General features: G+C 48.4%; 1 protein-coding gene and 1 pseudogene across 3 annotated transcripts; both read right to left on the reverse strand.

The window, feature by feature from the left end:
• Positions 1-1864: 1864 nt before the first annotated feature.
• Positions 1865-8984, reverse strand: RPL11 (ribosomal protein L11). Of its 3 annotated transcripts, XM_060309677.2 has the most exons (6): positions 8536-8815; positions 7987-8137; positions 6865-6971; positions 6440-6571; positions 5297-5407; positions 1865-4865 (listed from the first exon to the last, which is right to left on the reverse strand). In XM_060309677.2, the coding sequence occupies exons 1-6, from the start codon at positions 8743-8745 to the stop codon at positions 4836-4838; spliced, it is 741 nt and encodes a 246-aa protein (XP_060165660.1). In that variant the 5' UTR covers positions 8746-8815; the 3' UTR covers positions 1865-4835. The 3 variants fall into 3 exon arrangements, with proteins under 3 accessions (XP_060165660.1, XP_030730978.1, XP_060165651.1); XM_030875118.3 differs by lacking the exon at positions 8536-8815 and adding an exon at positions 8853-8984 and having other exon boundaries at positions 4784-5407; XM_060309668.2 differs by having other exon boundaries at positions 4784-5407; positions 8536-8821.
• Positions 8985-9787: 803 nt separating this feature from the next.
• LOC115867009 (elongation factor 1-alpha 1-like) lies at positions 9788-23555 on the reverse strand (annotated as a pseudogene).
• Positions 23556-71371: the final 47816 nt, after the last annotated feature.

Below are 71371 nucleotides of genomic sequence, written 5' to 3' on the forward strand. Positions count from 1 at the left end.
TAGTTACTTGGGTGTTTGTCCCTGTAGACCCAGTCTTTGAAAAGTAAAGACCAACTCCATTGCTATGACTGTCAGCCCTCTTGGGGACTTGGAGAATGTAGGCTAGCATTTTGTGGGCCTGTCAACCTAATTTCAAGGAAAATTTAATGGAAGTATATTTCAAGGGGCAGATGTGTGGTTTAACCTTATTACAACAGAAGCTATAAAAAGGTTTAACCTTATTACAACAAGAGCTATATAAAACTGTACAAAAAGACAGCCGGTCTCTATGTCCTCATCATCCGAACACCTCACAGTTATGAAAACTAAATGAGATAATATGCATGTCAGGAAAGAATCCCAACCAACATCTGGGAAGGCACACCCCGCTCCCCCAGGTGACTGCCTGGACCACCACCCTCAGGGTAACAGCTGTTGCACAGCCATTTCCTAAAATGAGAGTTGGAAAAGGGGTGAAGTGGCAGCGAGTGGGACCTTTCGTAGAAAGCAAGTCTACACTATCTGCCAGGGACCTGCAAGGGATCCGAGATGCTTACGTTCCAAATTCTGGGCTCCTACCCACTGTGATATACCGTGTATTGATTAAGCAGAAGCAGAAGCAGTTTTTTTTCTTTTAATAGGTGCTTTTTAATTAACTGATTGTTTTCAGTTATTTTGGAGTACAATAAGAAATTTGGAATTTTGAAAATAGAGAGATGTATAAACCATATTTCATTTCCTCATAGAATTACACCGTTTTTTACATATAGATCCATAAGAAATTGCACACATAGAAAACAATACAGGAAGCAGAACCAATCTTTAAAAGCAAAAAACAGAAATACACTACAGGAAAACATTTCCAGAGGCAGTCACCACAATATTAAAAGGGTTAGAAGTCATGTTATCAAAGCAATGTGTTTAGCAGGGTAACCGGGAGAGTCTAGAACATCACTTCTGCTTAGGTCGTCGAATGCCTTTGCCTTTTAAGCTACTTTCCGATTCCAGGTAACTGTTGATGTATTTATTACATAACAAGTTCAACCAATAGTGATAAATATAATCCTAAATCATGTTATACAAGGTCCTTAATTGGTACAATCACACATTATTTTTGTTCAGATATGTAAAAACACAAACCATCTGCATTTGTTTCCTAAGCTTTCCTGCACCTGCACCTTGAACAGTCAAGTTCAGTCTTCCTGGTGCCTCCAGGTACCTCAGGCTGGATTCCCCTCTGACAACCAGAACCTTGGTTTCCATGACAAGCTGCTCTTAACGTGGTACTGTACCCCCAGGCACCAGCGAGGTCCCCAGCGGCAGGCAGTTTACACTACTTGTGGGTGGTTTCTGGGCCCTGACCTCACCACTCACCTAGGCAGCCTGGGCCTTAAGCCTTTCAGACGCAGGCCCCTCTGGCAGCCTACTCATTGTAGTCTTTACTCACCAGTCGGCTAGAGCGCCTCTGTGTACACATGGAGTTTAACAGGTTGGGACTAGCGGGTGGTTAAGCTGGAGGAAAAGGCAAAAGCACAAAACCCAATAGGCTTTGCTATAGAGGGCAAGAGAGGCTGAAATGTGCTGTTACTTGCCTATGGTCACGACGCTGGCAGAAGCAGAGCAGAACTTATATAACACCATCCAACAGCTTTAAGATACAAGAACCTTACACACACTCACTGGACAGAGGGCCAAGAAAACAGGACGACAGTGCTTCTACCGGGGCAGTTCTGTGGAGCTGACATTCCTGACACTTGGTGCCGGCTGCATGGATTAAGGTAGTCTGGCCTATAGAGCTAAAGGATGGCATGTTATGAAGCCACTGTAATGACATGAGAACACCTTATGTTAAGAGGAGAAAAAAGCGCACAGATTATAGCTATAGTTTCCTCTCAATTTGTTTTTTTTTTTAAAAAAAAAGGCCGGAAGGTAACATGAGCCATGTTTGTGAATTAGCATTTCCAATGGAGAAACTGTCTTTAGTCTTGTGATTCTCATGCAATCACTTCTGACTGAAGTTATCTGGCACGTTTTCTACCTAACAGCTCAAAACAGTAACATATGCACATGTATGATTTCCTGTGACTACACTTCCCTGGCTGGATTTTGATCTCTCCCGTCCGTTTGGCTATCCGATGTGGATGACGTGCCAGCACCCTGGAACAACAGCCCACGTGGTCCCTCCCTTTCTGCCCTAGTTCCCCTTCCTAAAGTCTGTCTCGCCAAACAGCTGGAGCCTCCAATAGCAGGCTCTGCGATCTGGCTCCGCACAGGCCTGACCTGACTATTCCCTCGCTCCCTCTGGCTGTGGTCTCCCTGCTGCTCCTCAACCAGACTGGGACCTGCTAGCGTTTGCACAGCTGGCTAGCTAGCCCATCATGTAGCTAAAGTCACCAGTAACCACCCTGTAACTACCCCCATAGCACATCACACATTTGTGATCGTCCCGAATGGCGGACTATTTGATACCCTTGACCTCCAGTAGCCCATAGCAGCCCTGGTTACTGTGATAACCAAAAGCCCACCCCCACAAATATCCAAATACCCCAGGATGGGGAGGGGCAACACTGCCCCAGTTTGAGAACTCTACCCCAAAGGGTAGTTGCAGGACTACAACATTCATTCATCCAAGCAGCATCTAGTGTTCCCGAGCCTGAAACTGGGATAGACAGATGCCCGCCAGGGACACTACCTTATTCTGGACAACCACATGTAGCGTGGGTCCAGAGTCACCTAACATCTACCTAAGTTTTCATGGGCAGTAGCTGAGGAAATGAGAAAAACCACACAGAAGGAACTTCATAAAACTAAACTTATGAAAGAAGTCTCCCCGTTATGCCTTCCCTCTCCTCTCTGTTTTGACCTAGGATGCGGTCAGCGCTTCTACTCTTTAGTATGCATACATATCACCTACAGATCTTGTTAAAGGAATTCGGGTCTGAGGTGGGGCCTACAGGAGTTCTAACAACACCCAAGTGATCCAAGCCAGCTCGACCCAAACATCAATGCTTCAGACCCTGTGTGACATTTGTCTGGAAGCCAAGCTTCTAATCAGAGAGCGGGTAAGCTTTCCTGCCACTGCTGCTCTAAACTGGTTAAGGAAGCGTCCTCACCTGTTCCAGTTCCCAACATGTTTCATCACTCACCTAAAATACCACTGCTAGAACTATGAGTAAAATCCAGCTAGTCTCCAAACTCCCTAGGGCCTTTTTCCCTCTGGGCCAGAAGCCCAGGCGGTTTAATTTTTAAATGGGAAGTGAACTCAACTGAGTACACAATACAGCAGGAACAAATGGAGGGTGGGCAGGTGTACAGTTAAACTAAATAGTACCACAAGCTTAAAAACACAGCTACACGGCAAATGGCTAACAGTAAAGAGCACAAGGACGGCAATACTATCAGGACTTCCACTTTCTACATTTCATTTTCCTGCAGTGCTTTATTTAGATGAAGCTAGCATACACTCCCACCTCTGGAAAATATACTGACTTCCCACAGCAGCTAGCACCCAGTCCTTGTTAACTAATATATTCACCAAGAGTTACTTTGTTCTCTAAGATGTTTATTCCAGTTGTAGTTGTTAGTGTAATTACAGATGTTTAACAATGAGGTGCACCCACCTGTAAAAGTGAAGCTGAATCACAAGAATTGGGCTCGTTCACAAGTCTTTACTCCATTTACAAAGTGGTGGCCCACAGTAAAAGACTGAGAAGTGAATGCACATTGATGTTTTAAGTGAAACAAAAGGTTTATGCTAACACATTTCATGATTCTCTCCTTTAAGCATCTGGATCTGATGCCTAAGACTTTATCAGGAAGACTAAGTAGTATCTTCATAAACAGTTGCGCATACCAAATAACTTCAAGGTTTAAAAATACCTACGAAGGCAGCTATTAAATTAGAGAACCATTTAACAGCAACGAAAAGGTGGCCCAGGGACAACTGAACTCACTTGTCACAAGTGAGTAAATTATTGAGTTAACTTGTGCTCAAAATTTAAACTATGAACCACTGGCCAAGTATTGTGTCCAATAGAGAAATGGTGGCTTTTGAATGTCACTGCTTCAGTGACCTGGTAAAGTACAGGCAAGACACGTTCCACTTTCACACCAAAGGGGGAGCAAACTGGTTAAGAGTAACATTTCTCACAGATGATAACACAAAATTAATCCCTTTTGAGCACTTTGTGCCTGGTACATGTTTAAGCATCCTACAAGTATCAAACCGTTTAATCCTGAGGGATATAACCATTATTGCCTTCACGATACACACGGGGAAGCTGAGGCAGATTTAAACACAGCTAATAAAATGCAGGGCGAGGAATCACATCCATGCAATGTGTCTCAAAGACCACTCCCTTTCTCTACTTACAGTCTCATCAACTCTAGATTCTCATTTTAAAGGAAAACTGAGTCCAATATTTAATCCCAAGCACCACACCAAAGCCTCTGATCCTTTCATACATCGTTGCTGGTAAAACCTCTAATGAAGAGCAGAATTGCTGAACAGAGGGGAGCCCTGCACCCCACTTTAATCAAGGCTCTAAATTCAAACCCAGCCCCAACCACTCCCTCCCCTCTACAGTCAGTTTCCACGGGGTCACTGCACCACAGCCTGTCAACAAGGGTGTGGTGAGCACAGACAGTGCTGCGGAAGTTCTCAGGTTTGGATCTGCCAGGAAACACTGGCATCCAATCAGGGGTGACAGGGTTGTTACCAGCTACTCCCATCGAAGCTTTAAGTGGCTTGAGGTCCAAGGACTTGAATATGGCCAGGCTCCTTTCACAGAACACACAACAGTAATTGTACATTTCACTGAAAACTTTTTATTAGCCTTTTGGATAGGAACGGGAATTTACTTGCCAGGAAGGATGATCCCATCATACTGAAAGAGAACAGATTTTATTTTTTCAGAACAGGCGGTTAACAGTAAAGACTGCAGCAATGGCTAACGTTCAAGAATTCAAATCAGGTACATGAACTTCGGCTTTGAATCCCATATCCCCAAACAGGAAGCTGGCCATCTTTAACAATTGCTACACTATGCTCAACTGCACTATACCCCGAGAAAAGGGGCTCCTATTAAAGCCATATTCCTCCCCTTCCAGCTATCTGCATTCACGGGGCTGGGGAGAAAGCCTGGTTCTGGGTGTTCTTTTAAACCACAACCCTGGAAGCCCATTTTCCAAGTTGCCCAAATGTTCCACCTTTAAAAGAGCTACCCACCAAAGGGCGCTAGACTTTGCATCCCCGAGTCCCAACTCCATTCACCAACACCACATTCCACCACTTCACCTGAGACACATCAAGCTTTACCTTCTGCTGGAACCAGCGCATGGCCTCCTCTTTGCTGATTCTGTGTTTGGCCCCAATGCAGCCTGTCCTGCGCTTCTTGTCTGCGATGCTGAAACCTGGCCTACCCAGCACCTGTCCCAGGAATAACCAACAGTCACCTAGCCAGCTCAGAGTCAAGAGCAGATGGACAAGACTCACACATTGGAGTGACTGATCTTCAAGAGTTACCTGGTGGCCCAAGAGACCCACGATCTCAGTGTCTGATGGAACCTGCATCCTAGATGACACATCGCCTTCCTATACACTATAGGTCTGCTCTGGAGGCTGGACTTGCAGCTCCTCCCCGCTCCCCTACCTAACTTCCAATGGCAGCTAAGGATTCACCACTGCCCCCATGCCCCAAAGCACTTTTATTTAAAAAAAAAAAGCAAATAAATTTTACTCCAACATGTGCATTGTAGAAATCTTAAACTTCCAAGAAGCACAAAGAAATAACTATTTCTCTCCTCTGCTTCAGCTCAAAAGTGCTTCTTAAAGGTTTGTCATCCCCCGTGAGCACCCAACTCTCACCACCATTTCTCTGGATATTCAAATCTAGTATGAAGACTGCTGCCATCCTTCAGGTTCATACTAGTCAGGACTTCAGGGTTTTGCCATTTATTTACTTTGATGGTTGGACCAAAACATTACAGTGACACAAATGGTCACGTCTCCATTAAAATCCCCATCCTGAGCAAACAGCCCCATCGTCAAACCTGCTTCCACGTCCTCTGGATGGAAGCCACCCCATTCCCAGAGTCTAAGGGAAGAAGCAGGGAAAGGGCAGCCTCAGTGAAGCCAACCCAGACGCCAAATGCAACCCCAATACCGTCTCTCAAATTTTCAGTTCAGTGGCTGCATGGAACTGTTTCCTTCGCCCACCTTTGAGCAACATCAGTGCTTGCTAGATCCTAGACCGTAAACGTCACGGATCTTGTCCATCTAGTTCACAGTGCTATATCCCCACACCTGCCACAAACGAGGTGTATCTTCCCAAGGGAGAGAAGACAGACAACACTCAGAGCCCCAACCCAACATGTCACCATCAAGATAGCACATATGAAATAAAGGAGGAACAGACTGCACTCTCACAGACCAGGAGTAGAAAAGGTTAAGTATTCATACCACATAGAAGTCCAGGCCGTAGATACCAATGCTTGGGTCATATTTGATCCCCAGATCGATGTGTTCTTGGATTCCAAAGCCAAAGTTGCCAGTGTCCGAGAAGTTATTTTTTCTTAACTCATACTCTCGCACCTGAGGGAAAAACACGCAGCAATCACTCCCTGTCAACTCTACCCCGCAATAACTAGCTCAGCTTGCAACACTCAGGACCCCCAAGACACAATTCAATGTAATTTGGCCAGCAACAAAATCTGATATTCCCACTACACGAAATCACAGCTACGGACATCATATAACTACTAACTTTCAAAGGGAAGAGAAAAACCCTTTAGAAGTTCAAAAAAGTCAGAAGGCAGAACATTAAGTGTAACTACTATGTGCTAACTGGTGCTTTCAGTATTATCCCACGGAGGGATCAGCCTCACCTTCAGACCTTTCTCCAGGATTTCTTCTGCCTTGGCCCCACGGACTGTGCAATGGACGGCAATTTTTTCATTTCTTCTGATGCCAAAGGATCTGACGGTGTATCTAGCTGCAGGCAGGGGTAACAAGGAGTCAGCTGTTATCATACTCCCGCTGCACTCCCCTCTTCCCCAGAAAATCATCTCCATGACTCCAAAGTGACATTAAGTATCCATCCACATTCTAAAGTGATGTTCTAATCAGTGTCAACTTGTATCCGTTAATCAGATTCATTTGTAACACAGAAACAGATTTTCCAACTTCCAAGTCACTCAGCCATACTTGACCGATTAAGACCTCAGAGCCATAATGTCAAAGTCTCAGGGAGGGCAAGTTCATAACCAGTATAAGCTAAAGGAAAATGACCATGCATTCTACTAATAATGTTTATTAATAATAGCTAATATTTGCTAAAACCTTATTGTATCCCCATTTCACAGAAGCCGTGAAAGGTTAACTTGCACAAGATCAGTTGGTAGTAAGAGGCAGGCTGTGATTCCAAGGACTTGCCATATTCCATTACCCCAAAGCAATGAAACTCTAAAAACAAAAAATGTAACAACAGTAATGCCTACACTGTGCTTGGTATGCAGCAGGCATTTCATATAACCTATCCTGTCCCCCGCGATCTTGTAATGCAAGTACTACCATCCCCTGTATGCAAATAAGGAAGCTGAGGCCCAGAGAAGCCAAAGTCACAGACTAGCAAGTGATGGAGCCGGGATGCGAACCAGGTTAGCCTAGGGACACAGCCCTGTTCTAGCTGTAGCCTATGTAACCCTAACTGCTAATCAAGCCAAATACCATTTTCTGCATTCCCAACATTTCCACGCTACCTCATACTCTCGTTACTTGCAAAAACCTCTACTTGGGCTAGTCTTAGCTTAATCTCGGCTCATACAAAATCTGGTATTCCAATACCACTCCTATGTTGGAAGGGAGATACCTCTTGGGAAGCTCAGGAAGGCAATACTTTAAAGAGATATCACCTTCAAAACGGGTACAAAACAGGCTTGACAGCAGGCGAGGTAAGAAACATCCCGACATCCCCAGCCACTAGCCCTTCCCTGCCGGCCACGACTCACCTTTGGAGAACACAGGGGTCTGGCCTGTGAGCTGCTCCAGCACCTTGGCTGCCCGGGTCAGCCTGTCTCCACTCTCCCCCACGCAGATGTTGAGGCAGAGCTTGCGGATGCGAAGTTCCCGCATGGGGTTCTCCTTCTCCCCTTGATCCTGCTGCAACAGGGAAGCGCAGCCGTCAACACACACAACCCCGCCGGAACTGCCAGCCTAATATTTGTACTTAGCGCATTTCCGCCCAACCCAAATAGTCCCGAAAGCCCTAAAGGTTCAAGAATTAGCACCACGTTTGTGTGGGAAGCACCGAGGAAGACATCTCGGGGTCTTGTTTTCTCCTTCCCCCACGAACGGAACGGGTGAACAGAAACAGGACAGGTACCGAGTGGAAAAGTTACAGACAATGCGGATGAACCCCAAGGGGCTCAAAGTGTAAGGTGACGGAGGGCGCCCCGTTACACGGCCGGTGAGGGGTGAGAAAACAGCACGTGGCTGGGCAGCGTCCCCCGAAGCCTGGCCTCTGACCCGAGGAGGAACCGGCTGAGGCTCCCCAGTACCAGGTCCCGGGGCCCAGCAACAGGTCCGAACCCCGCGTCCCAGACACCCCTCCGATCGCTCCACTGGCCCTCGCTGCAGCCTGCAGGCCGTGCTTCTGGGCCTCCCGCGGCTGCCCCGAGCCTGCTCCTGGGAGGATGGGAGGAAAGCGACAGGGTCCAGCTCCGCGGCCTCGGCTCGTATGGCTCTGCCAGTTTCGGCACGGCCGGCATCGCGGTCTCCGTTCTCCTCGGGCGGCGGGAGAGGTAACCCCCGCAGGCTCCGCCGGCCGTGGATGGAAGCGGATGAAGGGAAGCAAACCCACACCTCAGCTACTCACCGCCATGACGGGAAACAGGAAGAGAAAGTGAGACTTCTGAGCCAGGGCCTTATGGGCCAGAAGGCGGACCCTTTTCCCAGGCTAACCAGCGAGATGAGGGAGAGGAAGAGAGGCGCGTCTGGAGCCGCGTAGAATCGGCTTCCCCCTCGTGGACACAGATGTCAACTGCAAGTGACGCTGGCTGACCACTGGGGCGTGGGCTTATCCAAAAACCGGTTTTTAAAGCTCCCTGAACTGGCATTTCCTTGAATTTCCGGTCCCCAGGGATGCTGTTCCCGCCCACAGCCTCAGGTACGGTTGGTTCTTGGCGTGTTGAGACTGCCAGAATACACTGTCAATTATGCAAATTATGAAGTAACAGTTTTACTCTGTAACAGTGTAAACAAATGGCATTTAAACATTTAAACAGTAGTTAGAACAGAGTGTTGGCTTAAGAGTCCTGAGCTGTGAAGACAGGCAGATGTGGTCCTGTCTTGGCTAGCTCAGTAGCTATGAGATCTTGGGCAGGTTACTAATTATATCTCCTTCAGCCTCAGTTTCCCTCAGCTGTAAAATTGGTACTTATTGGGCTTCCCTGGTGGCGCAGTGGTTGAGAGTCCGCCTGCCGGTGCAGGGGACACGGGTTCGTGCCCTGGTCCGGGAGGATCCCACATGCCGCGGAGCGGCTGGGCCCGTGAGCCATGGCCGCTGAGCCTGCGCGTCCGGAGCCTGTGCTCCGCAACGGGAGAGGCCACAACAGTGAGAGGCCCGCGTACTGCAAAAAAAAAAAAAAAAACAAAAATAAAATTGGTACTTATATCACTTGAGGTTGTTGTGAAAATTAAATGAGGTAATAATAATATAGTGGGTTATTCTTATTAATGTAAACCCACTATATTCAAGCAACCCCCTCCCCCCCAAAAAAGTGTTAGACATGGTACATGATGAAGAGAGGGTCATCCTGCAGGCACAAAGATGGCTTACAGATTAGTCTGACAGACAAGTACTCCAACCTCAGACAGTAACAGGCCTCCCTGGTTTGCACTAAATCCTCATCAGCAGGACCCAAGGGGGTGCTGTGCCAAGATCCACACCCCAGACAGAAGCTGGCTGTGAGTCAGGGGGTTTCTTTGACAGAAGCAAATGGAGAAAGGAGAGCATACAGGGCTTCGGTGGAAAAGGCGTGAAGGGGCTTTCTTCTACAGCCATAATTCCTTCTCTTATCCCCGTGGGGGAGGTAGAAGCCCCCAGGTTCTCCTTGTGTCATCCTTAGGGACGAAAGGACACTTCTGGGAAGCTGGGCTGATGGAGGAAAGCAAAGAGAAAAGGCCCATCCTCTGAGCCTTCTCTACCAAGCACCCAGCACTAGTGCAGAGCAGGGGCCTCAGGCAGACCCCTAGGGTGGGCAGAGCCAAGGGAGGGACTTCTCCAAAACTCCAGAGATGTGACAGCTGGATGTAGCACATGATCCTGCATTTTCTGTTCCTATAAAGCGCATTATTGGACCCACTGGCAAAATCTGTAGACTTCAGAAATGTATGCATGGTAATTTAATGTTGACCCGATTATGTGAGCTTGGTTACATAAGAGAATGTCCTTAGGTTTAAGAAACATACATTCAGGGACTTCCCTGGTGGCGCAATGGATAAGACTCCATGCTCCCAATGCAGGGGGCCCAGGTTGGATCCCCGGTCAGGGAACGAGATCCCACAAGCATGCCGCACCTAAGAGTTTGCATGCCACAACTAAGGAGGCTGCCTGCCTCAACTAAGGAGCTGGCGAGGCACGACTAAGACCTGGTGCAACCAAATAAATAATAATAATTTAAAAAACCTCAGTAAACTTTCAAACTACTTGCTATTAAAAAAAGAAAAAAGAAATACACATTCGGTATTTGGAGGAAAGGGGCAGCATATCTGCAGTTTATTATCAAATGGTTCAGAAAAAAATGTATATTTAGAGGGAAAAGGATAAAGCAAATGTGGTAAATTTAAGATTTGGAGAATCTGGATGAAGGATATGTGGGACTTCTTGAAACTTCTCTGTAACTCTGAAATCATCAAAGTAGAGAAAATAATTTCAGGGAGACATGTACCTAGGAAGATACATAAAAGCTTATCCTCAAGAACTCCCATCTCATTCCCTCCCACTACAATTTTTCTCCAGCCGAGTCCCTTGACAGCAGTACCCACAGGTGGTAATAAGGAATAGCTAATTGATACTGATATGCCGTGCCCAGTAGGCACCAACTCACTCAAACTTCAACATCCCTGTGGAGGCAAATACTATTGTTTTCCCATTTTATAGATGGGCACACAGAAGTTCAGTAACATTTATAGACACTATTTAAGTCAGGGGGTCTAACACCAGAGTCCAGTCCTGTTCTAGGAACTGATGATCTAAGCCAGGGCCAGAAGCTGTCCCCGGCTTCCCCCTTTACACCTTTTCCTCCCTGTGACCCCAGCTCTCTGGTTCTTGCACCAGTCAGGCCCCCAGGAGGAAGCCAGAGGGGCAGAATGAGACCCAGCACCCCTCTGCTTCCTCCTTGCTTGACACATCCAGGTCAGTAGAAGCAGAGGCAAAATGACTTGTTGTGCTTTATCCCCATGCCTGAAGCTCATCAGCAAGAAGAAAACCCAGTTAGCAGGGGCAGGTTTAGGACAGCCCAGGCAAGAGAGGAGCACGTCCAAGTCTTCTCCTTGAGCCACTCTTTCGCAGGGTGTGGCTCTGCCTGGGCTGCCCCTGGCCTGGAGGGGCCTGAGTAGCCATCACCACTCACTTTTTGGCGGCTTTTATGGTCGCCTTGGTGACCGTGCCTCACGTAGCTGCTTTTTTCTCCACGGCTTTGGTGACCCTGACAGCCTAACGTTTAGCACAGAGCCTAGCACAGAGTAGGAAGTGCCATTCCCTGTGTACTGAGTTCAGAAAGTTCTTGTGCTTCAAGCGCAGTCATGCCTAAGATAACTGGGGAGTCTAAGAGACTGCAGAATCTGAGCCTTTGGGTTTAATAGGCTCCATCAGTAGTTCTGGTAATCCACTAGGTTTGAAAACCACTGCACCAGAGAGTAGTGGAAGGAAAAAAAGTCCCTACTCATCTCTTTACTGTTCACCTTCTCTAGGTCAGTGCTTCTCAGACTTTGATGTGCACCTCAGTTACCTGGAGATCTTGTTAAAATGAAGATTTGAATTCAGCAGGTCTGGATGGAGCCTGAGATTCTGCATGTCTAACCAACTCCCAGGGGATTCCCATGCTGCTGGTGCACGGACCACACTTTGAGTTAGCAAGGCTCTAAAGTGACCCCTGCCTTCCCGTTGACACTAGGCAAGCTGCTTTCCCTTTCTGGGCCCTTCTAACCTGCTACTCAGATCCTCTGACCAGGTTCTGCTTCCTAGCTCAGGTGTGCAACTGGCTCCCTGGAGCTGGGAGGAGGAGGTAGCAGCCCCGGTAGCCAGTTGCTGTTGGGCCTTACCAAGGGGTGGGTACTCAGGGAAGCTTTCCATGCACATGGGACTGCTCAGCATCATCTGGGTGATGCCTGCCTCCCCGGACTTCAGGGCTTTAGGGCTGTCTTCCAGCTTCTTGCCTGAGTGCCGGTCAAGCTTCTCTCTCAGCTCTGCAAACTTGCAGGTGATGGGCGCTGTGGCAGTCCAGAGCTGGTGAGTAGCCAGCTGCAATGCTGCCGGGATGGTTGAGGATGATCACCTGGAACTGGGGGGGATGGGGTATGGGGAGGGTATTAGCCAAGCATCCTTCAAAGGAATTGGCTCTAACCAGCTAAGGGGTCAGCTGCCTTGGACACATTTTAAATTATAGTGAATATTTGAATGTTTATAGGGTATGCCAAGTCCCATGCAAAGCAAATGTCATTCATTTCACTTTAATTTTCACAGCAGGGAGCCTGTGTAACCCAAAATTTCATAGCGAGGAAGTGGCAGAGCTGGGTATAAATGATGTCTATGAGTGATAGATATGATTATGTGTACCACTTCCCCCCACCTTTTAGAAAAATGGATTATAATAATAGCTACTTAACTTGTTAGGTGGCCCCAGGTCAGCTGTTTTATACATCACCACATTTAATAATCCCAAGATCACTGCAAGGTAGTCCTAGCCTCCACATGCACAAAGAAGAATGTGCCAGGGACTTCCCTGGGGGCGCAGTGGTTAAGAATCCGCCTGCCGATGCAGGGGACACAGGTTCGATCCATGGTCTGGGAAGATCCCACATGCCTCAGAGCAGCTAAGCCCACATGCCACAACTACTGAACCCAAGCGCCTAGAGCCCGTGCTCCGCAACGAGAGGAGCCACCGCAATGAGAAGCCCGTGCACGGCAATGAAGAGTAACCGCTCGCCGCAACTAGAGAAAGCCTGTGGGCAGGAACAAAGACCCGACGCAGCCAAAACTAAATTAATTAATTAATTATTTTAAAAGAAGAAGAATGTGCTAGACATTGCATTAAGAAAGGGTTTCGGGCTTCCCTGGTGGCGTAGTGGTTGAGAGTCCGCCTGCTGATGCAGGGGACACGGGTTCGTGCCCCGGTCCGGGAAGATCCCACATGCCGCGGAGCGGCTGGGCCCGTGAGCCATGGCCGCTGAGTCTGCGCGTCCGGAGCCTGTGCTCCACAACGGGAGAGGCCACAACAGTGAGAGGTCTGCTTACCGCAAAAAAAAAAAAAAAAAAAAAAATGAGGCTTGTGTCACATGTTGAAATGATAATATCTGAATATGTTCAGTTAAATAAAATATGTCCTTAAAAAAAAAAAAAAAAAAAAAGAAAGGGTTTCATGGGACTTCCCTGGCAGTCCAGTGGTTAAGACTCGTGCTTCCACTGCAGGGGGTGCGGGTTTGTAAAGGGAGCTAAGATCCCACATGGCACGTAGCGTGGCCAAATTGAAAAAAAAAAAGAAAAAAGAAAGGGCTTCATATTCTGACTCTGGGTCAAGGAAACACCTGAGAGGTCCAAGCATACAGCTTCCCAGGTTCCACACAAACCTACTGAATCAGAACCACTAGGGAGAGTTCTAGGAATCTGAATTTTTTTTTTTTTTTTTTTTGCGGTATGCGGGCCTCTCACTGTTGTGGCCTCTCCCGTTGCGGAGCACAGGCTCCGGACGCGCAGGCTCAGCGGCCATGGCTCACGGGCCCAGCCCCTCCGTGGCATGTGGGATCTTCCCGGACCAGGGCACGAACCTGTGTCCCCTACATCGGCAGGCGGACTCTCAACCACTGCGCCACCAGGGAAGCCCTAGGAATCTGAAGTTTTGAACCACTTCCCCAGTGATTTCTAATGCATTGGGTTTGAGAACTCCTGCTTTAAGGCATCAAGAGCGTCCTTTGGAAATTAACCAGGTCACCAAAATGCACTATCTCGTTCAAGGGCAAACAGCAAATACACTGCGGAGTCAGGGCACTAACCCAGACTGACTGTACCTACACTGCTGACAAGAGCCCAGCATGGGGCCTCTGCTCAGTGACCACTTCCTGAATGACCCAGTGACCCATCCTGCTCTCAGGACGGTATGGCCACTTCAGGAGGACACCCGTAAGCGGGCTTTCTCACCTGGGAGAGGAAGCTCCCATCTCTAAGGGTGGGTCATTCTTGCTGTCCCCTGCCACGTTGCCCTGCCTGATGTCCTTTAAGGACACGTTCTTCACATTGAAGCCCATGTTGTCACCAGGCAGGGGCTCAGCCAGGGCCTTGCGGTGCATCTCCACGGACTTGACCTTGGTGGTGATGTTGCAGGGGGCGAAGATGCCAGTTTCTACTTGGCCCACGGGCATGGTGCCAATACCTGAAGGGACAGAGAAACCAGACCCTAGTGGGCCCTCAACCTCAAGTACCCCCACCCAGCATGTGCTCACCCCCAGTCATCCTGCAGGGACAGCCGCAGGGGCTTGTCTGCAGGGCAGGCAGGCGGCATGATGGAGTCCAGCGCTTCTAGTAGCTTCGTGCCTACCACGTTCCCCTCCTTCCTGATAATTTTCTAGCTTCGGAACCAGGGCATCTGGAAAAGCAACCACATGTCCACCTTACTCAGCCTTGGGAAAGCCTGTCCCAGGTACCAGCCCGCACTTAACATGGGACCTCAAGGAATTTCTTTAAGCATTCTGAGCCTGGACTTCCTCATCTGTGAAACGGCAATATCACTGCCTACTGGCAGAACAGTGTAAAGACACAAAAGACCACACTCAGTCCACCAAGCACAATACCTGATGCGTACTACGTGCCCCCCAAACGGTGGCAATCACTCCACATCTCGCAGGCATTGCCCCTGAGTTGAGCCCATACGTTTTAGGAAGCAGAGATTCCTAGAATCTGAATAGCCCTTACATCCCATTCCATCTGCTCATTATACAGATGGGGAAACTGAGGTCCAGAGAAGAGGAAGGACTTGTTAATGTTCAGCAAAGTTAAGTAAACATTAGTAATAAGAAGGAAAACAAGACTCAGATACTCTAACGCTCATACCTTCTAAAGACTAAGATGCTCCCCAAGGAAGCAGACTTATAAGCAAGGGCACATTATTGAGTAAAAGACCTTCTGGGAAGAGGACTTTCAGTATGACAGTGCATTGTATGCAGGCCTTTTAAGCAGACATGGTCTTTACTCCTCTAAAAACCCTACCCAAAGCTCATCAGAGACATCATCTTTGCCTTCAAAGATATATCAGTTAACTGGGAATCCAGGACAGAGGACATACAGAAAGAATCAAGGTGGTTGATATTAAGGGCCAGGTGGGCTGACCAAGAGCTGGTCAGCACTTGGACCTTATAGGTCAGGCAGACAATTGGGATCCTGATGAAGTGCCTCCTTTCAGCCGTAGGTCCTTGAGCAAACGTCTAGGCTTCGAAACTTCAGTATCCCACCTGTATCAAAGGGAACACCGGCCCCTACCACAGCACTGTGGAGAGTGTAGGTGCCCTGGCCCTGAGGGCACTCACAGCAAGCTCTGTGAACTCTCAGTTCTTAGTGAGACTCTCAGAAGGGGAAGAGGCAACAAGTGCCATGGGTGAAAGGGTGGGGAAGGGGCATCAGGGAAGGTTTCGGTGGATGGGGAAGGAGGCTCCAGTCAAGGAAGCCTTCTTCCATGGAAGAGAAGCAAAGCTATGCAGTACAGAAGCCACACAGAACACATCTCGCCTCATGGACTCAAAAATTAGTGGCCCAAGGAAGAAGGCTACCATTTCTATTAACACTCAGCTCTTATAGAGGATGGGGGAGAGGGGAGAGGTAGGAGGCTTTGAAAAAATTTAATAAGCAATTTTGTATAAATAATTCAAACTTGTAAAAAAAAATAAAAGTATCCCTTCTTTTTCCAGAGGGGGTAATTGAGGGTCAAATTAGGTTGCCAAAGGACCAATGACTGGCAGATGGCTAAACCAGGAGTTGATAATGAGGCCGCCTCCTTATCAAACACCAGCCTCCTCAATGAGGATGAGCTCTTCAATTAATTTGATGAACTTGGCAACTCACTTAGCTCTGTGCCAACTCACAGACCTGCACAGCCTTTGAGATTGGCATCAGCTCCATCTTAAAGCTGGGGAAACCGAGGAGTTTGGTGTCACAGGTATTTGAGAGCTGAGTCTAAACTCCAAGTCTACCATCTAGTCCACTGGCTGCAGGCTTTGTTCTTTTACCATCTAGAACATGGTAGATGCCTAATAAATGCTCAAAAGGACATGAGCATGAAACTCCCTTATCTTACTGGCTGAAATGTGTAACAAAACTCAGGGTATGGGTGGGACTTCTTTGGTGGCACAGTGGTTAAGAATCCGCCTGCCAATACAGCGGACACAGGTTTATCCCTGGTCCGGGAAGATCCCATGTGCTGCGGAGCAACTAAGCCCGTGCGACACAACTGCTGAGCCTGCGCTCTGGAGCCTGCAAGCCACAACTACTGAGCCCACGTGCCACAACTACTGAAGCTCGCATGCCTAGAGCCCGCGTGCTGCAACTACTGAGCCCGCGTGCTGCAACTACTGAAGTCCGTGCGCCTAGAGCCCGTGCTCTGCAACAAGAGAAGCCACCGCAGTGAGAAGCCCGTGCACCACAATGAAGAGTAGCCCCCACTCTCCACAACTAGAGAAAAGCCCGCGTGCAGCAACTAAGACCCAACGCAGCCAAAAACAAAAAACAAAAAAACAAACAAAAAAGTCGGTGTGGGGAAACAGGCATCAAAAGCTTCAGATTTGTCATTTTAGATGAGTCCCCCTTTACCACTAACGCACTCTTACCTTGTCTCTTTACCTTTTAGATTTTTCTCAGCACTTGTCATCATACACGATATTATTCCCCACTCCCAACGCGTGCACACACACACACGACTGTGAGTGCTGTGAGCAGAGCTGCTTCTTATTCACTGTAGTACCTTCAGCACCAAGCACAGTGCCCTGTGTGCAGAAGTTCAAATACAGCCCAAAGGAACACATTGCCAATGGCAGCTCCAATCTTTCTCAAGGGCAATTGGGCAGGATATGTCAGAAGACTCCAAAATAATGCCTACCCTTTGTTTCGTTAGAGATTATACTAATTAAGTTATTGAGGACACATGCAAAGATTTATTTACCAAAATGCTTATGGCAATTTTAAATAAAATTAGAAACAGTATTCTTAGAAGCTTGTGCCCTTGGGCTATTCCTTAACTGTGTCCCAGTTTTCTTATTTCACATGGGAATAAAATGCCTTCTTCATGGGGTTCTGTATGTGTAAAGTGCTTAGTCTGGTATCTGTCACATAGTAATTTCTTCTATCATTAATCACCATTTTCATTTAATAATGGATATGGCTAAACAAAATACTGTATTTTGAGATTCAATACAAAACACACCCATTAACTATTGAACATGTTTAAAATAGTTATTTATTTAGTTGTGCCGGGTCTTAGTTGCAACACGCGGGATCTTCACTGTGACATGCGGCATCTTTAGTTATGGCATGCAGGTTCTTTTTTAGTTGCGGCATGTGGGATCTTTAGCTGTCATACAGAATCTTTTAATTGCAGCAAGGGGGCTCTTAGCTGCAGCATGTGGGATCTAGTTCCCTGACCAGGGATCAAACCTGGGCCCCCTCATTGGGAGCATGGAGTCTTAACCACTGGACCACCAGGGAAGCCCCTGAACATGTCTTTTTGTTTTTGTTTTTGTTTTTTCGCGGTACGCGGGCCTCTCACTGTCGTGGCCTCTCCTGCTGCGGAGCACAGGCTCCGGACGCGCAGGCTCAGCGGCCATGGCTCACGGGTCCAGCCGCTCCGCGGCATGTGGGATCTTCCCGGACTGGGGCACGAACCCATGTCCCCTGCATCGGCAGGCAAACTCTCAACCACTGCGCCACCAGGGAAGCCCCCTGAACATGTTTAAATGGCAAGGAAATTTTAAAAATTAGAAGTGTTACAGAATATTATATTTAGTTTGAGTCCAGCTGTGAACGTCGAGAAAGAACTACATGAAAACTAAGTTATCTGTTAAGCCATGGGGTTGCAGTTTATGCTTCATATCTGCATGAAATGCTCCTTGTAAAATGTTAGACATTACTTTTATAGTCAGAAAAAGATAGCTATGTACACGGGGAGCAAAAGCTTAAGAATCCTCAAGTCAGTTATAGAAAAGGTAGGCTTTAGGCAAATGCAGTAAGTAGTAGCAGTTAGCGCTTGAGCGCCAACTGTTTGTGTGAACAGATGCCCATGTGGAATCTCCCAGGTAATTCCCACAACCCCATGAAGTGAGTCCTAAGTCCCAGAGCATTAATACCTCCCTCGTCCCTTTACTGTGGGCAAGGGATGGAAATGGAGCTTGAACCCAGGTCTGATACTAGAGCTAGACTTCCTTAGTAGGGTGACACTCATCTAGGAATGTTAAACCCTACCAGATTCTGGGATCCACGGGCACAGTGACTATATCTTAGACATTTATATTGCCCCCATAACTGCGTCTAACCCATCCTGAGAGGTAGGATAGCTTAGACGCAGTGAGCATGGGCTAGAATTCTAGACTCTGCTAACACTACCCAATAGAAATTTCTGCAATGACAAATATTTCATAACTTCACTGTCCAATATGGTAACCACATATGGTTGTTGAGCACTTGAAGTGTAGCTAATGCAACTAAGGAAGTGCGTTTGTTTGATTTAATCATTTAAATAGCCACATATAATCAGTGGCTACCATATTGGACAGTGAAGCTCTATGCTTATTAGTCACGTAGTCTTGAGTTACCTCTGTTTGTTCCTCTGTAAAATGGGAATCAAATCATGTATCCCATGGCGATGGAGATCACTCACAGTGACTGGCCTAGAAGCACACGCTAAATCCTAGGTATTATATTCGAGGAAAAGCCCAAAGATTTGAGTTGGAAAGTCTCAAGTAATTGGCCCTGCCCCCATCTGCCCTCACCTTTGTGCTGGGTTCTGTCATGTTGTCCCCAAGCCTGCCTCAGATGGGCACAAAGACAACAGCCTTAGTGTTGTAACCGATCTTCTTGAGAGAGGCCTTCACCTCCTTGCTGATTTCCTCAAAGCGCGTCCTACGGTAAGGAGGCTCTGTGATGTCCATCTTGTTGACCGCCACCATGAGCTGCTTCACGTCCAGTGTATAGGCCAGCTGTGCATAATCACGGGTCTGCCTGTTCTTGACAATGCCAGACTCAGACTCGCCTACACCACTTGCCACGTTCAGCACAGCGCAATCTGCCTGGCCTGAGGGACAGAGAGGAAGGTCCAACTCAGACCTGTCCTAGAACAACCACTGCCCATCCCCATAGCAGGGCCCCCATGGCAGAGCAGACAGCCCCTCCTGGTGGTACCTGCAAGGTGCCCATGATCATGTTCTTGATGAAGTCCCTGTGACCCGGGACATTGATGTTGGTGATGTAGTGTGTCTTGGTCTCGAACTTCCACAGGGAGATGTCAGTGGTGTGCCATGCCCCAGCTCCGCCTTCAGCTTGTCCAGCACCCAGGTGTACTTGAAGGAGCCTTTGCCCATCTGGGCCAGGAGTGGGAGGGAAAACCCCAGGGTCACTCTGCCTTCCAAATCTGCCTACCGACCAAGAAGAAAGTTCCCAAGTAAGCTGAGAGTCAGAGGAGACAGTAACAGGGCAGTGTATGGAGATGCCTTTGAATTTTTAAAATAATAGAATGTATTACTTGTACAATTAAGTTTTTCTTTCAGAGCAAGTTTTAGACTCAGAATGACCCAGGGCCACAGTGAGCCTTGAACAGCAGTAAACAGCAGTAAACAGGTATGTAATGCTGACCATGTACCTGGTGCTGCTTTTAGTACTTAACATGGATTATCTCATTGAATTCTCACAGCGATTCGGTGAAGTTTTATTACCTCTATTCTACAGATGACATAATAGAGAAATGAACTGACTAGCTCAGGGTCACACAGGTAATAAGCAGCAGAGGCAGGATTTGAACCCAAGGCATCTGACGCTAAAGTTCATGCTCTTAACCATTACCCTGTGTTAAATGGTAGCTGTGACTGAGAATTACCCCTGGGATCCTGGGTAAGTTGAATTTCTTTCAGCACTGGTGAAAATGAGGCTACTAAAAATTCTGTAGCATATATAGGTTACCATGTTAGTCTAGGGTGTGCTCTGCCTCTTGCCAGCTGGGAGACCCTGAACATTTGTTCATTTCAGTTCTAAGTGCTGTGCTAGGCCCTGAAGGCAGAGTGGAGATCAGGAGAATCCAGAGACCAGGTGGATTCTTCAAGAAAATGAATTAGTTTATTAGGAGATAGGACTAGAACCCAGGTGTCCTGACTTAGGAACTTGTATAAAGTCTCCCAAAGTTTAGAATATATATTAGATAAGCAGTTCTCAAAGAGTGGTTCCAGGTCCTCTAGCTGTGTTTTTTAGAGGCTACATGACATGAAATTGCAACAGATTTAATGCAGAAGCTGATAAGAGAATCCAGCTGTCTGCCATTAAGCCAGACATTAATGATACCTGCAAAAAATGTAAAACAATGCCACTGCTCTAAGATTTTTTTGTTTTGAAAAATAGTTATTTTCAAACACAAAACTATGATATTTATTTAATATGTAAGGGGTTTATCACTGTTTTTTAAATAGATTTATTTATTTATTATTTTTGGCTGCGTTGCGTCTTCGTTGCTGCGCGCGGGCTTTCTCTAGTTGCGGCGAGCGGGGGCTACTCTTTGTTGCGGTGCGCGGGCTTCTCATTGCGGTGGCTTCTCCTGTTGCGGAGCACGGGCTCTAGGCGCGCGGGCTTCAGTAGTTGTGGCGCAGGCTCAGTAGTTGTGGCTCGCAGCCTCAGTAGTTGTGGCACACGGGCTTCGTTGCTCCGCGGCATGTGGGATCTTCCCGGACCAGGGCTCGAACCCGTGTCCCCTGCACTGGCAGGTGGATTCCTAACCATTGCACCACCAGGGGAGTCCCCATACTGTTATTTTTAAATGAATTAAATATTTTAAAAACTCAGTTTTTTGTTTTTGTTTTTGTTTTTGCGGTACGCGGGCCTCTCACTGTTGGGGCCTCTCCCGTTGCGGAGCACAGGCTCCGGATGCGCAGGCTCAGCGGCCATGGCTCACGGGCCCAGCCGCTCCGCGGCATGTGGGATCCTCCCAGACCGGAGCACGAACCCGTGTCCCCTGCACCGGCAGGCGGACTCTCAACCACTGCGCCACCAGGGAAGCCCTAAAAACTCAGTTTTAATTTTGAATATGGTAAATGTAGATATGTCTAATTGACATAAACAAAAACTCTTTGGGGTCCCTGTAAGAGTATAAAGGGTTTCTAAGACCCAAAAACTTGAGAACCACCACATACGGTCATTTGTTTCTCCATGAACTTCTTGGTTACGCTCCACCGTACTGGCTCTGGGCCAGCCCGTCTTTTCTCAGGGTTCTAAAGCTTTCCTGACTGGCCCCTGCCACATAAGTGGCTCCACAGCAACTGACGGCACCTCTGGAAGCCAAGAGTAGGAAAACGGGATCTATGTAGCCGATGGCACAAATGTATGCCCTGTTAATTACTGTCTTTTTTCAATCCTCCTTATTTATGCCTCTGCAGCAGCTGGTTCTCAGAACCCTCCCATCTTGTTGACATGCTTCTTCAACTTTCTCCAAGGTTTTCCACCCACCTCCCTGGCCCTCCGTTCTCATTCTCCTGCATGGGCTTCTCTTTCTCCACCCATCCCAGGGCTCTGTCCCTTACCCTTTCCCACAGCGTGTGCCCTGCTTACTCCTGTGGTCTAGTCTCCAACCTGGGCTTCCCTCCCGAGCTCCAGACGTCAATATACAGCTGCCCCGTGGACACCTCAAGTGTCACACAACTAGGGCAGACTCGTTCAGACCCAGACCAGCTCCGCCTCTGGTATTCACCAACCATCCACTTTCTCAAGCCAGGAATTCCTCTTCTTCCCTCACCCCCTTACCTAGAGCTAACCCCTAAGTTCTGTGGATCCCCCACCTCTGAGCCCCTGGACTCCATCCATTACTCTCCATGCCACTGCTGCTGCCTGATCCCAGGCCAGGACTCTTGCTCACCTGTTCAGCTGCAACAACCTGCTGACTGGCTTCCCAGACCACAGTGTTGGGCCCTTTGGTCTGTTGTCCCTTTGCTGCCCCCAGTGTGCCCTTCCTAAAAGACTTGTCTGACCCCGTCATTCCCGTGCTTGCAGTCCTTTAGTGGCTGCAGCGACAGTGGCTAGACTTCTTAGCAGGGCTGTCAAGGCCCATGTCCCCCTTTCGTCAATCGCACCCCACCTGAGGTGCTCTGACCTGCTGTTCTGGTCTCCTCGTGGCCCGTGGATACCCTCCTCATTCCCTCAAGACTCAGAGGGGGTCCCTTCCTCTGGGAAGCCTTCAGGGCCTCCCAGGCCGTGTTCATTATCCCTGCCCTGGGCCCCTACAGCACCCACAACAGCACCCACACAGTTACTGAGCTGGTCGTGTGGCACAATGGTGTGTGACCAACAGTTCCCGGGGGACAAGGCTTGTTATGTTCGCCGGTGTATCTCCAGGGGCTGCCTCAACATCCATAATCGATGCACGGCCAATGAATCCTTTTCCCCCTTTTATTATTTATTTATTTATTTATTTATTTATTTATTTATTTATTTATTTATTTATTTATTTTGCGGTACGCGGGCCTTACTGTTGTGGCCTCTCCCGTTGCGGAGCACAGGCTCCGGACGCGCAGGCTCCGGACGCGCAGGCTCAGCGGCCATGACTCACGGGCCCAGCTGCTCCGCGGCATGTGGGATCTTCCCGGACCGGGGCACGAACCTGTGTCCCCCGCATCGGCAGGCGGACTCTCAACCACTGCGCCACCAGGGAAGCCCCTTTTCCCCCTTTTCCCCCTTTTAAATGGGGATGCAGCTTTACCTCCTGAGATACAGTGTGGCACACTTGAATTTAAACCTTGGCACCACCTTCAGGCGAGCTGTTTAACCCTCCCGAGCCTCATTTCCTCACCTGGAAAATGGCAGCCACACCACCTGCCTGGAATGATTAAGAAAAGCACCTACCAGCCCAGCAGGTGCTCAGCGGGAGCGGGCTGTGCCCTCCCCCAGCATAAGGGCTCCCTCCCAGGGAAACCAAGGCTGGAAAGGGGGTGGGGGGCACTCAGGCACAGCAGCCTCAGCTCGGAGGCCTCCTTCTCAGACCTTTCGATGGTCCTCTTGTTGACACCCCCGCATTTGGATAAGACGCTCATTTGTGGTGGACTTGCCCGAGTCCACGTGGCCGATGACCACGATGTTGATCTCTTGCCCATGCTGGGAGCTGCTGGGAGAGAGAAGGACAGGTGTGCTCAGGGCCCCTGCCCCTAGCTCACCTTCCCTGGGACTGGGCCAGCAGAGGTTGAGCCAGGAGAGGAAAACAGTTGGCCAGGAAGGAAGGGGAAGGGGGCCTCCCCAACACCTCGCACCTGGGGAGGCTGCTCTGGTCTCTCCCCCAGCTCCAAGGGGGTCATGTCTACCTCCTGAGTCAGGAGGAGCCCCTGGTGCTTCTTGGCATCTAGAGCTGACCCACCGGGTGCCCAGCCCCACCCCCTTTTACAGCCCACATCCCAGGCCTGCCTCTTGCATCCCCACAGCCCCACTGGCTCCCACTGGTCCTCTGGACCACGTGGGAAAAACCCAGGGCCCAGCTCTCAGGGGGTGGGCTGTCATGTTTCAGGTGGGGAGGGGATGAGCCCGCTGCCCACCAAGAGGAGGCACCTGTGGGCTTTGAGATGCTGAACGACACCCTCTCCCCAACCACTCCCAATGCCAGGTTGGGCACTAAGAGATGGCCCAAGGGTCAAAGGCAGGCCTGAGGATGGGAGGTGAAGGAAGGAACCTGGGGTCCGGAGGCAGTCCTGTACTTGCTGTCCCTGGGCGTTCAGGCATGTGTATGGGAAAGGGTGGGAGCTCTAGCTTTTTACATACCTGCCTCCTGGGTCGTCCTGGGCCTCAAGAAGCAAATGGATTCATTCCTGTCTCCAGCCAGCACAGAGCCGGACCCATTGCAAACCCTGAGTTTGTTGAGTAAATGCAGAATCGCCCACTACCGCCTTCCGGGCCCTGCCCCCAGAGCCCTGTGTGCACCGTCCCCTTTATGCTGCTACTAACTCTCTCTGAAGAGCGAGGATGCTGAGGTTCAGGGGCAGGACCACCGGTGAGAAAGTAGCAGAACGAGGGTTGGAGCACAGGTTGTCTGACCCCAGCATCTTAGCCAGAGCATGGCTCTACCTCTCAGCGAATTAACGTCTGAAGGAATGAAGGGAGGAAGGGACGTGACTGCAGCCACAGCCTTGTTCATCTCTGGGGTCCCAGCCTCCGGGAGTGGGTCACTAAGTGAATATCAAGGGTGGGACCTGGAGGGGAAGATGAGCTGGAGGGGTCTCTCTCCCCTGAGGGAAGGGCTGCCCCCAGGCTTAAGGGTCAGAGCTACTGGACTGGAGTGTGAGGCCAGCACAATGCCAGCGTTTGGAACCACCCACACATCAGTTCCTGAGGACCTGACTCTGTGCCCGGAGACCAGTGTGATGCAGGGAAAGGTGGCAGAAAGAACACGCTGGCCTAATTGGATTAGAACCCTGGCTTTACCACTCTCCTCCTGTGGTCCTCCAGCCCCTCTGAGCCCAGGTTTCCAACTACCTCTCAGTGTTGTGGTGATTCTAGGAGATACGGCACCCCTCCCCCCACTATAAATCCACAGGATGCTGGCAATACAGTAGGTCCTTTAAAACAGCAGTCCCCAACCTTTTTGGCACCAGGGACCAGTTTCGTGGAAGACAATTTTTCCACTGACTCTGGGGGTGGGGGGGTTCAGGCGGTAATGTGAGCGATGGAGAGTGGCAGATGCCCGCCGCTCACCTCCTGCTATGCAGCCCTGTTCCTAAAAGGCCATGGACTGGTACTGGTCCATGGCCGGGGGCGGGGGGGTGGTGGGTTGGGGACCCCTGCTTTAAAAGACTTAAGGCGAAGTAGAAACACATGGGGGCGCTCTAACCACAAACCGCAGAGAAAAATATTCTTACAACCAGGGCGATTGGGAGCTGGGGACAGCTGAGGGGCTGTTACTAAACCCTTTGCTGATGACATGACCAATTCTGGTCCTTCCTCTTGGATACAGGTGGTGGTAGAGAAAGGATTTGTGAGTGGGTGGTTGGATGATGTAATTAATTTCAACTTCATCTAAGCTTTGCTGTTTACTAATTATTTTGCATCCTCTTATGTGAACAGAAATTTTTGGCTGTTAACTCCCACAAGTTCATAAAAGGTAAAGTGAGGCCCTAGTGTTACCCGAAAACTGGGTTCACCTCTCGTTGGATGTTGAGCCAAAAGACACAACAAAGCCAAGGAACGGGAGACGGATTTATCGCTCGCAGCAAGTAAGGAGAACACCGGAGATCTTTCCCAAGGCGGTGTCTCCTGGAGCAGCAAAACTGGGGAATTTTTAAGATGAGGGTACATGCATATTCATGAGGGGGCTTGAGCAGGGGAGAACTCAGCATAGAATTGGGGGAAAGGTTGACAGAGTCCAAGCTTTAGTTGGTTGAAGTCCTGAGGGTCAGCAAAGGTCAGCATCATCATTCCTTAGGTTCCAGTTGATCTCACGGTTGAGGGGGTTTAAATTCTGCCAAACAGCTCAAGACAGTGCTTCAGGCTAATCTTTACCATTGAAACAGAACTGGGAGTCTTTACAACTGATTTATTATCTTTGCTCTTGTTACTTCTCTTGTCTGTTCCCTTAAGATCAGTATTACTGAGACCTGTTCAAGGGCAAGCATTGTGGCCAAGCTTAGATCACAAAATGGGTTAGGCCTGGGACTTTCCTGGTGGTCCAGTGGTTAAGACTCCACGCTCCCAACGTGGGGGGGGCCTGGGTTCGATCCCTGGTCAGGGAATTATATCCCGTACGCCGCAACTAAGAGCCCACATGCCATAACTAAAAGACCCCGCACGCCGCAATGAAGATCCCGCATGAGGCAATGAAGATCCCATGTGCCTCAACTAAGACCCGGCGCAGCCAAATAATAAATAAATATTAAAAGGAAAAAAGGGTTAGGCCTAAAGTGGCTTCTCTATATCTGGTTCTTTTCTTCCGGAGACCTCCTACCCTATCTACTAGGGACAGTTATATTTCTCACCCATCTCTGGCCTTTCAGCTCAGGTTTCTGAGACTCTCTGTGGAGTGCTGGGAAGGAAACTGGCTTTAGGATCCAAAGACCAGGCCCCAAGTCGCAGCTCTACCACCTCATGGCTGTGTGAACTTGGGCAGGTCACTTGACCTCTCTGAACCCCATTATCTCATCGGTAAGGGAAGGATGGTGATAGCCGTCCTCACAGGATTATTGTGAACATCATGTGAGCTGTAAAATGATTTTGCTGCAGGAATGCCTGTTTGTTGTATGGCATTAGCCTGTAGAAATATGTCAATAAGTGTCTAATCAATGGTTTTAACATGCTGATTATTTGCTGACCACCTCCCCAAATGGGTCAGAAATTTCATTTTACCTCTTAAGGGGTTTTCCAGTATCTGGGTTTTTAAAAGCACTGGACTGGGCTTTTTGCCAAAGGGAGGTTGGTAGTGACTTAACTGTCCCTGAGGGTCCTTCTCTGCACCAGCCTATCATCACCCCAGAAACTCCACCATCGGCAGTGTTTTAGTTCAGGCTGCTATAACAAAACACTACAGACTGCATGGCTTAAAAACAATAGAAATTTATTTCTCACAGTTCTGGAGGCTGGAAGTCTGAGGTTAGGATGCCAGCATGGTTGGGGGAGGGCCCTCTTCTGGGGGGCTGACTTCTTGTTGTGTCCTCACATGGTGGAGGGGGCAAGGGAGCTCTCTCAGGCCTCTTTTATAAGGGCGCAGTCCCCAAAGGCCAGATCTCCTAATACCATCGCATCACACATTCAGATCTCAACAACAGAAGCATTCAGACCAGAGCAAGCAATTTGCTGCTTCGGGTTCCTCTTTTTTTAAAAAAATAAATTTATTTATTTATTTACATTTTATTTTTGGCTGCATTGGGTCTTCATTGCGGTGAGTGGGGGCTACACATCGCGGCGGTGCGTGGGTTTCTCATTGCGATGGCTTCTCTTGTTGCAGAGCACAGGCTCTAGGTGCGCGGGCTTCAGTAGTTGTGGCGTACGGGCTCAGTAGTTGTGGCTCACAGGCTGTAGAGCGCAGGCTTAGTAGCTGGGGCACATGGGCTTAGTTGCTCCGCGGCATGTGAGATCTTCCTGGACCAGGACTCCAATCTGTGTCCCCTGCATTGGCATGTGGATTCTTAACCATTGCGCCACCAGGGAGGTCTGGGGTTCCTCTTTTAAAACATCACCAACTACCCCCCCTTTTTTCTCCCTTTCCTTCTCCCAAAGGCCTTTTCCCACTGACTTGCTGATTCTTTTAATGCCACCTTTGGACACTTTGGTTTGGTCTAAGGCTTCAGCCTCTAGATAAAACTGCTTCTAGCTCTAAGAAAAGCCAATACTGGAGACTCCATTATGAGGTCTTCCAGGGCAAGGACCATGGCTCAGTCATCTCTGTATCCCCCAGGACCTAGCAAAGGGCCTGGCACACCATAGGTATGCAGTGAATGCTCATGGAATTGGCAAGTTTTATCCAGAATCAAACTAAAGTGTCTTTCCATCATCCCTACATCTAGGACGGAAGGTACAGGAAAGGATTTAAAACAGGGAGGCCAAGCTCGGTCTTTCACACATTTTCACAGTCTGTCTTTTTTTCCCTCAACACTAAAGTTTGGGTTTGAAAAAATTAATTACTAAATTAATTAATTATTAAAGCAGTACACAAGTGAGAGAAACTAAAATAGTATATGATATCACTTATATGTGGAATTTAAAAAATAATACAAATGAATCTGTATACAAAACAGAAACAGACTCATAGACATGGAAATCAAACTTGTGGTTACCAAAGAGAAAACAGAAGGGAGGGAGGAAGGAATAATTAAGAGTATGGGATCAACAGATATAAGCTACTATACATAAAATAGATAAGAAATAAGGATTTGCTGTATAACAGGGAAACAATATTCAATATCTTCTAATAACCTATAATGGAAAATAATTTGAAAAAATATATATAGCTGAATCACTTTTCTGTATACCTGAAACTAACACAATATTGTAAACCAACTATACTTCAGTAAAAAAGCAATATATAGGGCTTCCCTGGTGGTGCAGTGATTGAGAATCTGCCTGCCAATGCAGGGGACACAGGTTTGAGCCCTGGTCTGGGAAGATCCCACATGCCGCGGAGCAACTGGGCCCGTGAGCCACAACTACTGAGCCTGCGCGTCTGGAGCCTGTGCTCCGCAACAAGCGAGGCCGCGATAGTGAGAGGCCCGCGCACTGTGATGAAGAGTGGCCCCCGCTCGCCGCAACTAGAGAAAGCCCTCGCACAGAAACGAAGACCCAACACAGCCAAAAATAAATAAATTAATTAATTTTTAAAAAAGGAAGTAGTGGCTTCAAAAAAAAAAAGCAATATATAGTCAACATAGCGGTTATAGAAATACAGAAAGAAAACCAAATTATTCATAATCCTACAACCACCCAGACACTATCATCGTTAAATTGTCGTATTTCCTTCAGGTTCTTCCTTTGTTTAAAAAAATCCTGTGGCAGATTGGGAGTGGTCTGGAATTCTGACAGGTGTGCTGGGAACATCACAGCCTGCATCCCAGCCCTCACCAGGCACCTGCTCCAGCCCGTCTTGCTCCAGCACTGCTCCCCTCTGGGGAGAAGGTGCTGGTGCTGGAGAGGGAACAGAACCTGCTAGAACCTGACCTTCAGGGCTTCTGCTCCAGCAATTTGGGATTTGACCGCACCCCGATATGGTGGTGGTGTCTACTGAGCAGATAGCAGCCCCTGTTCACACCTGGCTCTGGCTCTCGCCTCTCCACCTCCAGCCCCACCTCCTACCAAGGTGATAGCTGCTAAGGTACTCTGCGGGGAGATGTGTCTCATGCTCACATCAGATCCAGCTCTTCTACCAAAGCCACTGGACTGTAGAGGGACATTCCCACACAAGGACAACCCTTCAGGATCAGGATAGGTAATTGTTTCACCTAACTTCATAGAGACAGAAGAATTTGTTTCAAATGAAAGAACAAGAAAAAACTCTGCAAAAACAACTAATGAAACAGAGATAAATAATTTGCCAGATAAAGGGCTCAAAGCTACTCTGAACTAGGGAAAAGAATAGATGAACACAGTGAGAATTTTAACAACAAACTAGAAAATATAAAAAAGAACCAGTCAGGGACTTCCCTGGTGGTCCAGTGGCTAAGGCTCCATGCTCCCAATGCAGGGAGCCCAGGTTCGATCCCTGGTCAGGGAACTAGATTCCACGTGCCATAGCTAAGAGTTTGCATGCCGCAACTAAAAGATCCAGCATGCTGCAATGAAGATCCCATGTGCTGCAACTTAGACCCAGAGCAGCCAAATAAATAAATAAATATTTAAAAAAAAGAACCAGTAAGAACTGAAGAATACAAAAACTGAAGTGAAAAACACACTAGAAGGAATTAACAGCCGACTAACAGGTCATATAACAGGTCATACAGAAGAAGGCATAAGTGATCTGGAAGATAGAATAATGGAAATCACCCAATCAGAACAGCAAAAAGAAAAACAAATTTAAAAAAATGAGAACAGTTTAAGGGACATCTGGGACAACATCAAGTGTACTAACCTTCACATTATAAGGGTCCCAGAAGGAGAAGAGAGAAAGGTGTCGAAAATGTATTTAATGCAATCATTGCTGAAAACTCTGAAACATTCATGACACGGAATATGACTCAGCGACACCAGGGAATGAACTATTGAAACGTGCAACAACTTGGATGGACCTCAAGGGCATTATGCTTAGTGAAAAAAAGTCAATTCCAAAAGATTACGTACTGTGTGATTCCATTTGTAGAACATTCTTTTTTTTTTTTTTTTTTGCGGTATGCAGGCCTCTCACTGTTGTGGCCTCTCCCGTTGCGGAGCGCAGGCTCCGGACGCACAGGCTCAGCGGCCATGGCTCACAGGCCTAGCGGCTCCGCGGCATGTGGGATCTTCCCGGACCGGGGCACGAACCCGTGTGCCCTGCATCGGCAGGTGGACTCTCAACCACTGCACCACCAGGGAAGCCCTGTAGAACATTCTTAACATGACAAAACTATGGAGATGAAGACCAGATCAGTGGTTGCCAGGGGGACAGGGACAGGGGTGAGGAGGTGGGATAGGGTGGGAGTGTTTAGGAATACAAGACATAGGACAAAGCAACTGTGATGATGGGACTGTTCTGCATCTTGATTGTAATGGTGATTACTGGAACCTATACAGGGCATAAAGTAGAACTACACACACATACACACGAATGAGTGCAATTTTTAGAAGATGGTGAAAACTGAATAAGATCTGTAGACCAGTTAGTGGTAATGCAGCAGGAGTAATGTGAATTTCCCAGTTTAGGTACTCTACTACAGGGAATTCCCTGGCGGTCCAGTGGTTAGGACTCCATGCTTCCACTGCAGGGGTCATGGGTTCAATCTCTGGTCAGGGAACTAAGATACTGTACTACAGCTATGTAAGACGTCACCACAGGGGAATTCTGGGTGAGGATACACAAGTCTCCATGCACTGTTTTTACACTTTCCTTTGAGTTTATAATTATTTCAAAATAAAAGTTTAAGTTTTCTTTTGAGGGGGTGTGGGGGGCAGTGGCTATGAGAGGCCGCTCCATCTCCCAATGTATTTAATATTTAGTGCAAAGATTCTTACCCTTCCCAGGGTGGGATGCCAAGGTTCCATTATCCTGTTCCCTGTGGCTCTGGAGAGGGGGTTGATGTAGGTGTAACTGCACAGGTGCCTACCAAGGAGGGTGGAGGGAGAGTAATGATGCCACCATTTGTAGACAGATGGGTCAGGTATGAGAGCAAGGACCAGTTTGAATTCCCCTGAAAGCCAGCCTGCATGCTGTCTTGAACAGGAGGGACTCTGGCCTCTGATTCCTAGTACAAAAAAGTGACCTCTATACCAAAGGGGAAAGGGGGAGGGGAGGGATGAATTAGGAGTTTGGGATTAACAGATACACACTACTATATATAGAATAGATAACCAATAAGAACCTACTGTATAGCACAGGGAAGTATATTCAATATCTTGTAATAACCTATAATGGAAAAGAATCTGAAAAAGTATATATATATATTCTATATATGACTATAGAATATGACTATTCTATAGTCACATATATATATGACTGAATCACTTTGTCGTATACCTGAAACTAACACAACATTGTAAAACAACTATACTTCAATTAAAAAGCAAACAAACAAACAAAACAGACCTCTACTTTTCATGAATTGTGTAGTTCTCCAAACCTTTCTGTGGTTATCCTTAGAGACTATTTTAAAGGCTGCTTTGTCCAAGGACTCTTCTCCTTAGTAGATGCTAAAAATAAACTCTAAACTAGTCCATTAAAAATCTATTAACACTTCTGCTGTGGACCAAGATGGAGTAACAGGTACCAGATAAACTCCCTCACCTGAAACAACTAAAAAAACTGGACAAAAAAATATATGAGGGCTTCCCTGGTGGCGCAGTGGTTGAGAGTCCGCCTGCCGATGCAGGGGACGCGGGTTCGTGCCCTGGTCCGGGAAGATCCCACATGCCGCGGAGCGGCTGGGCCCGTGAGCCATGGCCGCTAAGCCTGCGCGTCCGGAGCCTGTGCCCCGCAACGGGAGAGGCCACAACAGTGAGAGGCCCGCGTACCGCAAAAAAAAAAAATATATATATATATATATATATATATATATATATATGAAACAATGGTTTGCTAACTTGGACCACGAGCAATGGAGGACAATGATTCCTGAGGAGGGGAAACCAATAAGGTGAGTTTACGATGGCTCCAGCTTATAGCCTGGAGAGTTTCTGAGCTGCAGCAGAGGGAGGGGAGCCCGGGGAGGGCCTGGCCGACTCCTGGGGTAGAGTTGGAATCAAGGAAGGAAGTTAGCAGGGCCAAGCACCAGAGAGGAGAGAGCTGCAGACAGAGATCTGCAGAGGGTTCCCTCTTCAGCTGAGGAACTGAATTAGCTCATGTGTAAAGAAACTTAACTACCTGAGGCTGGGGAAAGAACCATCACCAGAATTCACTAGTGTCGGGAATACTTTGTATTCCCACCAGCCAGAGCGGAAAACCTCACAGTTCAAGAGGGATTGGGTAAAGTACTCCGAAGCGTACTGTCTCAGTGGTGGCACAAAATGAGCCCCAGAGTAAAGGCTGCTTTAATTCCACCTTACAAAGCCTCAAAACAGGCCTTGAAGGAATAAATCTATTTCCGAGTAACTTGTGGCCCAGAACAAATTTCAAGAAAATGTATAGGAACACAAAAATATCCAGCACCAGAAAAGGTAAAATTTATGATGTCTGGCATCCAATAAAAAATTGTCAGACATGCAAATAAGCAAGTAAATAAGACTCAAAATGAGCAGAAAAAACCCCAGTCAATAGAAACAGACTCCAAAATGACATAGCTGATAGAATTAGTAGAAAAGGGAATTAAGAGTTACTGTAACTACATTCTAGGTGTTCAGGCAGGTAGAAGAAAGGTTAAACATGATAAGTAGAGACATGGAAGATTTTTAATGTCTTTTAAAAATTTTGGTTAAAAAATACATAAAACTTAACATCTTAACCATTTTTAAGCATACAATTGAGTGGTATTAAATACATTTACATTGTTGTGCAACCATCACCACCATCCATTCCTGTAAGTCTTTTCATCTAACAAAACGGAAACTCTGTATCCATTAAACAATAACTTTTCATTTACCCCTCCCCCCAGCCCCTGGCAACCACACAATTTCTGTCTTTATGATTTTAGCTGCTCTAAGTATCTCATATAAGTGGAATCAAACAGTGTACGTCTTTTTGTGACTGGCTTATCTTACTTATCATAATGTCCTTAAGGTTCATCTGTGTTGTAGCATACGTCAGAATTTCCTTCCTTTTTAAGGCTGAATAATATTCCATTGTATGTATACACCACATTTTACTTATCCGTTCATCCACTGATGGACATTTGAGCTGCTTCTATGTTTTAGCAATTGTGACTAATGCTGTTTTGAACATGGATGTACAAATATCTCTTCCAGATCCTGCTTTCAATTCTTTTGGGTATTTTATTTTTAATAGTTTTTATTTACTTATTTATTTATTTGTTTGTACCGGGTCTTAGTTGTGGCAGGAAGGCTCCTTAGTTGTGGCTGGCAGGCTCCCCAGCTGCAACAGACAGGCTCCTCAGTTGCAGCTCGCAGCCTCTTTAGTTGCGACACGTGGGCTCCTTAGTTGTGGCATGCAAACTCCCAGCCGTGGCACGCATGCAGGATTCAGCTCGCTGAGCAGGGATTGAACCCGGGCCCCCCGCATTGGGAGTGCGGAGTCCCAACCACTCTGCCATCAGGGAAGTCCATTTTTGGGTATTTAAAAGACCCAAATCAAACTTGTAGAGATTAATACCACAACATCTAAAGTGAAAAATACCCTGGATAGGACTAACAACAGACTAGATACAGCCAATAAAAAGGTTAGTGAACTTAAAGACATAGCAATAGAGAGTATCCAAAATGAGACAGATTTAAGAGAAAAAGACTTAAAAATAATTACAAAGCATCAGTGAGCTTGGGACAACTTCAAGCTACCTTAGGAATAAGGTATAAATGGAATCCCCAAAGGACGCAGGGGACAGCACAGGTGTGGAGTCATGCATTCTATTTATGACCACAGTAAGCCGTCTGGGTTTAGGATCAGGTGTGGGGTGAGGATGGGGGTTTGAGCTGAAAGAACTCCAGGTGGGATTGAGGAATCCACAAACTGCTCCTGAATTTTTACCCAGCTACTCCTGGGCTCTCAGTAATCTCCATGGCCACCACTACACCCTGCCCCCCCCTCTAAAATGCTGGCCAAATCCCCAGCCTCGTTCTTCTTAGCACAAGTTGGCTAAGGGCATAGAGTTACACAGACCTGAGTTTAAATCCCAGCTTTGTCATTCACTAGCTGTGTGGTCTTTGACAAGCGTCTTAACCTCTTTGAGCCTCTGTTTCCTCCTCTGTAAAATGGAGATACTAATATATATCTCATGAGGATAAACCCAGATCACATGTGTGAACATGCCTGGCATGTACTGGACGTTCAATAAATGATAGTCCTCTCCCTCTGAACTTCTGTTTCCTCATTTGTAAAAAAGAGGGAGGTGGATAAAATTTTAGGGCTTCTCAACTCTTCTATTTAAGAACACCCATGGGCATCTCTCTAGCTTGGTTTAAAAATTTGGTTCATCTGTACAGTAGAGTACTATTACAGCTGTGAAAGAAAGAAAGAAAGAAACAAAGAAAGAAACAAAGAAAGAAAGAGAAAAAGAAGAAAAGAAAGAAAGGAAGGAAGGAAGGAAGAAAGAAGAAAAGAAAGGAAGGAAGGAAGGAAGAAAGAAAGAAAAAGAACAAAAGAAAGGAAGGAAGGAAGGAAGAAAAAGAAAAAATAGAAGGAAAGAAGAAGAAAGAAAGAAAGGAAGGAAGGAAATGCTTTTCAAGATTAATTAAGTAAAAAAGTAAGGTCAGGAACTGTGTATCCTACACATTAGAATCCATGTATAAATGGAGGGAAGACCCATACATATATGCACCATTTCAGTTTTTTTCCCTTGCACTCAGCCCACTTCACAGTTTACAAGAATTTGTGGGGATTTCCCTGGTGGTCCAGTGGTTGAGAGTCCTCCTTCCAATACAGGGGACACGGGTTCGATCCGTGGTCAGGGAACTAAGGTCAGGGAACTTAGCTGCTGCAGGGCAAGTAAGCCTGTGCGCCACAACTACTGAGCCCTCGCGCCACGACGAAAGATCACACATGCTGCAACTAAAACCGATGCAGCAATAAATAAACAAATATTTAAGGAAAAATAAAGAGTTTGTGACCCCTGCTCTGAAGAAGCCCCATGTCCACACATGAACCAGGGCCATGTTCCCCAGGGTAGGGATTTGAGGCTCTCAGGACTAGAAACGCTTTCAATGCCTTTGGTCTGATATTCTGGGATTCTCTCAGTCCAATAGCAGCAGAAATGCCAGAAGCTGGCATAATCTGTGGGGGAACAGGAAGTTCTGCCTGGGAGTGGGGAGGGGGGAATGCACGTCCATCTCAGGCCAGGTTTGCAAAAGGGAGAAAGAGAGAATACTACTAGCTCTCTGTCTGACAAGTTGATTTTGGTGGTCCCAGGGAATGGGGACAGAGTCCCTGGTGCAGTGGGAAAAACTGATATCCCTGGCCACCTGAACTAGGTCCTTCCCCTGGGGGGTTAAGAACCCCACAGCCATGGGAGACAAGATCCCCCATATGGTTGCTATGGTGTTTGTGATGCCAAATAAACCTCTGTACCTGGAGGAAGAGGCAAGACAGGAAATACCTTTTAATGACTTGTGCCGGGAGTCAGCTTCCCACGGCTGCCCTCTCGCCCTTGGGCCTGGTCACCATGAGCTGGGGGGCAGAGGTGGAACTTACTTGTGGTTGACTCTCTAACTCCTAGCTGGAGTTTGGCACAGAAAGTACACTCACTACTTGTTCAGTGAGTGACTTACTGAGGACCTGAAGTCATTCTCAATTTCTTCCTCTCCATCGTCATTCAATCCCCTATTCCTGTCAATTCTTCCCTGAATGCCTCGGACTGACCTTGCTATTTATTGCATGGGAAGCAGTCTGGGTAGTGGTTAAGAGCACAGGCTCTGAAGTTGAGTTTTGTGGGCTTGAATCTTGGCTCCTCCACCTAACTAAGCTGCAAGGAGACTCAGGAAAGTCTTCTTCTCTCCAAGCCTCCAGGCTTTTGCTAATGTTTCCCTTTGCCAAGAATGCCCTCTTCTACCACTCCCTGCGTGGTGCATGGAAACCATTCTCATCCTCCGAGGCCCAGCCCACTGGTCAGTCTTTCTGAAGGCTGCCCTGAGTCCCTGGGTAGAAAACATCTCTCTCCTGCTCTAAAAGCTGTTGTTCAGACTCTCTAAACTAGCAGTTGTGATATGGTAATAACCTATGTCGCATTCATCAGTGTATTCACTCATTTTTTAAAGCAAGTATTATTAAACAACTACTATGTGCTAGGCACTGTTCTACGCACTGGGGAACGAGAGCAACAAAACCTCTGCCCCCAGGGGCCAGCATTCTGCTTCCCCCATGGTCTGAGAGGCCGCCGTGTTGCAGTACTGCTGGGCTGCCCCCCACGGGATGCAAGCCCTGTGCTTGCCCAGCCTCACGGGAGAAGAAAGAGCCTGGAGTCAGTGACAGAGTTATCAATGGTTTAATGGATGGAGATGGGGGTCTTACATGTCTGAAGCAAGGTTCTGGAGCGCCACCCCGCCATGTGAGGCAGACGTGGCAGCAATCTTTGCTATGGGATGGGGGGGGAGGTTACCAGTTATAAAGGGAGTTGAGATCAGGTTGGCTCATCAGTTACCAGGGAAACCAGCAGAGGGGTACACCCCTTTAACAAACCATCATAGTGGAGATAGTTCTGATCTAAATATTAGAACAATCACTAGCCGGGATGGGGGGCAAGTACATAGGAAATTACTGATGAGGCTCTATGATTAAGAGAGCAGGTCAGGCATGTGAACAGGGTGTAGGTGAAGCAGAGACTGGTGGAGCAAGGGATGTACAGAGAGCAAGAGAACAGCCATCTTGGGTGGCCTGATCATACAAGTACAAAACAGCTGGTCTTGGAGTCAGGCGGGCTGGGTTCTATTGGTCCTGGTCTCCCGTAGCTGTGAGATCCTGGGCACATTTGCTACCCTCTCGGAGCCTCAGCATTTTTACCTCTAAAATGGGCTTCATGATGCTGATTTCAGTTGGATGTTGTAAGGATTAGTTGTATGAATATGAAGTGCCTCGATGGTGCTGGCACACAGTAGGTCCTCAGTGAAGGACGGGCTAAAAGCTTGCTGAGCACCAACCCCGTGCCAGGCCCAGGCCGGTGGTGCCATGGCTACCCAGATGCTGGTCCAGCCCCCAGGAAGCTTCTGGGTCGAAACCTATACCAAGGACCCTCTAAGAGGTTTGGGAGGCACTACTGATATTCTCTAGGGATTGGAAGTAGGCAGGGATGCTGAACGTCTTCAATGCATGGATTTTCCCACCCAATTGAGAGAGTGTTGCCCAATAAAATGCCCCATCTTTGAGAAACACTTGCTAGAACCATTCAACACAGAGGTTGCAAACTCAGTGCCTCCTGGGACCAGGCAGGTGAAATGCATCATTTGTCTTCCTGCAGACAGTTGGTTTAAAATTAAACATATAGAAATGAGCTCTCGTTCACAAAGATGCTTCCATTTTTCTTGAAACATCCATCTCTCATTGGCTTTTGTTTTCTTACGTTTGATAGAAATTGGGGCATAGAGAAATATTTACTTTCCTGTGAAGACAACCTGGAGAACAGGGTGAAAGGATAACAAGTCACAAGACCACGTACAGGATCTATTCCAGGTGTGACACCTGGTTCTTTAAGGTGTTTCATATTGCTCAATATTGCAATCTGGGCCAAACCCAGACCTGCTGAGTGTTGAATTTAGCCCATGGGTCCCAGTGTTTGTCTTCTATTTGGTTTTTCTACTTCTGACCTTTTATTTCCCATCAGAGCCCAGCCTTCACCCAGGTGGGAAAGATGGACATGGCAGGGAAGGGAAGGGAGGGAAAGGAAAGGCCTCATCTGGGGGTAATATCCATCAGGTTCACCAAGAAGACGGAAAGTGCAAGGTCAAGGTCATGGAGAGAAAGAACAAGATGCAGTACTGAGGTGACGGACTCACAGCCATGACCAGCACAGAGGGGCCTAGAATTCCTGGGGGACAAACCCGTTCAGGGTGATCCTGGCCAGGGTGAGGCGCTCTCCTCTCCCCTGCCTTTCAGTTCCCCTCCCCCATCCTTCTCCCTGCCCTCCCCACTTTTCCATCTTCCTTTCCGGTTCTCCCTCTCACCCCCTCTTCCGCAGGGGTTCATGGGAAGAACTGGACCCAGGCTCAGATGGTGCCACAGCTGGGGGACCTTGGGCACGCCACCTGACCGCTCTGTGCCTCAGCTTGCTCCCTGAGAGAGTGGGGAGTGTCACAGCCCCTCCCTCACTGAGACCTTGACCCTGAGCCACGGTGCCAGGAGACCTGAGTTCTGGTTCCAGCTCTGTCTCTGACTGGCTGGGGGGCCTTGGACAAACCACATACCTCTGGGCTTCATTCCTTCTTTATTAAAAAAAAATTTTTTTAATGGGGGCAGAAGTTAGACTAGGTAATATAGAAATCTCTTTCAAGCTCTGACCTTCTGAGGTCAATTTTGTGAGCTCTGAATTCAATTTCTAGTCACTTCCACCCCGTCTCTGGGAGAACTCAAGCTCCTAGCTGGCCTGGTCTTTCCCTGCCTATAAAAAGCAGTTCTGATGAACTCATCTGCCCTCCAGCAGTGAATGACTGTGTTATTTCTCAAGAGACAACATCTGACTGGGATCTGGGATTTGAGTCAGACCCTGGTTTGGGGATTTAGGGTCAGTTAGTGAATCTCTGTATGCAGTTGAGACTTTAACTGGGAGAAGCAGTTGTTGGTGGCCATGGTGGCAGAGAAAGACAGTCTTGAGGGAGAGAGAGACAGAAACAGAAAGAGGAACGCAGCAGACCTACAGGGGGGAGCAGAGAGAAGAATCCCCATTTCAAGCTCTTGAAATCTGAGACACCCCTGAGTCTTTGTAATGGATTCTCCCCACTTTTTTCTTTTCTATTAAACTCCGGTTAATTTCTGTTCCTTGTCACCAAAGGTTTCTAACCTACATAGGTTAAAGCACAGAGGTTTGGTTTATTATATTTCTGAAAAGCTGAGTTTGTTTTTAGTAGGAAAAAAGAGAAAGCCAAACAAGGATGGACACCCCCCACACACACAACAAGGACAAACTGAAAGGAAAACAACTGTCAGTTATTAATTTGACAGATGTTTCTTGAGCACCTACACTGTGCCAAGCATTGTGTCCAGTGCCGCATACACACACATTACTTTAATGTGTGGGTAATGCTTTTCTCATTTCAGAAGGCATTGAGGCACAGAGAGGTTAAGGGACTCCTGCAATGACACACAGCTGGTGAGCAGCAGAGACACTGAGTCAGGGCTTGGTGAGATGACAAGAAGCTGGGTCTTACCTGTGTCAGCACAGCTCAAAAGTGAAGAGATCTCCTGGGTGGGGACCCATTTGGCCCAGAGAGTGTAGCAAGCCTGAAAGATCACACCCTGTCATGACTCAGTTATTCTGGCTACAAAAGAACACAGCAATCTTTCCAGTTTGAAGCAGGGAGGGATAGATTGGAGAGGAAAATCTTCCAAAATACGAAACACTTGGAATCCCTCATTGTCTCTCATTTTCCATCTTCTCAAGATTTCTCCTGTAAAAAGCCTTACTGGGTTCAGTAAAAATGATTCCTCTCCTAGATCCATGGAGGAGGTTAGAGGGGGTAGGAGAGGAAGATGCTGTACCCAAATCAGGTCGGAAACAAGAGTTTACTTTGCAGTTGCATCACCTTTTTTTTGGCTGCACTGCATAATTGCAGGGTCTTAGTTCCCCGACCAGGAATGGAACCCGGGCCTGTGACTAAAATTGCCGAGTTCTAACCACTGGACCGCCAGGGAATTCCCTGCATCATCTTGATATAAAAATTTCTTTGAAATCAATAAAAAGAGGCCCTGTCAATAGGCAATAAACCAAGAAAGAATAGTCAACATTTCTAAGAATCAAAGGAATGCAAATTAAAGCAACATACTATTTTTTACCTTCTGGGTTTTCAAGCATTAGAAAAAGTATAAAGACCATCGCTGGGGAAAGACATAGGGAGATGGGTACTCTCACACTTGCTTGGTGGGAATTTCAATTGATGGAAACATTCTGCAGGGCATTTGGGGAATATGACTCTAAAGCCTTAAAATGTGTATCCTTTTGACTCAGTAATTCAATTCTAGGCATTTAAAATGAAATATAACGACAGGGGTATTCTTTCTAGAATTATTTACAATAGTGGGAGGGTCTCTGGGGTGGGTTGAGGCTGCCAGGGTGCTCAGGGCACCCATGGGGTTTGGGGTAGCTGCTATTCATCCACCAGAGGAGAAATATCTCCACAGTTCTCCAACTGGTTCTGCCATATTGCCCATCTGTAATGTCAGTTTTAAAAACTAATTTTTTTTTTAAGGTTTGCCTCTGCTTCTCGTAAAGTTGGACCTGGGTGCTGGGGCTTTTGTTCTTGCTTTTCTGCTTGAGCACAGGTCCTGGGGCATGACTGTGCCATTGCTCTGATGGGTAAAGGAGTGTGTGTTTGTGTATTCCTGTGTTTTAAGCATTTCTCAATTTTAATTTTCAACATGGCAAATACTGAAAAGAAATAACCCACATAAACAAAATGTCTGGAGGGTCCTTAATGATGCTCCTGAGACCAAGGAGTTCGAGAATCCCTAATCCAAACAGGTGGATGTCAGGGCCACTTTCAAGATATAAAAGGTGGGGTGCACGGATTGCCCAGTGTCACCAGCTAATGAGGAACAAAGCCTGCATTCGCATCTAGGCTCGTCTGACCTCTGAATCCTCTCTTTCCCACTATTCACTCGGCAGATCAATGTAATGACTCGTGTCTGGGTGTTTCCTGGTGGGGACCCAGGTGCCTTCCCTGCAGCATCCTAGCTCCTGGCCCAGGGCCCAGCCCTAAGTGGGAGAGAAATGAATGTTTGTTGACTGAATAAATGAACGACCCATTCCAAGCATATCTAATTGAAATTCTCCCCGGGAGTGAAAGGTTAACCAAACTCTCTCCCTACTCCCTCAGCCCTGCTTCTCCAGCCCCATTCTTTGGCCTCAAACTTTCTGTAGTAGCCACCAGGGTTAAAAGGCCCTGGGCCCAGCAGATGCTTCAGACAGAAGGTTGAACAGAATAAGTCCCAGTACTCAGGGAGATCCTGAACTAGCAAGTAAGAGAGGCCCCAAATATGTAGTGACATGAGTGACAAATCTTACTGACAAGCGAGGCAGCGTGGAAAGTCTGTAGGGGCAGGGAGGAAGGGTCCCAATCTGGCGGTTCACGGGTTGGGGGAGGTCAGGGATGCTTCATTTCTAAGCTGGACTGAAAGCAGAGCAGCGTTTGGCCAGATGGGAGGTGGAGAAGACTGTTTCAAGTGGAGGAAGAGCATGTTGGAAGATCCAGAGGAGAGAGAGCTTGTGGACCCCCAGAGACAGGAAAGAAGATGGTCTGGAGAGGTGGGTCCTGACCACACAGGGCCACAAAGACCATGACCAGAGCTTAGGCAGAGGGGAGCTGTGTTAGCTCGGACTGCCATAACAAAATACCGCAGACTCAGTAACTTAAACAATAGAAATGTATTTTCTTACAGCTCTGGAGGCCAGAGGTCCAAGATCAAGGTGGCAGCAGATCCGATTTCTGGTGAGACTCTCTTCTTGGCTTGCAGACGGCCACCTTCTCCCTGGGGCCTCACATGGCCTTTTCTCTTGTGCTGGGGACAGGGTGGAGGTAAGCTCTCTGGTGTCTCTTCTTATAAGGACACCAATCCTATCGGATCGGGGAACCCATCCTTATGATCTCATTTAACCTTAGTTACCTCCTAAAGGTCCTATTTCCAAATAAGTCACATTGGGGGTTAGAGCTTTAACATATGAATTTGCGGCTGGGGAGACACAATTCAGTTCATAGCAGATGCCATTGAAGGTTTTAGGCAGGGAGGTGCTAGGGTGAGACTAGCCTTAGAAGAGCTTTCTGTGGCTTTCCTTCGGGGAGGATGGGCCAGAGCAGGCGAGACTGGAAGTTTTTGAACGGATGCTCTTGTCCAGGGGTGAGAAGTGCTGCCTGGATCAGAGGAATGGCATTTAGGATGGAGAAGGGGCAGCTGTTTGGTGAACTTGAATCTACAGGACTTGAAGTCGGGGTGAGGGAGGGGAAGAAGCCAAGGATGAGAGTCAGGCTTCCAGCCTGGGTGATAGGTGGCTGCAGGGCCAGCTTTACGGGCATGTGACCTGCACAGCCCCATACTCAGAAGGGCCCAGTGCTGGTTTAACGCCCTGCTGCCACAGTCCTGAAGTTATTAATACTTTTTAAACAAGGGGCCTTGCATTTTTATTTTGCACTGGGCCCTGCCAATTAGGTAGCCAGTCTGTGTGGGTGGGGATTTGTGGACCAAGATGGGGAGTTTGGAGAAGGAGGAGTTTGGGGAAGAAGATGCAGAGTTCAGAGTGAGTCCTTTCTCCTACCGATGTTCAGAAGCTTTCCAGTCTTTTCTGCAGGAATCTTTTCCCTGGGCAGCAGGAAAAGGGGGACAGTGTCCTCTGGGGGGCTTTCTCCTGTAGAGACTTTTCTCCTGAGGGGTTGCCTGGCCAGGGGGAAGCCCCTCTTTTCAACCTCCTTCTTTGAGGTCTTGTCCATGTCCTCCAAGGGCATCCTCTGGGCTCTCCCTTCCTTCTCACGAGGCACCTCTTCTCCCCACGGATCACTGGATGGGAGCAGTGAGGGAGCTGGCCTTATTGTCCCAGGAGGACGCCCGTCCACGCTGTGACCTCTCTCTTGAGTCGATTGGATGACACCAGCTTATCTCTGCCAAGCAACCTCTCCTAATCCACACCCCACATGGGTTCGAGCCCTGGTCCAGAAAGATCCTACACATCGTGGAGCAACTAAGCCTGCGCGCCATAACTACTGAGCCTGCGCACTAGAGCCCGTGAGCCACAACTACTGAGCCCGCGTGCCACAACTACTGAAGCCTGTGCACCTAGAGCCTGTGTTCTGCAACAAGAGAAGCCACCATAATGAGAAGCCTGTGCACCCCAACGAAGAGTAGCCCCCGCTTGCGGCAACTAGAGAAAGACTGCGCACAGCAATGAAGACCCAATGCAGCCAAAAATAAATAAATAAAATAAATTTATATTAGAAAAATAATAATTCAACTTCATTTATTCAACATGTGCTATCTGATCTGTTAAATTCCTCCCTCACTTCTGGGAGTCCATCTGGAAAAAGGAGATTTGCTTGTTGCTTTTTTTTTTTTAAGTAAGTGTTTTACATATATTCATAATAATTGTAACAATAAGAACAATTCACATTTACTGAGCACTTTGTTTTAGACACCTAACAGATATTATTTCATTTCACTCTCACTACAGTCCTATGAGGAAGTTTTTATTGTATCCCAATTTGCAGAAAAGAAAGTAGAGGCTCAGAGAAGTAAAGGAACTTGCCCAAGTCCACACAGCTGGCTTTTGCAACATTGCCCTATAATGCTGCCATTAGCTGTAGAGTGAAAAACCCTGATTCCTGGAAACATCCGCCCACCACCCCCCTCCTCTTTCTGCTCCAGTTCTACTAAATGATTGCTGCTCTGAACCTACCATGGTGTTTCATGCCGCCCTTGCACATGCTCTTCTCTCTATCTGAACTGTTCTTTTCACTTCTTTGCCTGGCAAACTCTTATTCATCCTTCAAGACCCTGCTCAGGTTACAAACATTCATTCTCTTTGAGCCAATCATTCTGCTTTCAGTAAATCTGTCCTAAGGTATATCCTTCCCTCCTCTGTGCCTTGTAGAAGCACTATCATTGAACCCACCACTTGCTAGTGTGAGTATTTGTGTAAGTGTCTGTCTCCAACCCAACTGCGAGCTCTCTGTGGCCTCCTTTTCTATCCCAGCATGGGGCCTGGTACCGATAAGTGATCAGAAAATGCTGAGCTGAACCAACTGCAGCGAGGCTAAGATGATTATCACCCCAAATGACACAGCAATGTGAAAAATGCTCCTGACCAGGCAATACAAGTATGTGGCAAAGTGGTTGGGGACACCCGCTCTGGAGCCAGACTGTCTGGGTTCAAATCCCAGCTCCATTCCTTACTAGCTGTGTGCCCTGCTGTGCCTAAGACCCCTTGTCTTTATTACAAAATAGGCACAACCTTGTATGAGGGTTAAATGATTAATGCAGGTAAAGCGCTAAGAATGTACCTGGCACATAGGACGTGCTCGATAAAGATAAGGTATTAATATTAGTGAGGGGCCGACTCTGAGAGGATGACTCCTCACTGTTTAATATTGGTAGTGGTGTCACCTACTGAACTATGCTCTAGAAAATCTGTAATCCTCACAGCAAACTCTGAAATAGTGGCTATTATTATCCCCCTTTCCAGATGAGGGGGGCTGAGGCTCACGTGCCTCTTACAGATGAACAGTGGCATCTTTCTGACTCTGCCGCTTTCTCCCCACTTTCACTATCTCTAAGTCCTACTTCCAGATCAGGCGTGGGAATGGGGGCTGGGAGGCAGTTTCCTATTTCTGTTACCACTGTTCTCAGGGAGGCTGCAGGTAACAGCGTCAAGGGCAGTACCTGGCCAGATGCGGGTGCGGTGGCCTGGCCCACTGCCCTGGGATGGGCTGCTTAACCGCCTCGGTTTCCCCAGGAGGGGTTGGGCAAAGAGGGGACCAGCCATCTGGGTTGGGGGTTGGGGAGGAAGGGGGACACATCGCTTGCCTTCTCCAGGCTTTCTTTCCCAGTTGCCTTTCGGGGAAGCCAGCCCAGCACAGAGGTGCTGTCTCAGGGCCCGCGGATGCAGCCCCCACTGTGCAGCTCCAGGAGAGGACATCGCAGAGGGGACTACAAGTGGCCTGGTGGCCCCCTGCCACCACCCTGTGCGAGTCCTTCCTGGGTCCCTTCCCCTCACACCCTCACAACAAACCTGGCCTCCCCAGCCGGTGCCCAGACTCATGGGCCTCATTCATTCGTTCACTCATTTGTTCAACATGTGTTTGCCTAATGCCAGGACCACATGTGAGGTTTTGTGTTATGTGCTGAGGATACAGCAGGAATCAAGACAGTTATCTGGACCTTCACAGGCTGGCAAATAGGGTGGAAAGATGGATATTAAGCCGACCCAGTGGAAGCTGGTTTGATATGACTCCAGTTAACCCATGGGAAGATTAGCCATCGCTCTCCATTCTCTCAGTAAAACTCAGAGCCTGGAGCTCAGGAGACACTGAGTATTCAAGGCCAGTGGGTCTCTCTGCAATCTGCCCCACATGTTTATTTTTTATCTAGAGTCTTTTGGTACCTGCCCACTACCAATCCCCATTGGGTCAGAGGCAAATTTGCATTTACTGAGTAAAATACAAAGAGTTAACCACTAACACACAGGATGAGTGCTTGTCAGGAGAAGCATTGCATGTGTGTAACATGGGGATCTGACCCTGTTTTAGCAATGTGGGAGGGCTTCCCAGAGGAGGTGACTTTTAAGCTGAGCTGGGAAGGGTGACTAGGAGACGGCCCAGGGATATGGGGGACAAGAAGCCTTTTAGGCTCCTCACCAATCCCAGCTTGCTCAGCCACAGTCAGACAACTCATGCCCCAGGGCTGTCACCAAGGTGTGCAAACAGACTCTCAGACACTCTCCCTCCCTGCCACATATACATTCATATGCACAACAGCAAGATCCCCCAGCAGCTTTGCTCCCCGCTCCTAGCCTGACGTCTGGGTAGCCCATCTGCTTTCCATCAATCCCTTTCTCCTGGAGTCACATTTCCTGTTTTCAGATTCCAGCTAAAATACTCACTTGCGTGTAACCTTGGGCATGTTACTCCAATCCCGATACTGCTCCTCAGCTGTAAATGAAGGTAATAATCCTTCCTGCCTCTCAGGGTCATTGAGAGGGTTAAGGGTGATAGCCCCGAAAAGCACCTACCTCGTGCAGGTCCCTTAATAGTGGTAGCTCAGCCTAGGGTCCTTGCCGTCATCACCTCTCACCTTGGCCTTGCTCTGGCCCCCTGCCTCTGCCTCTCCTCCTAGCTCACTGCTCTCCGACCACCACTTCTACTGAGCGTCCCTTCTTTTTCTCCCTTTCCTACTTCCTGAAGCTGAGACCCAGGATACCTGAGGGGCTGGGGAAGGAGAAAGGGCATCCATTTCCCAAAGAGAAATGCCGCCTGGCTTAGATTCCCAAGCAGGGAGGGGGAGGGACTTCTGCCCAGACAGAGAACCTAGAAAACCCCACGCAGATCCTGAGGTAGCCTCTGCGAGGCATAATCCCGCAGAGACAAAGCTGGGTCGGTCAGGTCACTACCTGACCTGTTTTCCATCTGTGAACCAGAAAGAGAGGGGATTGACCTAGATGCCCCTAGATGCCCTCAGGGGACACGTTGGGCGCTGAATCCACACTGGGGGCAGGTGGAATGTGGAGTGCATCTCACTGACATGCATTTGAATCTTGGGTCTTCCTTTACTTCTCTGAGTCATCTTGGAGAAGTCACTTCTCCTCTCTGAGCCCTGGTCTCCTTATTGGTAAATTGAAGCCAGACAACAATCCCTGCCCACTAGCCCCCCAGGGCTGTTGGGAGGAAACCACGTTCAGAAGAGGGGCAGAAAAAGAGAATTGTGTTAGGAATGAGCGCCTTCCCCTTGCGGCCTAGCTCCACATCTTAGCCAGCAGATGGAGCCATCGTAGCACCAGTATCGAGGCCCTTCGCCTCCCTACAGTGGGCTCCCAGGTCCCATCTGCACTGCTTGCCTCTGCTTGGATGGGGATGTTTGCTGTACGTGACAAAACTTGGTCTAGAATGTTCGTTAGGAGCCAAACTTTGGAGCTGACGGAGCCGGACTGGACTGATTCTACTCCTTTAATAAAGGCAATGTGACTTTGTGTAACTGGCTTAACTTCTCTGAACCTCAGTTTCCCCATCTGTAAGATGAGGATGGCATCTTTCCTTCTGGGGCTGTCTGGAGGATTGATTCCATCTAGGATGAAAGGCTCGTGTTGCAGCACCCGCAGGGGGTCAGTGCTCAGTGATGTGACTAGTACAGATGGCTTCAGCGAGAGGCACCAACTCCTGTTCCCTCCCAAGCTGCCCGAGTTCAGCCACACCGTGTTACCCGTGTCCAGTCACGTCACCAGGCTTTCACTCCTGCCCTCTGTGGGGAATGTTCTCCCCATCTGTGTTTCGTGACTTCCTAGAAAATTCAAGACTCAGTTTTTTCCTAATTGCATGTTTAAACCTTATTGAGCTATAATTTATACGTTATAAATTTACTCATTTTAAGTGTACAGTTCAATAATTTTCAGGAAGTTTTTTTTTTCCCAAAAAACTTTCGTTTTGTTATTAAACCTTGTAGTACAAACCTGAAAAGTAAACAAAAAACTGGCAATAAGCAACATGAAGTCTTCCCTTCGGGGTGGGTGCGCAGGGCAGCGCTCAAGATTTGATTTTCAAAATAGTGTATCTCAAATTCGACCTCTCTCCCGAGTCCCGGACCCTCTCTCCAGAGTCCCCTGGACATTGCCACATGGCTACCCCCAGTCCCTCTAATGCAGAGCACCCCCAACCAAACTCATCATTGCCTCCCCTTCCCTTCCTCTCTTCCAGTGTTTCCTACTTCCTTTCTTGGCTTCTCCAGACTAGCAATCCCATCTTTTTTCTCTGTGCTCTCTGTGCGTTGCTCAGGACCTGGCACTTAGTAGGTGCTCAATAAAAGTCTGCTCTCTGCATGAATAAAATAATCAGCACCATCCAGTTACTCAAGTTTGATTGCTCTCCCCTCACATCCCACCTGCCAGCCACCTTGTTGAATGGAACCTGGAACTGTCTGACTGGGGTCCACCCCTGTCCTAGCCCTGCAACTGCAGCCTTGCTCTCCCACCCTCCCCTCCACTGTTGCAGTGGTCTCTCCCCTGCCTTCCTCCCAACCCACTCCGGCTTTTCTCTGCCTGTCTGGTCCCACAGTGACTTCTCAAAACAGCACATCTGATCTCATCATCCTCACCCTAAGAACGTGCTACCTATTCTGCTACAATAAAGTCCAGATCCCCCAGCCACACACATGCAGCCCTTTAGGGTTTGGTCCCAGCCCATCTCTCCAGCCTTGGCCTCATCCCTCTCGCTTCTCCAACTCTTCCAGCTCTAGTCACCCCAAACTACATGAGCAATTTGACCCCATGGCCCAAAGGCAGGTCTGGAGTCAGCCTGGTTGGAGTTCATGCCCCAGTGGCAGAGCCTCTTTCAGCCTCAGTGTCCTCATCCGTAAAATGGGAATGATAATAGCACCTCCCTGTGACTCTCCACTCCACGCCTCCCAAGCCTGGCTTCTAGGGTTGTTGTGGGGATTAAATGAGGTGGTGAAGGCAAAGCATTTGGAATAGGGCCTGGCCAAATGGCCAGTACTCAATCAATGTTAGTTTCATTTCACCCCCAGGTCCCCAAGCACACACAAGTTTTGCTCCATGGGTTCATCTGCGGAGACTGCCTTTCCGCTGTCTCTCCACCAGGGGTGCTGCAACCCATTCCACAGCCCAGGGAGACCTGCTCCACCTGGGAGGCCTGCCCCAGGCCCCTCAAGTCCACTTTAATCAGAACTTTCTTGCTCACAGAGCTTCTCACACTAGAATCCCTCTTGCCACCTCCTCCAGGGCGAATCCAACACCAAGTTATTTACCCCCCATACAGCTCTCACATCTCTCCCCTGGTCCACATCCCCAATGCCACCTCCCTTACACCAGCCACCCTTGTGCCCACCCTGCCCCTTCAGTGGTCTTCCCCGAATGGACAGCTACCCTCACTGCCCTTCCCTCAAACCCTTCAGTGGCTCCCAAGCATGGTCCACCAGACCCTGTGGGCTCTGCTCTGTCCCCAGCCACATAATATAGCCCATGTCTTCTGCCCACTGGGTTCCAGCCACACTGGCCTCAGGAACACTCTTCCCCCTCCCACCTCGGGCCTTTTGCACATACTGTTTCTTCCACCTGGACCCTCTTTCTGCACCCCTTCACCTCCTATGAAACTCCTTCAGATCCTCAGAAGCATCTCTGACCCTCCCACCACCACTAAATCAAGATCCCCCACCATATGCCTTCAGAGCACTCTGCTTCCTCCTCTTAACCCTTATCACAGTTTGTAATTATATATTTGGGTGGCTATTTGATGAATATCTGCCTCCCTCACTTCCTTTGAGAGCTTCCTGAGAGCGGAGGCTGCCTTGTTCCATTGCGTCCTCAGTAGCCTGGCATATACCAGTGGAACGGCCGAATGGAGTTCGTCTGTCTCCTCGTGTCCCCTCTGCCCTCTTGTCAGGTTTCCAAGGGAAGGGCCATAATCCAGGTCCGTATTTCCAGACAGAACCCCTATCCCACCTTGGCTTGGAACACGATAGGGGATCAGTAAATGTCCCATGGATGAACGGTGACATCTTTTTCTGGCCTTCCTAAGGTTGACATTTTAACTATGCTTAAAGAAACTATGGTGTGTTGTGATCAAATATTAACAATAATAATATCTACAGTGGGCATTGAATTGGCTGTCACTGCTCACTTAGTCCCCAGGAGAGAATGTTCTTTGACCATGAACATCTCTGCAGGCCTTTGCAATTCACTTTCCCAGCCCTGATCAACCCTGTGGGATCAGCAGGACAGTGTCACTATTTTCACACTTTTACACAAGAAAACAATGGAGGTTTAGGGAGATGAAATGGCCTGCCCAGACGAGGCTGAGCTGGGGTCCGAATTCAGGCCCTCTGTGTCCATGCCCTGTGACTCTCCACTCCACGCCTCCCAAGCCTGGCTTTAATCTCCATGTGGGCAGATTCCACATGCCACGGCCCCTCTATGCCTGGGTCCTAGTGCAGGGCCTGGGCAGCAGGGGGAAGGCGTGCAATGGCTGTTGAATGAATGCATGAGCGAATGAATTCCTCCTTAGGTGCACAGGCCGGATCTCAGGACACCCTTCCCCACTTCCAGGAGCCACTCAGAGATGCTTTCTGTCATCGGGGCTCCATATCAGAGCCCAGAGGTGGGGAAGAAAAAGGGCCCAGGTAAGAGGAAGAAGAGTCATGTACAGAAGCATCTCCTGAGCACAGCACTTTACAGTCTGCAGAGCCCTCACACTCACTGCCTCTTGCTGAGATCTCAAGGGAGTTCTGCAAGCAGCATAGCAGAGCCAATGAACAAACAAAACAAACAAGAAAGAAAAGCTCTCTTTCCTCTTTGCAAAGCCCACGCGTGTTCTTTGTAAACATTTCAGAACTGTGCTGCCCGATGCAACAGACACCTACTACACGTGGTCACTTAGATTTAAATTAATTACAATCAAATACAATTTAAAATTCTATTCTTCAGTCTCACTAGCCACATTTCAAGTGGTCAGTAGCTACATGTGGCTAGTGGCTACCATACTGGACAGTGCACATATAAAACATTTCCATCACCGCAGAAAGTTCTATTGGACAAAACTGACGTATGACATACAAATAAGCAAAAGGAAGGGGGAAAAAACAACCTGTAATTCCATTTCCCAAAGAAAACTACTGCTAACATTTTGGAGTGGGTATTTCCAGTTTTCTCTATGGGTGGGCATTATATATATATTGTTTTTTTTGAAAACGAGTTAATATTGTACAGACTATTTTATGTTCTGTTTTTTTGCTTATCAAAGTACTATAAATATCTTTTCTATTACACCTTTTTAAACAGTAGCACAGTATTTATATGACTCCCACGATTTATTTACCCAGTTCTCTATTTGCGAGTAGTGGTATTGTCTTCCGTTTTCTTTTTACACTATCAGGGCAGCTATTATTATTTTTTTAATAAAAAAATTTTTTTGTATGACAAGAGCTATTATTGATTGATTGATCGGCTGCACCGAGCGGCTTGCAGGATCTTAGCTCCCCGACCTGGGATTGAACTCAGGCCACGTCAGTGAAAGCGCTGAGTCCTAACCACTGGACCACCAGGGAACTCCCAAACTATCTTTTATTTTGAAATCACTTTATTATTTTTGTAAAAGTAGTAGATGCTCATTATAGAAAATTCAATGAAATACATAAACTACAAAGAAGAAAAAAAAATCTCCCCAAATCATTCTACTCCAAAATAACCACATTTTCTTTCAACTTTTTCTTGTAAGATTTTTTCAAACATGCAGAAAGTTTGAAAAAGTAACACAATAAACACCCACACACCCACCACCTCAATTCGATAACTGAAACCGTCCCATTTAAACATGTGGGAGCTGTCTTTCTAAACATCCTCCTGGGACTAAAGACATACAAACATGTGTATATAAGAATAACATACATGTTGTTTTGCAATTTGTTTTTAAAAATTTTTTACTTTTAATAATATATTGCAAATATGGTCTCAAGTTTCACGAAATATTCCTCCACAACCTCATGTTTATGGCCGCTTAGTATCCATTGTATGGGTCTATCATACTTTTCATAACCAACCCCTATGGTTTGGACATTGGTGTTTCCAACTTTTCACTATAATGGAAAAAAAAAGTTCAGTGAACTTGCCTGTATCTTTCTGTCTTTGGGTGATAATCTTCTGAGGGTAAATTCCTAGACTGGAGATTCAGGAGCAAAAGGACCTGCCTTCCTCAAGGTCCTGCCGATTTACATTTGCACCTGTGATGTTACCCACAGCCTCACCAATATTTTTACTCTTAGGGCAATTGTGTGTTTACGTTATGTCATTTTCGTCTCTGCCTCTCTCTCCAGAGATGATCTTATTTTGAGCTCTCCTTTTTGTCTTGTTTGTTTGTTTTTTGTGGGTTGTTTTTTTTTTTCCCCACTCCACACCTTGCGGGATGTTTTACTTCCCCAACCAGGGATGGAACCTGGACCCACAGCAATGAAAGCACCAAGTCTTAACCACTGGACCACCAGGGAATTCCTGGACTGCTCCTTTTTGAATTTCAGACCCTGGCACGATAGTCAGCACGTCACAGATGTTCAACAAATTCATGTTGAATATATGGTTTCTGTATCTCACCGAAGGAACCCAGGGAGGGCCATGACACAGAGAACATGGTGGAAATTCATCTTACTGGAAGTCGGGTTTTTTAAGTTGGCACATAAATAAAATACCCCACCAAATGTTTGTTGAATGAGCAAATGCTTGAAAATCCTTTAGGAAGATGCCCAGTGGATACTAAAAAGTAGCTTCTGAGTTATTCACACGCTTTCATTCATTTAACATATATTTATTCAGCAGCCACTAGGAGCCAGGCACTGTTCTGGATAATACAGCAGAGGATGAAACAAAGTCTTTGCTTTTGTGGAGCTGACATTCTAGGGGTCAGACATACAATAAACAAATAAACAAGAAAATGCTTAGTATGTCCGTTCAATAATGACGAGTGATATGAAGAAACGTCAAGCAGGAGAGGGGGCTTGAAAGTGGCAGAGGTGAGGGGGGAGGACAGGGGGCTATTTTATGTAAGGTGGCCAGGGAAGGCCTCTTTATTGATGAGCAGAAGTGAGCCCTGTGGATGGCTAAATGGGCCAGAGGGAAGGGAACAGCAAATGCAAAGGCCCTGAGGTGCAGTTGTGCTTGGCTGCTCAAAGAACAGCAGGGATGCCAGGGTAGCTGAAGTGAGGGAGCAGAAAACCAGAGGAGGCAAGGTGAAGAGGTGTGCACAGCTCAGGTAGGACCTTCTAGGTCTTGGTAAGGTGTTAAGATTTTCTTCAAGTGAGAAGGGTGCCACTGGAGTGAAAGGATTTGATTCATGTTTTAAAAGATGATGCTGGCTATGATATGGAAAATGGAACATGGGGTGAGGGGCAAGGAAGGAAGCAGAGCCCCACTGGGAGGCTTTTACATAAAACCAGTCAGGAAAAAACAGTGCCTTGGACGCAGGTAGTAGCTGTGGAGAGGGTCAGATTCTGGACATCTTTTCTTTCTTTTTTCCTTTGGCCACGCCACGTGGCTTTCAGCATCTTAGTTCCCCGACCAAGGATTAAACCTGGGCCCTGGCAGTGAAAGCACCGAATCCTAATCACTGGACCACCAGGGAATTCCCTCTGGACATCTTTTGAAGGTAGGGCCGGGGTATTTGTGCTGAGTCAGATGTAGGTATGAGAGAGAAGAGTTAAGGATGACACTCATTGTGGCCTGAGCAACGGGAAGGATGGAGTTGCTACTTGCTGAGACGAGAAGACCAACAGAGGATCAGGTCTGAGGGTAAAAATGAAGAGTTCCGTTGTGGACATATGAAGTTTGGGTTTCTTGCTGAATATCTGCGTAGAGATGTATGATTCTGGAGTTGAGTGGGAAGGTCTGGGCTGGAGAAACAAATCTATAGTCATCAGTATTTAAGAATGTATTTAAAGTCTCAGGAAGGATGAGGGCACCTGGAGAGTGAGCCAGAGGAGAGGAGAGGTCCAAAGGCTGAGTTCCAGGGAACTCCAGCATGTGGATGTCGGGAAGATGAGGGAGGAGACTGGAAAGGAATCCTCTGAGTTGGGAGGGGAACCAAGAGAGTGGGATCCAGGAAGATCCAGGAAGGATGTGTACAAGCAGGAGGGTTCGATCACCTGGTCAGATGCTGCTGAGGAGGACACTGAAAACTGACCGTTGCATTGGGCAGCAGGAGGTCATTGATAACCTTGACAAGAGCAGTTTTCATGGAGTGGTGAGGGTGAAAGCCCAACTAGAGTGAGTTCAAGAGAGAAAAGGAAAAGAGCAATACAGGGTGTCAATCTGGAAAACTCTTGGAGAAGTTTTACCGTAAAGGGAAGCAAAGAAAGGTGTGTGTGTTTGCATGTGCGTGGGTGTGCTTAAGACCGGGAGAATTGCAGCATAGTTGTGTGTTGATGGGAATAACCAGTAGAAGGGGAGGAAACCCGACGCTGCGGGAGAAACGGGAGGAATTGCTGGATGTGTCCCGGAGTCAGCAAGAGGGACAGTGCAGAGCCCAGGTGGAGGGTGTAGTCTTAGAAGTACACTCGAGGCATCCGTGCAACGGGGCAGAGGCAGAGAAAGGACACAGAGGACAGCAGGTGAGCAGAGGGTGAGGTGGGAGTCTGGGGAAGCCTCCTTCTGATTGCTTCTGTTTTTCCAGTGAAACAGGAAACAGGGTCATCCATCAGCTGACGGCGAATATGGCGGGTTCATTCTTCTGTGTTGTTACAGATAGCTGTGGCTTCCGCTGACCACCAGATGAAAAGGTTGGCTTATATTTAGGGCCACACAGTATAAAAACCCTTTGAATGCCAGGATCACCCTGGGCATGGTGAGAGCTCACACTCTGCTGGATGTGGGGCAACTAGGACCAACTGGGGGACCAGGGCAGGTCACACCAGGTCATGTCCCCATGAAGGTGTGAGTGCTCATGGGATGGGATGGGAGTGTGACTCCGCAGCCGCGATTCCTGCACATTGCACTCTCTCTTCTCTCCTTCTACGTGCGTGTTTAAATGTAAGTTAAAGGCACTGTGGTGAGGACTCTGGCATAATGGCACGGCTGGAATCTCAGGCCTCCTGACTCCAGGCCAGTTTTCTCTCTGCCAAGCTGCCCCATCTCTCATCACATCAGTAGGGAACAGCAAAATTGCAGGGAGGAGAGTAACCAGGCTGAAAGGAGGAAGAGAGGGTCTAAATCAGGGAATCCTGGGACATCAGGGCAGGGTGGGTCCCCGCAGACCATCTGGTCCAGCACCCTTATTTTACAGCACCTTGATTTTATCTTATTTCTCAGCTCAGGCTGGAGAGATTCAGTGACTCACCCCAGATCATGCGGCAGGATCCCCACCACCCCCATCACTCCTCTCATCACCATCATCGCCATCAGCACCGTTATCATCTTCATGGCAGCCAGCCTGCATCGATCAATCCCTGGGGCCAAGCGGCATCTCACTTCATCCTCACAGCCTCTCTGAGGTGACCACTCTCACCATTTCCATTTCACAGGTGGGGAAACATCACAGATGTAAGGAGCAAGCTGGGAGACCTTCCTCTCAACCACTCTAAAAATCTTGACCGGAGATCCCACATGGGGCCCAATAACCCTCAAATACAAGGCAGAAGGGGGCTCCCCTTGAAACCTGAAAGCGGTAAATTTAAGACCAATAAAGGGAAGTTTTGCTTTGCACAGAGGGGGTAGGGGCTAAAAATACTAGTGGCTACAAGAAGTATTTAGATGAATTCATAGATAGTTGATCTTCACGCAGCAGTCAGAGTCATCTTTTCAAAACGTAAACAACACTTTACTGTCCAAAACCTCCCACTGCACTTGTAGTAAAATTCAGACTCTTCTTGCTGGTGGCTTCCCCACCCTCCTCTCCTGCCCACCTCCTTGCTCGCTTGACTCCAGCCATGCTGCTCTCCTGTCTTTAGGACATGCGCTGCTCTTCCTGTCTTGGAGACTTTGCATGTACCCTTCCCTCTGCTAGGCTGCTCTCCTCTCTGCTCTTTGCCTGGGTGGCTCTTTCTCACCCTCCACACCTCAGCCTAAATATCATCTCTTTCAGGGGGCTTTCCCTGCATGAACACACAGCTGAGTCAGTGCCTGGTCACTCTGTCTTGTCACCTGTGCTTTTGTTCCTTGCCCTTATTATAAGCCATAATAATTAATTGATTAGCTTGTTTTGTGTCTGTCTCCTTCTGCTGGACAGTGAGCTCCATGAGGTCAGAGTGTCCCTGAATGTCTTTTCATCCCCGTGTTCCCAGAACAATTACCCTGCCAGCTTAGTGCCTAGCATGTTGTAGTTATTCATTCAGCACTGACTGTGCTGGATATAGTCCTAAACCCTTTTGTATGAATTTACCCATTCAGTCCCCACACATCAACCCTGTAAAAGAGGTACTGTTAGTATCATCCTTATTTTATAGTTAAGGAAACTAAGGTACAGATTGGTTAGAAATTTACCCAAGGTTATAGCTAGTGAGTGGTAGAGAAGAGATTACAATTCAGGCAGGTGGGCTCCAGAGTCTGTACTCTTAACCACGACTCTCTCCTCCTTCTCCAATATTTATTGAGAAGGTCATCAGTAGACAGTTGAAGAGTGAATGAATGAATGAATGAATGAGAGGCAAAGGGATTGGTACAAAGGGTCCTGGAATCAGATGGGTGGAATTGGGACCCAGCTCTGTCTTCTCTGAACTTGGGTCTCAGATTCTAACTCTATTAAGGAAAAAAACCAGGGGCTACCCTGGTGGCGCAGTGGTTAAGAATCTGCCTGCCAATTCAGGGGACACAGGTTTGAGCCCTGTTCTGGGAAGATCCCACATGCCGCAGAGCAACTAAACCCATGCACCACAACTACTGAGCCCACGTGCCACAACTACTGAAGCCCGTGCGCCTAGAGCCTGTGCTCCACAACAAGAGAAGCCACCACAATGAGAAGTCTGCGCACCACAACAAAGAGTAGCCCCTGCTCACCGCAACTAGATAAAGCCCGTGTGCAACAACGAAGATCCAATGCAGCCAAAAATAAATAAATAAATTTTAAAAAAGGAACAAAACCAAGAAACCTCCCTGAGAATGCCTCAAAGCAATAAGAAAATAAACCTAAACAACCTAATAGAAAAGTGGGCAAAAGGCTTGAACATGCAGTTCACTGAAAAAGAAACCAGGATGGAAAATAAACAAATGGAAAGACGCTACACCTCATTAGGGAAATGCAAATGGTGACTGACATATTGGGCACCGTGAAGATGTCTGGTGTTGGTTGGTGTTGGCGAGGACCTGTTAGTAAGTGTTGGTGAAGATGTGGAGCAACTGGAACTCTCATCCGCTGTGGCAGCGGGAGGGGAGAGTGTTCATGGGTATGAGCACTTTGGAAAACAACTCGGCACCACTTGTAAAGTTAAACATGGACGTACCTGGATGACCCACAATTTCAATCTCAGATATGTAGCTCAGAGAAACTCCCACATGTGTGCACCAAGAGACAGGTATAAGAATGATCACGGCAGCCCTAGTAGTTATAGCAAAATACTAGGAACAACCTACATGGTCATTGACTGGAGAATGGATAAAGAAGCTGAGGTCTAATTTAGACGATGGAGTACAAGATTGCTGAGAAAATGAATGAATGTCAGCTAAAAGGCAAAATCATGTATGTATTTTAGAAACCTAGTGATGTGTGAAAAAAATCAGCCAAAGAGGAATATCTATGCATCATATTATTTATATAAAAGTCAAAAAGCAAACAAACCAATATGTTGTGTAGGATCCATTCCCATAGGGTGACAGTATTTTATTTTCCAAAGCAAGTGAATGGTGATCACAAAATTCAGGACTGTGCTGAACTCTGGAGAAAGGCAAGGAAGAGAATTGGGGAAGCACGTAGCTGGCTTCAACGGTGCTGGTAAAGTTCTAGTGCCCAAGTTGGGGCAGTAGGTTCATAGTTGTTTCTCTTCATAAACCAGACGTTCATCACACATTTTTTTGTATTCACCAAATATTACATAATAAAGGCTTTTTAACTTCTGCAGTTTTCAGGGCTGTTGGAAGAATCAAATCGGAGTGTGGATAGAGTGGTTTCATTCATTCAACAAGCATCCACCATATACCAGTCATCCTCTTAGAAGACACAAAAAATGAGAACATGACTCAGTTGGGAGGAAGTAGCTCAAGATGAGAGAAGTGAAGAGCACCAGCTTTGGTGCTACAGGGAGACTTGGGTGCAAATCCCAGCTTTGCTATTTACTAGCTGTATGACCTTGGGTAATATACCCAGCCTCCCTCCTCCTCAGTTTTCTCATCAACATCAGGAATAACAGTCATGGGATGCTATAAGTCTTAGATAAAGCTTTAAAGATAACTGGCTCGCCAGGATAAAGGCATTTAGTAAGAGCTCAGTCAATGTTGTTGTTTGTGCAACGTGCTGAGGAGGTGGGGTGGAGAGGAGGGTGTCAGTCTGCCCACGTGAGCGCTGAATGGTAGGAGAAGGAGTTTGAACCCTTAAGGCTCAGAGGGATCATTGAAGTTTTGAGGCAAGGCAGGGACAAGATTTGTGTCTCAAAAAGATCCCCCTGGCTAAAGCGAGGGGTAAGACCTGAGCCAGGAAGCCCGCTTAAGAGGCTGTTAAGGGCTTCCCTGGTGGCGCAGTGGTTGGGAGTCCGCCTGCCGATGCAGGGGACATGGGTTCGTGTCCCGGTCCGGGAAGATCCCACATGCCACGGAGTGGCTGGGCCCGTGAGCCATGGCCGCTGAGCCTGCGCGTCCGGAGCCTGTGCTCCGCAACAGGAGAGGCCACAACAGTGAGAGGCCTGCGTACCGCAAGAAAAAAAAAAGAGGCTGTTAAAATAATCCAGGTGAGAGATTATAGAGTCCTGAGCTAGGGGGTGTGGAGTGCACAGGGACAGGAGGGCTGGAAAGAAAGGGATGGATTCTAGAGCTACTGGGGAGATAAAATTGATGGGACTGAAGACTGTATCTGGGGGCAAAGGAGCAGAAATCACATGGAACAATATCTAGGTGTGATGCCCTGAGACAGGGAACCGAGAAGGAGAAGCAGGTTGGAAGGGAGAACAGGAGGATGAGTTCAGAGGTGGTTTAGTTGAGTTGGGGTGCTTGGGGGTCACTAAGGGGAGATGTCTAGGAGGTGCTGTATTTACACCTTGGGAGCTCAGGGCAGAGGTCAGCTTGGAGAAGGTAACTAGGAGTGAGTGACGGCGTCTATCTAGAAAGGTAATGGAGGGTGTGCAGCGGGCTGCGTTGCCCACATTCCCAGTGGCAGGAGGAGGAGGAAAATAGGACTGTGAGGTCTGCTTGAAGCTGAGGGAGGTTCTCACCTTGAAGGAGGAGGAGTGGCCTGCCCCAGAGTCACAGATAGACTGAGAAGAGGCCACCAGATCTGGCCATAATGAGTTGTCAATGCTCTGGGCAGGATCATTTTGTCGCATTGTGGGGACTGAACTTGGAGAAGCTTTTCTCAATGTTCCCAGAGTGAATTATGACCCCTTTAATGCTCCCCCTACAGCTCCTGTCCACCCTGCTCACCCCTTAGGTCTTACTCATCATATTTGTTCAGTGTCTATTCCTGGTTGGTTGTAAACTCAGGAGCAACCCAGGAATTGTGCTAAACATGATATTTCATTTGAGCCTCGTTTCAGTTTCAAGAAATCTATATTATTTTCATCCCCACTTAGCAAACTGAGGCTCATCTGAAGGCCCTGAAAGTGGGGTGGACTTATTTGGCTAAGATCGAGGCCAGGTTCCATCCCTAACTTATGGGTGACAGACAGGAAAATAAACTCATAGCATCTGAACCTCCAATACCTGAACTCGGTGGTTCTCAAACTTTAACCTGCATAAAACACCAGACTGGTGTGAATTCGCAGATTCTTAGGCCCCAGACTGCAGAGATTCTGATTCAGCAGATGCGAAGCAGTGTCCGGGGACCTAGTTTATTAACCAGCACCCCAGGTGATTCCCATGCAGGTGATGGAGGGCCACCCTTGAGGAAACATTAACCCAATGGTGTGCTGCGCACACGGTCCAATTTCAGGCAGCAGAGTGGTCCTGGACCCCGAAGCTACTGGTTTCTGGCAATCGGTTAGGGCTCTGGGCTGCAGCTGGGAGCAGGCTGGGGCTGGGGGAGGCAGTGGGTGGTAATAAAGAAACAACAGGAAGCTCAGCTTTTATTAGCCCTGGGTAGTCGCAGCTGCAGGTGAGTAATCTGATTTCTGCGGCGTCCTGTTTTCTCTGCTGCCTGGCGGTTCCTCGACACCCACTCACCTGCCACCAGCCACGGGAGAAAGGGCGGGTAGGAGGGAGGATGGGCGTGGGACTCCGCCTGCTTGCGTCCCTCGCCCGCGCCCACACGGGCACACCCGCTGCGCCGTGCCCACCGGCCACGCACCTGGCGCGCGTGCTGCGGGGCAGGGCAGGGGGAACACCCACTCGCGGCCCTGCCGCGCCCCCAACCCCGGTTGCCCCCCCGACTCCGGGCGCGCTCCCCCGTCAGAAGGCCTGGTGCCATCTCCCAGCTCCGCCGCTGACTTCTAAGCCTCAGTTGCCGCCTCTGTAAAATGGGAGAATACCCACCTCCCAGTGTCAGGCTGGTGAGATGGGGAAGCGACGTGAACGTTATAAACTCTAAAGCTCGGTACGATGCCGAGGCGTCAGGAAGAACCTAACAGAGGCAAATCGAACTGCTCTGGGCCTCAGTGCCCTCATTTGTGAAATAGGAATGATTAACCCTTCTTCATGAGCAGATAATGCTCACGAAGTGCCTAGACCACGGTACACAGTGAGGGCAGCAGCTATCGTTGTGGTTATCATCACTTACTGCCCAGTCCAGAGGCAGGCATTCCCTCCTCTCACTCAGGTACTCTGGGCTTCCTTGGTTCTCAGCTCCTACCTGGGAAATGGGGAGGATGGGGGAGGCTCGGATGGGAAAAGTCTGAGGATCTGAGAGACTCAGGCACTTGCCCAGTCCTGGGGATTGGTTCCATCCCAAACTCTCTGAATCAAATTTTCCATCTGTAAAATGGGGTTGATAACGTCCTCCCTGACAGTCCACTGGGATGTAAAGATCAAATGAGAAAATAAACCTGGAAACACTTGTAAATTGTGAAGTGCTGTCCACATGCAAAAAAAATTTTTATTATTTTGTCCTACAGGGTCAAGGATTGGTCAAGAACCAAACTAGATTTAGCCAGTGAGTTACCGAGGGTCCCCTTGAGAAAGGCCACTGGACTTTACCTTCGCTCATGGAGCCCACCTTGTCACGCCACACTGGCACAAAAGTGGGGAGGGAGATCCTACCATCAGGGGGTTCAGGGTCCAGTTACTCAGAGGTAAAAGTGTTGTGGAAGCACAGAGGAGGGAGGAACGGGTGAGGCAGGGAAGGGGTGACAAGGAGGAGGACTTCCCGGAGGAGTCAGCCATGAGAGGACTCTTTGAGGGATGGTTGTAGTTCCCATGAGGAGAAGGGGAGGTGTATTCCAGGCAGAGACAAATTCCAGCAGAGAAATCCAGGGATGAGAAAGTGTGTCGTGTGTTCAGGGAAAGGGCATGAAATGTGGCTGAAGTGCAGGGCGGGAAGGAGGGAGGAGTTCAGATGAAGGCAAACTGGGCGGGGCTTCCAGTGCCTCCCTAGGGAGCTCAGACTCCATCCTGAGGTTGATGGGGACGCATGCAGGCTTCGAAGCAGGGGAAACATGTGGTCAGGTGTGGGTTCTAGAAAGATCACTGTGGTAGGTGCAGAGAATGGGTAAAGGCAAGAAGAGGGAATAGATGACAGACTGAAGCTGTTGCTTTGAGTTGAAGGTGGCCCGAACCAAGGCAATGGCAAGGGACAGATGGGCGAGAACTTTCTGAAACAGAACAGCAGTACTTACAGTAAAACGATTTGAGGGAGAGAAGGTAAAGGTGACTGAATTTTCTGTCTCTGGAGCTTGAGGTGGAAGGGGACAAATTAATTGTGATGGGGAACCCAGGAAGGGAGCGGGATGAGGTCACCTTTGAGGTACGGGTCAGACATCCATTTCTTCAAGGGCTGTCTGTGCTAAACCCCCAAATGTGGGAGTAGATAAGACCCAACATCTTCCAGGGAGAGGCTAGAGAGAAGAGAATATTAGGAATCTTTTCATTATAAGTAACAGAACTCAATTCAAACTAGGTTTAAAAAATTGTTTTTAAGGAGAAAGAGAGAGATTAAGAATCTAGTGGCTCTGTTTTCTTGGAGTTTCAAGGGAGTGTCAACTTCAGGCATTGCTGGATCCAGGATTCCTGATAATGTCATTGGATTATCTCCCCACCACCTCCATCTATCGATTCTGTGTGTTTCTGCCTTTCTTTAAGAATGGGCTTTCTTCTCTTTCTCTCCCATGGCAGATGGGCCCTCTCCAGTCCCAGGAAAGATACTCACATGTTCACATTCCATCAGCTCACACTGCAGAAGGAGAAAGCCTATGGTCCCCACTAGCTGCATCGACAGTCCTGGGGGGGCCTTAACCGGCCAGCCTGCATCACACGTCCAAGCCCAACCCAACCACTGTATCAAGGAGAATGGGGCCCAGTGATTGGTCTACTTGCCTTTCCCAGTGGGTAGGAACCTGTTTGGACACCCCACCAGCCCGCAGGTTTGAGGCCAGAACACTGGGGAACACCAACATTTCCAGGTTGAACATAACTTGGGAAGGAAACTGAGGAGTCTGAGAGAGGTTCTGGGAGAAGCAAGGTCTTCAAGGGAGGAGAGAAGTTCTACAAGGAAGCAATGGGCAAAGGCTAATTCTGGAAGGGGTGACAGGCTCCCACGGTTCTGGGCTCCAACAATCCACCCTCCCCCGGAGTGGAAATAGGCTGTGGGCCCTGATGGACCAGTGCAGATTCTACCACCACCCCCAGCAGAGCCCATTTCCCTACCTGTGAAATGAGGAAACTAACAGAACACCCACCCCATAGGATGAGTGAGAGGTACAGGCAAGATGGCACTGAGAAGTGCTTACCCCAATGCCTGGCACATGCTAAATGCTCAATAATTGGCAGTTACTTATTGGGCTGGTGGAAGAAATAGTTAGTAGTGACAGTGGTCATAGTATCCAGAAGCCTGCTACCCTGATAGGGTAGAAAGTTTAGCTCATACATTCAGCACCACTGAGGCCTCATTCATTTACCCATTCAACAGTCCTTAACGGAGCACCTGCGGTATACCAGCCGCCTGCCAGACACAGCAGATGTCAAGGAGGCTAGAACACAGGCATCTGAGGCAGCATGGGATATGATGTGATGGCGAGTAGCTTACCATACGGGGTGATAAGTGCCACAGGGACCGGGCTGTGAGAGCCAGAGAAACGCGGTCCATATGGAGGCACTGGGGCAGCCCCACAGGAAGGCAACATTTGAGGTGGGTCCAAAAGAAAACTGATGAGGACAAAAAGAGCTGACATTCTGTGCACGTCCCAACGGGTCAGGTGCTGGATGTGCTGAGCATTTCCACATATGAGGTGAGGACCGCTGTCCCCATTTCATGGATGAGGCAGTAGGGGCCCAGAAGGGTTAGGTGGCTTTTGCTCAAAGTCACAACGTTTATAAGTGGGGGCACCAGGGATGGTCTGACCCCACCGGATGAGTTTACCAGGTGGAGAAGAGAGGAGGGGCAGGATGCCGGGCAGAGAGAGAAAAAAAACATGACCCAGTCTCTGGGATGGGGAGAGGAAGCCAGGGTTCCCACACTGGGCAAGCCCTCACCTGAGGGAGGGTGAGGCAGGGAGAGTATGACACGGAAAGATGGGGGCCATGACCTCCAGCAAGCTCTGTGCCTCCTGGAACCTCAGTCTCCTTATCTGTACAATGGGGATGAGCAAGTCTATTATCTCCATCCCCATTTTACAGATGAGGAAACAGATCAAAGCCTTGTGGCTGCGGAGCTCACGGGCCAGGGCCACAGCGCTGCGGCATTGCTGCTACCAGTGCAGATGAGATGTGAAAGTTCGCTGCAAACCCTCCTCTCTGTCTCAAGGGTGGTAGCCACAAACAGCACCCCGAGAGAAGCAGGCGCCTCCATGGGAGCAGCCCTCAGGGCATCCCAGAAAACAGTCCTGTGCTCCTACTCAGAAATTCAGTCTCTTAAAGACCTTAGAGAAAATGTCATTCGTGCACTGGGGAGAAGGCATGCAACCTGCAGATGCAGAAACTGAGCCCAGAAAGAGGGGAGCATCTTGTGCAAGGTCACACAACGAGCTGTGCTAGAGATCCATCCAGAGTGCAGCTCACCTGACACCTGGTTCTGTGCTCTTTCTCCATTCCACACTCCACTCCTTACAAATGGCCTCTCACCTTGCCTCCGCGATAGCAATCTCTACTGGTCCTGAACAGTTAATATGGACCAGGCACTTCACCTTTCTTTATCTCTTGTCCTCCAAGCCACCCTGTGGAGTGTTATCCAGGGCAGCCATAAGGTCTAGAAACAGAGGCAAATATACATACACAATATATGGTTCATTGATTGTATATTAGAAAACATGTCAAATAATGATCAATGCATCGGGACTTCCCTAGTGGTGCAGTGGTTAAGAATCCACCTGCCAGTGCAGGTGTCACGGGTTTGATTCCTAGTCCGGGAAGATCCCGCATGCTGCAGAGCAACTAAGCCCGTGCGCCACAACTATGGAGCCTGAGCTCTAGAGCCTGCAAGCCACAACTACTGAGCCCCCGCCCCACAACTACTGAAGCCCGTGTGCCTAGAGCCCATGCTCCGCAACAAGGGAAGCCACCGCAATGAGAAGCCCACACACCGCAACAAAGAGTAGCCCCCCACCTGTCGCAACTAGGGAAAGCCCGCGTGCAGCAACGAAGACCCAACACAGCCAGAAATAAAAAAAATAATAAATTAAAAAACATAATCAATGCATCTAGACTTTATAGCCACCCTATAAATTATGCAATCCTGGCTTACAGATAAGAAAACTGGGGTTCAGAGATGTGAGAAGTCTGCCTCAGGGACTCACAGCTAGGAAGTGACAGCATGGGGATTAGTATCCAAGCATCTCTGACTCCAAAGCCGGAGTCCCCACCCCAAGCTGCTGTTGGATAAGAGATGGAGGGACCTGCAAAGGGAGGTGAGGACTGATGACAGAAGGCTCTGATCCCCAGCGATGAGGGAGGTAACAGTTATTGTAGTGGCTAAACATTAAGCCCCCGCAGGCAGGCTGCCTGGGTTTGAATCCTGCTCTGCCCTCAGGCAAGTCACTGGTCCTCTCTGAGCCTAATTTCCTCATCTGTATAATGGGCATGGTAATAATGTGCTCACCTCATTCGTTCATTGGGAGGGTTAGATTAGAAGAGTGTGTGGCACATGGCAAGCACAGCGGAAGTGTTGCCTCTTATTTGCTGGCATCTTGTATGGCATTTTGCAGTGACTGCCTTGTCTACCAGCAGTACTGCTTTTATAACAATTGTGGGTTCTGGAGCTGGCCGCCTGGGCTCTGCCACTTGCTAGCAGGTGGTCTAGAGCTTAGAGGGACACTTAAGGTGGGGCTCATGAAGTTTAAGTCTCAGGTCTCTCACTTGCATGGCCTTATACCTCATTTTATATTCATAATTTTATATTCTTTTCCTTAAAGGGACCCCACAACATTGTGTAAGCTCTACTGACATCCTGCGAAATGTAGATCTGCCCCTGTGTGTGCAATGCATTTGGTCTCTCCGTGTACCTCAGTTTTCTCATGTCTTTAGTGAAGAAAGTGTTATTGTGCTGATTAAATGAATGAATATGTGTAGAATGCTTTAAAAGCGCCTGGCACGTAGGAAATGCCCAATAACTATTGAGCTCTTAGGTGAATCTCCAGCTAGTGCATGTGCTAAGTGCTAGTAAATGCGCTGAATGTTTAATCCTGGCCATGTTATTTAATGATGTTTAATCTTCACAACAACCCCTCCCATTTTACAGGTGAGAAAACAGAGGCTCAGAGAAATGAGGTCACAGAGCTTGGAAGCTAAAGGGGTCTGACTCGAGAGCCTTGCCTGGAACTGCTGCCCCACCACCTTCCTGTTTAGGATGGGCCCCAGCCCCCTGGCAGCTGAACCTGGAGGACCCAGGTCCCACCTCAGGCAGGCACCGTCTGCCAGGCTCTGATCACCCGAAGGAGGGTAACACGCTCCCCCAAGTCCAGCTGGGTCCGGGCCCTGCCACACCTAGTACCATCGTCCTGCCTGCCCCCTAGAGCTTCCTCTTGAGCCCCCGACACCAGAGGCACTGGCCCAGGTGGGGCCGAGGCCAACGGGTGACAATGACCGATTTAGAAAGTAAAGTTGCTTCTCAAACAAATAAGAAAGAAGAGGAAAGAAAGAAATGGCCTGCCCGCTTCCTGCCCCACTCTCTCCCAGCACCTGGGGCCCAGCTGCAGGGTTTTCACTGCTTGTTTTTTCATCCTGCCTCTCTAGGAGCCTCTTCTTAAAGCCCCAGGTTCCCTGCCCATGGGTGGCGGGATGATGGTGGAGCCAATGGAAATAAGCACTCTCCATGATTGTCCTATTGTTACTGTCTCGAGTATTGTTTTGGACAATGTCAATAATCATAACAATTTGGGTTTCCTGCAGTTGGGAGAAGGGGGGATTACCAGCTTGCACTTGGGAGCGGCCATCCTGGCTCTGAGACTTCTGAGGGGTCAGGTCATTCCTTCTCTCTGGGCCTCAGTTTCCTTGTCTGTAAAGTGGGGATGGGGTTGTGGTGAGGGCTGGATGAGGCAAGCATGAGCACGGAAAGCACAGGCACGCCCCGGTGGGGTGGCAGCTACTCAGTCAGTTACTATGAAAGCCAGGATCACGCAGGAACACAATTTTAAGAGCTTCTGCAGGTGAGGTTGGAAAGCTCAGTGGACTGGGAGGTAAAATAATCCTAAAGCCCTTGGTATGTTCTAGCCAATGTTTTGTGTTTGTTTTATTTTATTTAATTTATTTATTTATTTATTTTTGGCTGCGTTGGGTCTTCATTGCTGCGCGCGGGCTTCCTCTAGTTGTGGCTCCACCAGGGAAGCCCCTAGCCGATGTTTTAAGTGCTTTTACATAGAATAACTCATTTCATCCTTAGCACAACCAAATGAAGTAGATACTATGTCATCCCTATTTTACAGATGAGGAAACTTAGATCCAGAAAAATGACTTGCTTGAGGTCAACACATCTGGTAGGTGCAGAGCCAGGATGAGCTCAGCCTGTCTGGATCCAGAATCAGTGCTCTGAGCTGCATACACTGCCTTGAGGGCAGGTCTGGCTCTGTAGGGTCTGATTTGCTGTGTGACCGTGGACGAGTCCTTTGCCTTCTCAGCCTCAGTTCTTGATCTGCAAAGTGAGCAGCCTGTAATACCTGCCTACAGGTATCAGACCATCCTAAGGGAGTGTTGTGGCCAGATTTAGTGACAATGTAGAGAAAGACAATGAATGAATATACCAGGGGCTCAGGAAGCCATGGCTGTCGCTGCCATAATTATTATTAGTTTCAGAGTCACAGGCAAGAGCCAGCCTGGAGGATGCTGAGGACCCTGCCCAGCTCTGAAAATCTAAGTCCTGTGGTTGCAGCTGGGGAGCGACTCTAGGAGGCACCTGGTGAGAGGTGGCTACACCCGTTGGGTCTAGTGGGGCTAAAAAAATCCCTGAGGCTGCCACCGTGCAATCTGCCCGTCACCTGCCCCAGTTAATGGCAAACTCTTCCACCCTGCTTCCCTGCCCCACCCCTACCTCCCACGAGCTGTGTGGCTCTGGAGAAATCACTAGACCTCTCTGAGACAGGAAAAGGACATGACCTACATGAGAGATAATGTAGACAAAGTGCTTAGCATAGAGCCTGACATGGAGTCATGAAGAGGCAACGAGAACCAAAATTTTGAGGCCGACCTATGTTCCAGTCCTGGCCATTTCCTGCTGTGTGACCTTGGGCAAGTTTCTTAGACTCTCTGAGCCTGGAAAAGGATTAGCACAGCACCCAACACACAGTAGTTGCTTAACTAACGACTATGGTTGGCTGTGACCATTTCTTGTACTTTCTAAGGATGTCCAGAGACCCTCAAAGATTCTGGGGGCCTAATGTTCTCTCTAGTGCTGGATTTCTCTGTTTGTCCCTCCGGAACTGTCATCTGCCCATCTCCATCTGTTCTGTGCCTGGTAGGTGACCTTTGTGGGTGATATCAATGGCCTCCTTTGCCCTCTGGCTTCTGCTTGGGTGGGGCAGGAGGGCAGAGGCAGGCGGACAGTGAGGAGAGCTTATTTATTCCCCCAGCCCCTTCCTGCAGGGTTGCCACAGGCTGTCTGTGTCCCTCACCCAAAGGCTACAGCTCCTGTCAGTGGCCCCGTGCATACATCTCTGGCCCTGGGTCCAGGTAACCTCTCCCTCCCCACCCTTCAGGCCACGAGTGGTAACGGCTCCACCTTGTTGCCAGCCCCGGGATACTGCGCCATCCCTTCTGGTTTCCCTAGATCCTGCCCACATCTTTGTTAATAGACCCTTGATTGAACTCTCTTCAAATTACTCAATTTGAGTGCACCATCTGTTTTCTGCCAGGGCCCTGACCATGTGTGACTTGTACCCTGAGGTATTCATCTAGGACTCCAGGTATGGTAGAATAATAAAAATTCACATGGCTTTCACATACTGGTATTTATCCACTCAATTCTTTTTTGCTGAGTATCTGCTGTGTCCCAGGCTCTGTGCAGGGAGCCAGGGGCAAAGATGACCAAGATAGAGTCCCTGATCTCAAGGAGCCCATGGGCTAGTCAGGGAGACACATACCTTAACAGACAACCACAATATTTGCTAAAAGCCATAATAGAGGCATGGACGAACCCTGCGGCAAGGCAGAAGGGAAACTGTCGTGCTCCGAGAGGCTGGGAAGACTGCACAGCGGAAGTACTTTTGAGCAGCATCTTTTTAAAAAATTTAATAACATTTTATTTAACCCAACATTTCAAAATATCAACATATAATCTTATCAATTAAAATTGATAGAAAAATTCTAGAGCTTTTTACATCTTTTTCTAAGTCTTCCAAATCCAATGTGTGTTTTACGTTTATGGTGCATCTCAGTTCAGCCTGGCCACAGTTCAGGGCTCAGTAGCCCCGTGTGGCTAGTTTGGAGCAGCATGTCATTCAATCCTCACAACAGCTCTGGGAGCTAAGTGGTGCTGTTTCTCCCACTTTGCAAGCAAGGAAGCAGAGACTCAGAGGAGTATCTTGCCCAGGGTCACAGTTACTCCCTGGTGGGGCAGGATTTGAACCTGCATCTGTGTATCTCCAAAGCCTGTGTCTTCCTGTTGCCTGTTCTGTCTCTGGACCAACCTCTTCTCCCCAGAGTGAAGCAGCTGACGAGGGCTGAAGTCAAAACTTTAACTGAAGTCCTCTGACCCCAAACCCTGCAATGTTTCTACCTCAGCTGATTCCAGGGGACAGATTAGGGGGAAGTAGTAACCCTCTAAAATGGGTTCTGATCCCTATTCTTCTAAGTCCTTGAGATGGCATGGGGGTAGGGTGACAGAAGAGAACTGAGGACTTCTGGTAAGTTGTTAAATTCTCTTTCTGGGGGGAGGGGGTTGTTAAGTGGTGGAAGGCAGGGGCTGCAGGGGATGGGGAGGGCCAGGGTGGCAACTAGACTAGGCACACTGGAAAGTAGCTGCAGGTGATCCTGGCATCTTTGGCAACGCCATGGTCAGCACTTCCTTCCGAGCCCAAACACTGGATTATCCAGAAATGCTCACTCCTGGAGCCTAGGGATGTAGGTAGAGTTCACAGTGAATTCTTCACCATCATTTTCACACTGATGCTTGGGACGTTATAATGGGGTGATAAAGGTAAGACATTCTGATGGGCAGCTTACCCCAGGCTCTCGTGGGAAGATTCTCAGACCCACATTCATGCCTTGGAGGGGAAACCAGAGCCATGGAAGAATGGCTGGAAGCAAGGGGAGTTCCCTGGCATGTCCAGGGTGTGTGTTTGGTGACTCCAGAGATGTTGTGTGATGTTAAGAATAATGATCAGTAGCTGAGTATTCCTAACCTATTTATTATTATTATTTTTTAATAAATTTATTTATTTTATTATTTTTATTTTTGGCTGCATTGGGTCTTCGTTGTTACACGCGAGCTTTCTCTAGACGAGCGGGGGCTACTCTTGGTGGCCATGCGAGGGCTTCTCATTGCGGTGGCTTCTCTTGCTGTGGAGCACGAGCTCTAAGCGTGCGGGCTTCATTAGTTGTGGCCCATGGGCTTAGTTGCTCCGCGGCATGTGGGATCTTCCTGCACCAGGGCTCAAACCTGTGTCCCCTGCGTTGGCAGGCGGGTTCTTAACCACTGTGCCACCAGGGAAGCCCCTGACCTATTTATTAGTCATCAATTATCCATCCACCCAGAGAGTCATCCATTCATGGTCCTGTATGCCTATCCACGCATCCACCTCTCAATTCCTTCACCCACCATTCATTCATTCTTCCCCCATCCTGTCACCTACCCGTCTATCACCGTCAACTCTGCACCCAACCCCGTGCTGAATGCTCGACGTGCAACAGTGAGTAAGACTCAGGCCTGGTGAGCAGACGGCACTTAGTCTAAGCAAGGGAGCAAGTGTGGTGATGGAAGGTTCTAGGAGCTCCAAGGAGGACATGCCCAACCGTGACCAAGAGTCAGGAAGGCTGCCTGAGGAAGGAACACACAAGCTGGTCTTGAAAGAGGAACAGGGGCCTGTAAAGCCAGATGAAGGAAGCCTGGCTGATGAGACGGTCAGTGATGCGGGCTGGCCGGTGACACGAAAGAACCTGCAACAGAAGCTGGGGGGAGGAAATGAAGGAGGACTGGCCTTGAGCCAAGGTTTCATCCCAGGCTCTCACAAGTGGCTTAAAAACGGTAACAACACAGAAGTCCATCCCAACCTTACCTGGCCTGGCCTTCACTTAGCACCGGGTCTGGGATGTCAGACCCAGAAGACCTAGAGAGCAACTAAGTTATTCCCCTTATTGTATCAGAGAAACTGATGTGCCAAAGTCACATAGAGAGGGAGGGGGTCCCCAATCCCAGGTCTCTAACTCCAGTACATTCTGGGGTTCTCTCCATTCGAGTCTAGACCCCAACTCCCCCACACTCAACAAACTCTGGAGTCTAAACCCTTACAGCCCCTCAGTGCCTGGCACGGTGTTGGGCCCAGAGACAGGGAGCTTCCCTATTGCCACTGGACTCCTGCCCTGTCCCCACAAATAATCAGATTGGTAGAGCTCACTCATGCTCTTTCCATGGCTCCATTTAATTCCCACAACAGCCCCTGGGGACTGGAATTGCTCCTCCTTTTTACAGGTGGGGGAAAGGAAGTCTCAGAGAGGGCAAGGGGCTCGCCCAGCGTCACGCAGCTCAAACAGAGCAGAGCCAGCAACCCGACTCCCCGTCCTGTACCTGATCCAGGACACCAGGCGATACCTCACGTGGTCTTGAATGTTCTGGCCCCCAGCTGATCCTGTGCCATTGAAGTGAGGGGCTGTGGACAGGTGGATTCAGCATGGACAGAAACCAAACCCAGGTGAGGGGCTGGGATCCTGGAGAGGAAAACTCAGAGATTGTTTTCACCTGTAACCTGCTCTGCCCCACCCAGCAATGGAAAATGTGTGTCAGAGGAAGCTGCCGGCTGGGGACAGGGTAGGTGTGCGTGGGTGACAGCTTGTGGAGGGGCACCTCGGGGGGCAGGATGTGCCGAGGCTGAGGGGCAAGGTCAGGTGTGCAGAGTGGAGTTCGGGTTCTGCCCCCTGCACCCTGCCCACTGCCTTTTTCTCTCTGGT

The sequence above is a fragment of the Globicephala melas genome, chromosome 1 (assembly GCF_963455315.2).
Source record: "Globicephala melas chromosome 1, mGloMel1.2, whole genome shotgun sequence".
In the NCBI taxonomy this organism is placed as follows: domain Eukaryota; kingdom Metazoa; phylum Chordata; class Mammalia; order Artiodactyla; family Delphinidae; genus Globicephala; species Globicephala melas.

Excerpts from the sequence above, each read along its gene's own strand:
- RPL11 (XM_060309668.2), bottom strand. The coding sequence starts at position 8,745 with ATGCCGGCCGTGCCGAAACTGGCAGAGCCATACGAGCCGAGGCCGCGG. Across the intron at positions 6,572-6,864 it reads TCCTGGAGAAAGGTCTGAAG|GTGCGAGAGTATGAGTTAAG; the intron begins GTGAGGCTGATC and ends TTTTTCCCTCAG. Across the intron at positions 5,408-6,439 it reads ACGGCCTGGACTTCTATGTG|GTGCTGGGTAGGCCAGGTTT; the intron begins GTATGAATACTT and ends TTCCTGGGACAG.